Source organism: Candoia aspera, chromosome 6 (genome assembly GCF_035149785.1).
Source record: "Candoia aspera isolate rCanAsp1 chromosome 6, rCanAsp1.hap2, whole genome shotgun sequence".
Classification (NCBI taxonomy): domain Eukaryota; kingdom Metazoa; phylum Chordata; class Lepidosauria; order Squamata; family Boidae; genus Candoia; species Candoia aspera.
Window position 1 is genome coordinate 25,457,348 of NC_086158.1, and position 60,281 is coordinate 25,517,628.

The 60,281-nt window shown below is 41.8% G+C and overlaps 1 protein-coding gene across 1 annotated transcript; it reads left to right on the top strand.

Annotated features, from left to right (window-relative positions):
* Positions 1-3,679: 3,679 nt before the first annotated feature.
* MINDY4B (MINDY family member 4B) lies at positions 3,680-35,564 on the top strand. The gene is made up of 12 exons (XM_063307889.1): positions 3,680-3,792; positions 4,048-4,075; positions 9,652-9,825; positions 10,974-11,093; positions 12,811-12,905; positions 21,191-21,356; positions 22,062-22,127; positions 22,786-22,856; positions 24,102-24,174; positions 25,779-25,949; positions 29,721-29,901; positions 35,422-35,564. Exons 1-12 carry the CDS (start codon positions 3,680-3,682, stop codon positions 35,562-35,564), a joined length of 1,401 nt encoding a protein of 466 aa, XP_063163959.1.
* Positions 35,565-60,281: the final 24,717 nt, after the last annotated feature.

Below are 60,281 nucleotides of genomic sequence, written 5' to 3' on the forward strand. Positions count from 1 at the left end.
CCTGTTATCTGGGAATGGTTTGATCCTGTTGGGCCTGAGGAAGTGGACAGGATCATCTGGACTGTAAATGCAACCACATGCCATCTTGACCCTTGACCCTCCTGGCTGGTAAAATCAGCCCAGGAGGTGACTTGTGGTTGGGACCAGGCAATGGTTAATACATCCTTGAGGGAGGGGGAGTTTCCGGCTGCCTTCAAGGAGGCGCTGGTACACCCCCTCCTCAAGAAGCCATCCCTGGACCCTACTATACTGGGCAATTTTCACCCTGTCTCCCACCTTCCCTTTTTGGGAAAGGTGGTTGAGAAAGTGGTTGCGTTGCAGCTCCAGAGGATTCTGGAGGAAACAGATTATCTGGACCCCTTTCAGTCAGGTTTCAGGCCAGGATATGGGACAGAGACTGCATTGGTCACACTTATGGATGATCTCTGGCGAGAGCGGGATGGAGGGAGTGCATCCATCCTGGCTCTTCTTGACCTCTCAGCAGCTTTCGATACCTTCAACCAAGGTATTCTTTTGGGTCGGCTCAGGGAGTTGGGGGTGGGTGGTGTAGTTTTGCACTGGTTCACCTCCTTCCTCCAGGACCAGTCCCAAATGGTGGTGATAGGAGGAGAGATCTGCCCCTTGACCCGTCCATTGCAGGGTGCCGCAGGGTTCAGTTCTCTCTCCTCTCCTATTCAACATCTACATGAAACTGCTGGGTGAGATCATCCATCACCACAGGTATCATCAATATGCCAATGATACTCAGTTATATATCTCCATCCTGGGTGACGTAAGTGATGCAGTAGCTGCCCTCTCCAAGTGCTTGGGGGCTGTGGGGGTCTGGATGGGGAACAACAGGCTTCAACTGAACCCTGGTAAGACAGAGTGGTTGTGGGGTGATGGTTCCTCTGTATCCGGGAAGTTATCAACTTTAGTTCTGGATGGGTTGCACTGCCCCATTCAGACCCAGTGCATAATCTGGGGGTCCTTCTGGACTCACGACTCCTGCTCGATGAGCAGGTGGCAGTCGTGGCCAGGGGGGCCTTTGCGCAACTTCGTGTTGTGTGCCAGTTACACCCTTTCCTGGATCGAGAGGCCCTCCAAATGGTCACTCATGCCCTGGTCATCTCCCATATAGACTACTGTAATGCGCTCTACATGGGGCTACCCTTGAATAGTATTCGGAAGCTTCAGCTGGTCCAGAATGCAGCCGCGTGGGCCATTTTTGGTGCCCCTAGGTCAGCACATATAACACCTTTGCTGCACAAGCTGCACTGGGTGCCAGTTTGCTTCCGGGTCCAATTCAAGTTGTTGGTTATCACCTTTAAAGCCCTACATGGCATGGGGCCAGATTACCTGAGGGACCATCTCATCCCCATAACATTGACCTGCCCCACCCAGTCATGCAGAGAGGGCATGCTATGAACCCCGCTGGTAAAGGAATTCCACCTGGTGGGGTCCAGGAGGTGGGCCTTCTCTGCAGTGGCACCCGCCCTCTGGAATATTCTGCACCCGGAAGTGAGACAGGCCCATTCGCTCCTGGACTTCCAGAAGAACCTAAAAACCTGGTTCTGCCGCCTTGCTTGGGGTGGGAGGGCACCAGTTCATCTTGTGGGTGGCTTTTATAGATCTCTCCCCAACAAACAAGATCCGCGCTGCTGGATTTTATATTTTATATTCTATATTTATTTTATTTTTATAGAGTTATTTATATTGTAATTTATGTGTTTTAATTTTGATTGTAAACTGCCCAGAGTCCCTTTTCAGAGGAGATGGGCAGTGATGGAAATTTGAAATATAAATAAATAAAATGAATAAATATCTGATGTCCTGCCAATTCTGCTCAATCACCTAAATAGAGAAACAGAATGACCAGAGATGGGCAAAAAAGCAGTGGGAGAGGGAGCGACTTCTGACTTCCTGCTGGCTACCCAATTGACTTTGCTTGTGGGAAACTGGCAGGAAGCATCAGAAATCACTCCTCCTCCTCCTCCTCAGCTGACCTGCGGAACTGCCTGCCACTTTGCTGGGGTGAGGGGGAACAAAGGGAGCCATGGACTGCGAGGAAAACTGCACCCCCACTCCCCATCACAGTGTGTCCCCAAGGGCCCCCTTCCCCCAGGGAGGAAAAGGGCTTACCCATCAACTGCTGGTACCCTCCAGCTAGCCCTACTTTGCCAGCAGGCATCTGAGTCACTCCTTCATCCTTCTGTCGCCTCCCACTGCCATTAAGAGATTTCAGATTTTGGCCTCAGTTTCAAAGCAGCCAATTGCTGTCTACCTGTCGGGCCTTGCTGCCTGCCTATTGGGCACAGGGGCCAGAGGGAGGTGAGAAAGAGGTCAGGGATACACCCCTATTATCTTCCCTTGCGCCACACAACCTACTGGTTTCTGGGAAGTATAGTTGGAAGGTGCAGTGGCACTGAAGCATGCCACAACTTTGCCAAATTTTAATCCTATGGAAGTAATGGGTCCCAGATTTTGGATGCATTCTGTAAGTTAGTCTATTTGAGGTACCTTGGTTCAAAAATTGTTACCCTATGATGCACCGTTTTGCCCAATTGAAGGTTATAAACAGACAGACAGACATGACAGTTTTAGTAGTATATAGATAGATGTCTGTGAAACTAAGAGAAAGGAGAAGGAATATAATAGACCTGAATGAAAACAGTCTTGTGGAACAGTGCTGACAAATAAATGCTTGGAAGCAAAGGTGAACGTGTAATAATGAAAGGATTAAAATGTATATCAGAAAATATAAACTGATGTCATACACATAGGAATGCCATAGGATGATGATAGTTGAATGGTATGCTCCACTGAATAGTAATAATGGAAGACCCAGGGATGAGTTCTGGAGAAAATTGTGAAACATTTGAATGCAATGCAGGGAAAAATTATTTTGTAGACCCATGAATGAATGAGTGGGAAGGAGACACGATAATGCAGAAAAAGTTATTGGGTCACTCAGAGACCCAAGAGTGAATAAGAAGTGTAATTGGTGAATATAGGCTGAAAAAAGTCTATTTCCAACATGTGGCTTAAGCATAAGTCTATTAATATGTACAGTACATATATGTATATAGGAATTAATATAAATCTAAAAACATGATTGATTGATCGATTGATCGATTATGATGGAAGATTGTGAGGATTTGGATGGAAATAAACTACTTGGAAGTGAAGTGAGGAGGGCTAAAAAGGAAGGCTCTGGCAGAGTGAATGGAATAACCACTGGCTATTCATGTAAAGACCCAATTTTGGTTTCATTTTATTCCACCAAGCATTCTGCTCCAGCAAACTAAATAAAGCATTAACCCTTATATATGCTGCCACCTGTCCAGTGGTATGAAAGTAATTGGTCAATCTTCTTCACTGTATCCAATTTCCCTGAAATGAATATGTAATTGCAGCCTGTTTTTATATAAATCTGTGTCTTACATTAAACATTTATGCCATATATACAATGGGCAGAAAACACAGGGCTATGTACAACTCTAATGAAAGTTTAATTGCAATGCAACAGTATTAAGTTTACAGTAAGTGCAATGAGGAGACAGAAGAAGGGGCCAGCTTCCTGGGTATAAACCTAGGTTCAAACCATTTCTTATAGGCAATTATATAAAAGAGGATACAGCATTTTTATGTCCTGGGGAGCTGATTGCTAATGCTGAAAATACATAGTTTTGTTCAGCAGATGGACAAGGAGGCAACTAGTGATGTGTGCAGCTCAGTCCAAATGGAGCTAGAAGAGATATCCAGCAAAATATCAGATCTAGACAAATGGAGAAAGATTTTCAGCTTCCATGGGTAAGGGCTTTTTTCCCTATAATTTTTATGGGCACTAATAATTAGATTGCTTTAAGGTCACAGTTCTATGGAGATAAGACCCACATAGCATATAGAAACTTTTTCTAAATATGTTTAGGACTGGGATGTTCCCTGCATGCTTCTGTGACTGAACTAAGAGGTGAAGTAGTTTGATATGGGACTGGTAATCTTTCCATGTTTGCATGAGCTATTTATTTGCTAGATGAGTATTTTCAACTGTGTTTTCCCCCCTAGGTTGGAAATCAGCCACAGAACCTTTCAAGTAAGTGTCCTTCATACTTTTCCAGTATGTTGATCAGGTTGATCTCTGATCTTACATAAAATTGAATGTATCAGTAGATTGATCTTGCCATCAGCAACTGCTCATAAAAAGAGCTTGTGAATGGAAGAGAGATGATGACAGCTTTTACTTGTGTAATTAATTAAAGAAACTATTCAAACAGGCATTTAAAAATGTTTTCACAAAGGGCTGTTTCTCAATTTTCATAAGTTTAAATGCATTTTAGAAACTTCTGCATCTTTAGATTTCCTACAGTATGTAATACCACTAGTGCATTTTAAGACAAAAAATCTAATCAAGCTTTTCTATATCATTTTCTAAATTATTCTTAAAGTAGATATTTGTTTTTCTAAAAATGTAAATGAGCTTAAGATATCTACACAATTCTGCCCTTTCCCAGCACTGAATCAATACATTTATGGTTCTATTTTTACAAATAAGACTATCTGTAATATTTATGGTCTAAGAACGATACAGTTGAAAAGTAATCAGTGCCCAGTTTGTAATCAACAATACACCAGAGAAGTAGGTATCACAGCTAAAGTCTACCTGAAAGTGGAGAAGTGAGTTTAATTTTGAATGAAAGGACTAAAATGTAAATCAAAAAGTATGAATCGATGTCATCTAGGTTGTTATGCATGTGTATGAAAGCAGGAATTCATAACTGGGATAGTTTATATTTCAGTCCTGTTGATGGCAAAAAAGGAAGAATCGGGTGTTTTGGGGAAACACGTGCAGCATTTTTGAATGAATGTGATTTGGGGGGAAATTATTATGTTAGGCAATAGAAGTGGAAAGATGGGAACTAGATGAGAGAAAACAGAAAAAAAATATTCAGAACTTCAAGAATGAGTGAAAATGATGACTGATAAATATCTACTTTGAAAAAAGTCTGCTGTTTGGAATTCATGGTTTAAGTGTAGATCTATTTATGTGAACAAATGGCAAAGGAAGGAACTTAAAAGCATGCCTGATTTGATTGTTTATGATGAAAAAGAAAATTCATGAAGGATGCAGGTTGATGACAGGTTTTGAATGTGGGTCAGAAAAGATATTGATATTGATATTGTCAGGAGTGGATCTTGGGGAAAATGAATGTGGAAGAAAGGGAAGAAAGTGGAAGGAACTAGACTGAAAGTAGAATTACTGCAGAAGGAGAAAGTATGAGTCTTGTATGAAGAAGTAGTAGAAAACAAATTAATCTCCCAACAGTATGAATGGAAACTGGACATAAGGAAAGAGGATGTGAAAGCTGCTTGAAACAGTGTGAAAAGAATTCCATTATGAGTTCACAGAAGTGTGTGTAGTCAGGAAGACAAGTATGTTGTGATAGGCATGACTAAAACTTGGCAGCAGGAAGCTGCCTCTGGAAGGAACAGACTCAACAGAAAAGATAGGGTGTTCGCACTGTACATAAAGAAATGGATGGATGGATGGATGGATGGATGGATGGATGGATGGATGGATGATAGAAAAATTAAAGAATCAGAAAAATTGGAAATCCTACTGAAATTGTTTTGGTGAGAATAAAAGAAGAGAGAAACAAAAGCAATGCCATTATTAAAGACTCCCCTGGGCAGGCAAAAGATATAGATGGAGCCTTTCTGCATCAGATGCTTAATCTTTCAAAGTGGTATACAAAAGTGATAATGGGATACACATACAACTCTCTAAAATATTGAAGAAAAAAAAGGACTTCTATAGGAAATGGAAAGAGGAGCTTATAACCAAAGATATACAGGACAGGTATAAGGGTTGAGTCTGATTCTGACTCTGAGCAAGAAAATCAAAATCAAAACTTATGTTAAACAGGAGAAGGCAATCAAAACCTATAGGGAGAAAAAAGAGGAAACCGAAACTGGGGATGACTCAGCAGAGCAGGAGAATCCTGAACAGCTGAGCAGCTGGATTCAGAATGCTAAATCCATAACCGGGAGCAGGTATGAAGCTGCCAATCAGTGCAAAGGAGAGGCAAGCTGAGAAGCACACCAAGCAGAAAGAAGCCCGACTGGTCCCCGAGGAGAAAAGGTGCGAAGGGAACAGGATAAAAAGGCGCCAGCACAAGGAACCAGCTGCCGGAGACAACTGTTCCACTGAGCTAACAGCTTCTTCAGCAGAAGTCTAGCCAGAACTGTCTTCAGGAGCCTGCCCTATAACTGCCATGGAATCAGAGCCAGTGCCTTTCACCATTTTGGAATTACCTCCATTGCACTCTTCTCCAGCCAAGCCTCGCCCCATTCCTTCACCTCAAGATCCAGTCGAGTCTTGTCTTGCTGCCTTGCCATGCCTTCAAGCTGAGCCCTGCCTTGCTATATCTGACAATCCTTGCCTCATTGTTCCAGCCGAGTCCAGTCATGTCATGCCAGCCAAGCCTTGCCTTACCATTCCAGCTGAGTCCAGTCATGCTGTTCCAGTCGCTCTCAGTCCTGCCTTGCCACTTCAGCTGAGTCTAACCCTGTCACTCACGCCAAGCCTTGTCTTGCCGTTCCAGTCGAGTCTTGCCTTGCCTCCATATCCAGTCTTGCCTTGCCTCTCTGCCACATCCTTCAGTCAAGCCTCGTCCTGTCACCTTGCCTTGCCCTTCAGCCAAGTCCTGCCCTGTTGCCTTGTTGCTAGCTTCTGCCAAGTCTCATGCTCCCTTCTTGCCACATGTTCTAGCTACACCTTGCCTTGCTGTGTCATTGCAAGAATTAGCCAAGTTCTGCCTTGCGGTATTGCCATGAACTTCCTCCACACATTGCCTTGCTGCTTCAATGCAACCTTTAGCCAAGCCTGGTCTTGCAGCCTTGCCTGATCTCCTCCACTACCCAGACTTTTATTCAATGTAAATAGTTTTACTTGTAAATAAAGAATTTCTTCTAAAAACCTTCCTGGCTACCTCCTAGTCTGAACAGGACAACAAGGTAATCTCTGTAATGTGTAGGAATTTTGTCAGAAAAGCCAAAGTTCAGAATGATCTGAGGCTTGTAAGAGATATCAGAAATGACAGAGGGTTCTCTGGCTATGTTAGAAACAAATAGACAGCCAAAGAGAGTGTAGGCCCATTGTGAGGAAAACGTGTGAATTAGTAATAGGTGATGATAAGAAAATAGAACTTAACTTCTTTTTTGTGCCTGTCTTCTCTCTGAGGGGAAATAGAGCACTAGCTTATCATTAGGCACTGGATGAAGGAGGAAACTGCAGCTCAGGATAGGCAAGGAAAGGGTAAGAGACAATTTAGCCAACTTAAATGAAGGAACTAGTGAAGGTGATCACAGAACTACTCTTACTTTCACAATGTTTGAGAACTCCTGGAGGGCTGGTAAGATCCAAGAAGAACAAAAATAGGAAGAAAGAGGACCTGAGAAAATAGAAACCTATCAGCCTATTTGGGTGTGGTTGGATAGGCATGCTACAGTTATCAGGAACTAGTAAAGGTTTAGCTGCAAACTAATCATATTGGATTAACCTTCTCTCCTTCAGTAGAGTTATTACTTTAGTAGATCAGGAAAACACCATACACATATTATACCTGGGCCTCAGCCAAACTTTCAGCTAAGTTGCTCATGATATTCTCCTTAATAAAATGGTAAAGTATGAGCTAGATGATACTACTGTCGATGGACTCCTAATTGTCTAAGATATCACACTCAAGGGTCCTTGTTAATGGTTCAATTTCAGCTTGGAGGGAGGTATCAAGTGGGGTGCCATAGAATGTGTTATGGGTTCTAAGCTATTCAATATCTTCATCAATGACTTGGATGAAGCAGTTGAGGAGATCCGTATCAGCTCTGCAGATGGCACAAAACTGCTGCAGGTGGGTATGACTTTAAAGGGAAGAGTAGATTTTTAAAAATTATAAACAAACTTGGGTTGTGGGCTGAAATAAACAGAATGGAATTGAACAGGGAGAAATGTAAAATTCTTCACCTGGAAAGGAAAAATTAAAGGCACAAGTATAGAATGGGGGAGTCCTAGGTTGGCAATAGTACTGTACATGTGAAAAGTATCTGGGTGTCCTTGTCAATCACAAGTTAAACCTTAGCTAGCAGTGTGATGCAGCTGCTAAAGGGCAAATGCTATCTTGAAGTGCATTAACAGAAACATTGGTTACAGATCACAGGAACTGTTCACTCTACTTTAACCTGGTCAGACCCTATTTGGAATAATGTGTCCAGTTCTAGGCACCACAGTTCAAAAAAGATAGTGATGAATTGGATGAATTCAAAAGAAGGTTACCTTGAAGGTGATGGGTCTGGAAACCAAGTCTACAAGGAATGGTTAAAGTATCTGGGTCCATTCGGTCTACAGAAGAGACAACAGAAAAAAAGATTTTCAAATATCAGAAGGATTGGACATAGAGAAATGTCCTGATGGTATGAACTCCCAGCCAGTAGATCAGACCCCATATGAAGTAATAATTTTTCCTTCCCTTCCTGCATACACACACACACACACACATTCCTGCACACATTTATCACTCAGAGCTACTTTCAAATTTGATGGATGGACTCCTGGTATTGGATCAGGGCAAGAGCATGGGGGGGCAGGTTTGTTTTGTTTTTATCCATCAGAAAATATTTTGAACCAACCAATGTTTATGTAAGTGGAACAAATATTGATAGAATAGATGTATAAACCACTTACATAGCCGTTTTAGAAAACAATAGCAAAATTGACATTACTCAGTAATGCAGCAATTCCTCTTATGTTCTGAATTATCCATATACATCAAATATACTGCATTGCTCACAATCATCCTTGACTGAAAAGCAAACAATAAACAACTATTTAAAGTAACCATCACCTTATGTGGAAAAAGGGGGACCATTCAAGATTTCTGGATGAAGACCAAATCTCTATTTTCAGGGTTATTTGTAGCATGGTTGCTTTAACATTTATTTCTAAATAAGATTACTCTTCTTGGGTAATCCAGAATATTGTGCTAAGTCTCTTCTCCTTTTTAAGTGCCACCAGTCACTCGATAACTTGTGACGTCTTTCATTCTATCCATTAGCTATGGATAGCAGACTTAAGTTAAACCAGCTGAAAAGATGGGTAGATTCCAAGATGAGTTATATAGAAATATTGCAGGAGGAAGTAAAGAGGAATCAAATAGTAAGTAAGACAAATATCTGTCTTTTCTTTCTTAATACAGAAAGTAAAACTGCCTTGTATGCTTGGGAATTCCATGAGCTGATTATTTTTTAACTAGTTAAGCTTGCTATATAGTATAATACACAAATCAGAATATAAATGGAATGATGTATGTAGCTCAGGGAGAATTGTGAAAGCTCACTCTGAGCCTCCTAACCCAACTATTTCAATGGAATTTGCTTCTAAGGAAATTTACTCAAGCTAACAAAGTACAATAACTATCACATTATTGTATAAATTGTACTTTCTGCAAAGTAACTATACTCTTTGCCTTTAAATTACTGTCCTCTTTTTTAAGATGTTGCATCTGAAAGAACTGCATTTTCAACCCAAAGTTGTACAATATAAAAACTTTGTTATTACCTCGCAGTTAAAATTGCTGTCTTGTTTCTGTTTGACCCTTTCTTCATATTTTTCTACAGAAATACCAAGACTGCAAATTTGATAATAATAAAGAGGATGCTGCTGGAACATCTCAAAATATAAACCACTCAGAACAGAGCAGGTTTCCATCTAATACTCTATATTCAGTTCCCAAAGCTGTAGTAGTTTCATCAGATCTAGGAGGCTATCCCATCTCATTGGAAATGGCTATGGTAAGCAGATCTTATCAATTAAGCATGAGCTGAAACTTAATATTGCCAGAATTAAGGAAACAGAGAATTCTTACCCAGCCATGCTGTTAGGAGTATACTAAGACTGTGGTATACTGCTGTTAGAATAATTAAAACAGACGTTTATGGGGAATGATCACTTTAAATGCAGAAACCTGATACCTCAATAGATATAGAGCAATGTAGATATTAGAAGCAGATCTCCCAATAAAAGATGTTGCTTCACATCGAAATTACATGTGTTATTTTGGTGAGGAAGGGTTTTTGCACCCTATGCTACTAACTAGCATACTAAACCAAGATTAATGAAACACAGCTGCTTTGTTTGCATAACATGCTATGCCCAAGCAATCAAACCATATTATGACTTAATATGATAGCCTGGTTCACACAACATGCTAAGACATCACTGACTTCCATATTCTAATCTATTTTAGCCTAGACCAGCACATTACATGAACCTAACTACTATCTCCCATACCCTAGTTCCAGTGCTATTACCTGTCAATTCCTGTTGATTGACACAATCTCTGTTTGAAAGTGTTCTTCCAGCACCCCTTGATCATTAAGCATGCCCTGCCTCTACTTATTTTGTTGGTGTAGTGTTGTTCTAGAGGCAGGCCATCAAAACTATATTTAATTATATGCCTTGGAAAGGATCGATTTAAAGTGGTTTAAGTTCTACAGCCAGGAATAACTTGGGGGCATTGCCACCCCTATTTGGCTGTCTGGAACTTAAGATGATTATCCAAGGCCCTTCTCCAATCTTCACTGCCAAAGAATGCAAAACAAAAGGCTGCAAAGAGGGGGCATTGCCATGGAATTCCCCTGCTATGGCATGGCTGCCCAGAAGGACTCTTTGGAACACTAGAGGAAAAACTCTTTATTCTGTATGATACTTTAAGAATGGTTCTAATGATTGCTTTGTGAGCAAGTGAGTTTACTTTGCTTTTTATTCCATCTCTATATTGTCTGGCTCCAGGGCTTTTTTGTTTTTGCTTGGATCTCTTATTATTGTGTCCTTTTGTATTATATATATGAGATTTTTAATATGTCTGCATCACCAAGAAATCTTTGGCTGTTGGCCAGTTTAATGGTTTACTAAATAAATCTATTCTTCCCATTCAAAGGAACTGCGAAGGATGTTATTTGGAAACACATTTCAAGTCTTCAGCTATGAATGGAAAAGATCATATTTCAGATTTCACAACCCTTATACTGATTTGGCCTATGCCTTAGAGATGGACAAGGTAGTATGTGTTCGTAATTTTTTTATTGATAAGTATTTTATCAGGATCTCACCTATTTACTGGAAGGTCAGCCAAAGCAACTATCAATCTACTTCAGTCCCTCCTGTCCTCTTTTTTGGCATGATGAAAACAGGTATGGATTGCAAACAATCTTTCTCCTTTAGAGAATTTTGTATCTTTAGAACAGCATCCTCCAGGCTGCCATGATAGAAACTTGCACAAATCCCAGCACATGTGGAGAATGTCAAGTTGGAGAAGCCTGTCTTAACTATGTGAATATTAAGCCTATCTGCATTTTCTAGACAGAGAGCTGGTAAATCAGTCCTATATAGGTTTGGAAGCTTCCAGCTGACTCTAGCAATTAAGTGCTCTGAAGTTTGTCATCTGCAGCCAAAATAATTGCACTCCAACTTCCTTTGTACTGTTGCTATACTCATCAGTGTGGAGAAATGTTTCTGTGTGGAGAAAATATTCTGCTAATTTCTGGCAATATTCATTCTGCAATAATGAATAATAATTTATTAAACTTGTTTGCCACCTGACTCTGGGCAGCTCACATACTCATGTAAGTCTGGAAAACACAATACATATTCAATCTGTAGTACTGTACTTCCTGGGTCTTGTCAGATCTATGCTTCCCAAAACCTTCAGTGTGGTACCTCTTTCCTGTCCAGGCAGACAGCAAGGAATTCTTTCAGCAGCACAGATCCAATCAGATACGTGCTTTCAAAATGTATATGTATTTGTGAACGAATGAAATGACGAGGAAGAATAGAGTTCATGGTATTAATGCCTGGATGGATGGAGATAAATTAAGATATGCATAAGACAGAAAAAAAATAGATTGAAATTAATGAGTTTTATTGTGTGGGTGGATGGATCAATATGGAGAGAGACAAACAGAAGTAGGTGTGGTGATATCTTAAGGTGATTTTTACTCCATATCTTTCTAAAGTTCTTTGTCCTCCCTCCCTCCCTCCTAAGAAAGTACAAGATGAGTAAATAGTGGCTTGGTTCACACAACACACTAAACTCCTAATCAAGATTAACAAAACTAATTGCTATGTTCACATAACAAACTATTCCTACTCCAAAATAATCATATCATGGTTTAGTCTGATGTTGTATTTCACACATGCTCAAATTTGGGCTGTAAGCAACCCTCCAAATAATTTCTTGTGCCCTACAAAGCATCATGCAAGTTCTGAGGATGCTGTCCAGCAAGAGCAGGCCTGAAAAGTTCTGCGTCAGTGCACAGTCTGGGTCATGGGAAGTACCCTGGAAAGTAGAGCAGCATGACCACGTAGCCTCACAATCACCCTGGCCCAACAGGATGTGGTTGGCTGGGCTCTCACTTGAGCAGGGCTCTCCTTCAGCAACTCCCCCACACACTTGTGCTGTGTAGTGGATGCTGTTTCTGATGAGGCCCTGGGCTTCCTAGGCAGGGTCAACAAGGTTTGGCAAGGAGTAAATGTCCAGAATAAAATGGCTCTGTTTTGCAAGTAGCTCTCTTTTGCACTAAAATTTTAATTAATAGATTTATGTTTAATGTCATGCAATGGAAAAAAGGTTGGCCACTACTGTTCTAAATAGAACTTGGGTATGTGTGTTGCCCAAAGCTCAGTCTTTTGTATGTACTGGGCGGGTCCCCAATACATTTAATTTGTATCATAGAGTAAACAAAAATACCAAGCAATTCACTCATGATTCTTTTCAGGGTGGAGCCACAGCAGTCCAGATGGCAGTTCAGGTTAACATCATGAAACACTTTTTGTTTGCACAAAACAAAGAGGAAAATATGTCCCTTCAAAGGTAAGGAAATGCATACATTTGGGACAAGGGGAGAATTTTATTTATTAATTTCTAGGTGAAGAATGAAGAACATAATAGTAGCATTTGCAAATCATTACTTAGGGCAGAGAGAGACTCCTTTTTCTGGGCTCGAAGCCCCAGTTGGTCTTTGAGTGGTGTGCCATGGATTGCAGTCCAAAAAACAGCAGGTGGCATCTAAATCTGATTTCATTTCATTTCCTCTTGAATTTAATGAAAATGAAAATGTAATGAGATTTCTCTTCAGTTATTCATTTGTTAACAGCTTTTGGAGGTCTTGATAGTGACACTCAAGGCTTAATGGGATCCCATGTGGCTCTGAAGCTGCTGGTTGTGCACCTATTTTCATGCGAAGGGCAGTGAACCTGTGGTCTCCCACTCTTCTCTCACAAGTCCAGAAAGGGAATGTAGCCCCCTTCAATGTTCCTTTAATTAACCATATGTAGCTTCACTTTTCAGACAGTCCTGAGTTTAAGAAGCTAGATCTGCAACAGAACCACCAAGCGCAGTCACTCCAGCATCTATCAAATTCATGTAGACTAGTCTGCTGCCATGTCTCTATCCAGTGGAAGGGCACTAAGGGACAATTTCCACCTGTAGTTATAAATAGACCAGAACTTTATAATTTGCATTAGAAAAACAATACAGAATTACACAGAGAAATAATTTAAGCAGTAATAAGCTATGGAACTCAGTGGGATGAATCCTTGTGCACCCAGCAGGGAGGCTTACTCACAGCTAGCACTCCCTACACAACAGACTGAGCTATCCCAGAAAGTTGCAGCACATTTCAACAGCATACTGTAGTGCATAGTTAAACCAATTCTTCCCACTCTCTTCCAAAAATGCCCACAGCAACAGCTGTCCCTCTGCAAAAATCTCAGCGTAACAGTTCTCACTCCATTCTGCATCACTCCAGGCTCCAATCCACCTCTCCCACTCCCAGCATCAAACCTCAACCTTCCTCCAGCCGATTCTCTTGGCAGTTTCCTCACAGGTGAAACCTGCCAGCCTCTCTCTCTCTGCCTCTGTGCATTACCTGAACTGCTAACCCATCTTCTGAATCCTTTGTGCACTCCAAGCTGCCTCTTTCCTCTTTCCAGGGAGAGGAATCCCAGCTGTTAAAAGTGCTGTAGTTTTTCCTTTTACTTCTTGCTTATTCATGAATAGTATTTTTCTCCCTGTTGATGTAAAGCTTTGTGTATTACCCCCTTTGTCACTTCAGGCTGCCTCTTTCTAAGCTAACTTCTTTTTTTCTAGCCATCCCTCTAGGTTACGGCTGGTGCTTCTTAACTTTAACAACTTTAAGATATGTGGACTTCAACTCCCTGAATTTCTCAGCCAGCATGCTGGCTGGGGAATTCTGGGAATTGAAGTCCACATATCTGAAGGTTGCTAAGTTTGAGAAAAACTGCTCTACACTAACTCTCTGCTCCTCAGCTTCCTCCCCTTTTGCACCTGTACATCTGTTTGTGTCTCTATGTATATTCACAGCTTGTTATCCCTCTTTTTTATCTGAGGTCCATTTCTTGCCTCTCTGTTCTCTTGGGAGAACCCCCTCCCTTCTTGAGGTGCCCATTTCTGATTTCCTTATGGACTCCATGCTGTCTACCAACAGCCACTTTATCACTTTTCTTAATCTCTTCCTCCATTCACCTAAGCATCTCCAAGGATCCTATTTCTTCTGCTTCTGACTTTCCTCTGCTAGAGCTGTGAAAGTAAATCCCCAGCATTCAACTCCTCACTTCTCAACATTACTGCAAAGTTTACTGGACTTACTTGCATTTAATACTAAGCATGGGAAGTTTCATCATCCAAATTAAGAAACTGAGGTTTGAAGCTGCCTTGTTGGAACCTGGCCACAGTTAGCATAAACCTTCTTCTTCCATGAAGCTTGACAAACCTGCAGTCAACAAAAGGAGCAACTTCTAAAGCCTTTTCTCAGCCACTTAGGAAAAGGTATGGTAGGAGAACAAATCCAAGTCTTGCTTAGCTTATTTTAACTTATGCACATCATGCTAAATCATAGTTTAGCATTTTTTGCAAATCCAACCCAATGCCTTTTGAGAATGAAAATCAAGGATACAGTTCAAAATCTACTGATTTGCCTTTGTGGTTCCCTATGACCTCTTTGTCAGGCTCTGCCTGCGATCCAGTAAAGACACAGACTCTAGCGTAGGCTTAGGTTCTGGCTTTATTGAGGAACAGAGTGCATGCGTTTAAAAAGCTGAGAATGAGGGGAGCGTGCCAGAACGGGATTTAAATAGCCCGCGCCAGTCAGCGCTCCACCCCACCTTATTCCAGGTGCATCCCATGAGTCCCACCGGTTTCGTCTCTGTCAGGTGAGAGGTCGTTAAGCCCCCCTGCACCCCAGGCGTCGCCTCGATCGCCTTCCTGAACGGTAATGATTCATTGCCGGGTGATCAGACTCTTAATCCTTTGACAGCTCAGGCGCGCCTCTCTTGTTGTTTAGTCAATTGCTTGTTGGCAACTTTGTATCGCTGTCTTCCGTGCCGCCGGTCTCAGTTGTTACTTAGTTTCCTGCACCTGTTGCTTTCTTTTGTGTTTCATAGTTGCCTTTGCCTTAATCCACCAGGGACCCATTTCCCTGTATTGTCATGCGAGCCGTTGCGATGTCACAAGCATCGCAACGGTGATCATGACATACTGCCCCCCTTTAGGAAATCGCCGAGGGTTTGGAGGGATAGGCGGTATGGAAGTTGTGGATCAGGTCGGGAGCCTGGATGTCACGGGCAGCGACCCACTCAGGGTGTGGGAAGTGTTTCCATTTGACTAGGTACTAGAGGGAGCCCCACAGCTTGTGGGAGTCTAGTACCTCCTTGACCTCGAAGTGTTGCTGTCCGTCTATCATCACTGGTGGGGGGTGGGGCATGTGTGGGTGCCACCGGGAGGGGTCACTTGCCGGCTTAAGTAAGCTGCAGTGGAACACCGGGTGCAGCCGCTTTAAATTATGGGGCAGGTCCAAGCGCACCATGACTGGGTTCACGATTTGTGTCACCTGGAATGGCCCAATAAATTTGGGGGCCAGTTTCTTAGACGGTTGTGGTGATTTGATGAATCTGGTGGATAGGTAGACCAGGTCCCCTACCCGAAACATTGGTTGTTGGTGCTGGTGTTTGTCCGCTTGCAGTTTGTATGTGGTTTGCGCCTCGTTAAGCGCGTCCTTGATGACCGGCCATGAATCTGCGAGATTCGCACCCCAATCACAGGCGGCCACTGCTGGGGATGGGGGCTGGGGTAGTTCAGGGATGGGGACGAACTCCCGACCCAACACCACCCCAAAGGGGGTTTGTCCCGTGCTTTGATGTATCGCGTTGTTGTATGCGACCTCTGCAAACGGGAGTAGGTCCACCCAGTTGTCCTGGTGGTAGTTTATATAGGAGCGGAGAAATTGCTCCAGTGTGACATTAAGGATCTCTGTAGATCCGTCCATCTGGGGATGCCAGGAGGTTGACAGGGCTTGCTGGGTGCCTATCGGTTTCAAAAAAGCCCGCCAAAACCTCGAAGTAAATTGTGTGCCCCTATCGGTCACCAAGCAGGAGGGGCACCTGTGGAGGCGGTACACGTGTACCAGGAAAAGTTTCACCAGCTGTTGTGCTGACGGGATCGAGGCGCAGGGGATGAAATGGGCTTGAGAAGTAGTCTTTGACTACCCAAATGACTGTTTTCTTTTGGCTAGGCGGTAGGTCAACAATGAAATCCATTGAGATTTCATCCCAAGGGCGGGAGGGTTCAGCCACGGGTTGCAGCAGCCCCTGGGGTTTACCAGCCAGTCGCTTGGCCATCGCACACACCAGGCAGGACACCACATACATTTTGACGTCCTTCCTCATCGAGGGCCACCAAAACTGTCACCGAGTTAGGTGTAGGGCTTTCAGGAACCCGAAGTGACCAGCCTGTTTGCTGTCATGCGATCTGCTAAGGATCATCAGTCTTTGTGAGTCAGGAACATATAACCTTCCCTCCGCCCATGCGAGGTCCTGTTCCATGGTTACTTTGTTAGGGTTGGCGAGGAGCCAGGGGTCAGATTTTATTGCTGTTATAAAATCTGCCCATAGCCCACCTGGCATCTGTGGTTGCCTGCGCCTTGGGGTGGGTTGCGCCGGAGTCGTTTGCAAAGGGGGAGCAGGCTGTCCCCGAGCGCGTCACCGGGTGACAGCTGCCAGACCCAGCTGGGAGTCAGAGAGCACAGTCCCGACGATGTCGGAGATAGGCTCCGCATCCTGGGGTAGTCGGGAGAGTGCGTCTGCCAGGAAATTCTTTTTTCCTGGGATAAACTTCAGCTGGAATTTGAACCGGCTGAAGAACTGAGCCCAGCGTATCTGTTTGGGACTGAAGCGCCAGGGCGTACAGAGCGCCTCGAGATTGCGGTGGTCTGTCCAGACCTCAAACAGGCAAGTCGCCCCTTCCAAAAGGTGACGCCAAGCCTCCAGTGCTGCTTTAACTGCAAAGGCTTCCTTTTCCCACATGTGTCAGCGCCTCTCTGTCTCTGAAAATTTCCTAGAGAGATAGGTGCATGGCTTCAGGATTCCAGCGGAATCCTTTTGCAGGAGGATGGCCCCAATTGAGATGTCAGAGGCGTCCGCCTGCACCACAAAAGGCCGTTCGGGGTCTGGGTGGGACAGGATTGGCTCCTCTGTGAACAGTGCTTTTAGCCTGTCAAAAGCAGTTTGACAGTCGGGAGTCCAATTAAGCACGGCCCCTGGGTTTTTGACCTTGCGCGTCTCCCCGACGCCTTTGGTCTTTAGTAAATCAGTTAAGGGCAGGGCAATTTCCGTGAACCCCCTCGCGAAGGACCTATAGAAGTTCACGAACCCAAGGAAGCTTTGAAGCTGGCGCCTGGTGCGTGGGAGTTCCCAGCTCAAAACTGCCTGAACCTTCGCAGGGTCCATCTCTATGCCCTTGTCAGAGATTCTGTACCCTAAGTAGTCCAAGCACGACTTGTGGAATTCGCACTTAGACAGCTTAGCGTAGAGTTTGGCTTTCCGGAGCTTAGTGAGAACTTGTCTCACTAATTTCTCGTGTTCACTCTGAGTCCTTGTGTAGATTAGGACATCATCTAGGTAAACTAGTACACCCTTGAACAGATGTTCATGCAGCACCTCGTTGATGAGTTGCATGAAGACCCCCGGGGCCCCCGCAAGACCGAAAGGCAGTACCTTGTACTGGAAGGAGCCCAAGGGACAGTTGAACGCCGTTTTCCACTCGTTCCCCTCCCTGATGCGAATTCTGTAGTACGCCTCGCGGAGGTCAAGTTTGGAAAACACCCTTCCCTTTGACAAGTGTGCCAGCATGTCTTTTACGAGGGGAAGGGGGTATTTGTTGGATAGGGAGGCGGAATTTAATCCACGGTAATCTGTGCATAGTCTCAGGGTGCCGTCCTTCTTTCTCGGAATAGGACGGGCGCTCCAACCAGCAAGTTTGCCGGTTCAATGAAGCCCCTGGAGAGGTTTTTGTCCAAAAATTCTCACAGCGCCGCCAATTCCCTCTGGGTCATGGGGTAGATTTTGGGCTTGGGTAATGGGATGTCCGGGAGCAGTTCAATTGCACAGTCCGTCTTGCGATGGGGGGGGGGGTAATTGGTCCGCCTCCTCCTCCCCAAAGACGTCTGCGAAGTCCAAGTATTACTCCAGCAGTCCTTCTGGGGGGGTCGTGGGTTTGGTTGATGATCTCTGCCCTCCCCACAGTCAGAGCGGAGGATTTCTCCTTTGTTGGTGCTTGGTAGACCCCATCCTCGAACGTTATAGAGTGGGTCCTCCAATTTATGCAGGGGTTGTGGCGTGCTAGCCAGGGGATCCCCAGCACCACTATGGGCTTCCCCACTGGGGTTACCACAAAGTCTATGGACTACCTGTGGGTGCCCATTTTCAGGATGATCTTTCTTGTACCCTGGGTGGCCGCCCCCCCCCTGCTGTAGAGCCATCGAGTTGTTGGAACACCAGCGGTTTAGGGAGGGGGAGCAGGGCAGTTTTAGTGTGGTGACAATGTCTGGGTGGATTAGGTTTCTGGAGCACCCAGAGTCCACCAGAGCTTCGACCGCGATGGCTCTAGAGCCGTAAGTCAGTTCGATTTTCCCTGCCAGGATGGTGCAATCTTCACTCACCCTGGGGTTGTCGCGCCCCTCCTTTACCACCTGCCCAGCAGCGCTGCTTAGGCCAGGTGGGAGTCGTTTCCCGCTGGCTGCTCCTGGGCATCAACCACGTCCCCTGCGAGGTAGGCGTCCTCTTCCTCGTCCGGGATCGCTAGCGTTCCTGTCAGCCGTCTGGGAGGGTTGGGCGGTTTGTGCGGCGCCTTCGGTGTTGATCTGGGTGGGCGATCCGTCGTCCTGTCCATGAAGCATTCAGCTGCCCAGAGGCCCATCTTCTCACACCTGGCACATTCCCTGCGGGCAAACTGCCGTTGTCGCTCTGTGTCCCAGGTCGGGCCCAACTGTGGGACTGGTCCTCTCCCACTGGGAGGGGTTCTGTCGTTCGTGGTTGCTAGCATGAAGGTGCGCTGGGTGTGCTCAGCCTTTCCGGCCAGACAAATCCACCCGTGTAGGGAGTCTGGGTCGTCCCTATAGAGTGCCCATTGTAGCACCTCACAGTTGAGGCCATCCTTGAACATGTCGATCAAGGTGGCCTCAGACCATTCCGGGATTTTACCCGCTAGGACCTTGAACTTGAGAGCGTAGTCTGCCACCGCTTTTTTCCCTTGGCGAAGACCTTTAAGGGTACTCTTGGCCCTTTCCTTTGCCAGGGGGTCTTCGAAGTAATGTTTGAGTGCGGCTAGGAAGTCATGAAAAGTGGCCAGGGCTGGGGCTCCGGACTCCGACATCTGGACGTACCAGTCCGCTGCCCTGCCTTTGAGTTTCGTGGCCACTGCCGAGATTTTGGACACTTCCGTCCCGAAGCAATGTCCATACTGGGCCATGTAGTTCCTGGCGTTCGTCAGGAAGAATGACAGGTTTGTGGGGTCTCCGTCAAACTTCACGGGAAAGTCTTTGGCGAATCCCCCAACTTGCGAGGCCCCCACCTGTGGGTGGTTAGGGATGACCCCCACCGGGCTGGGACCACGAAGCCCTGCGAAAGAGTCCCGTGCTTGGCCCCTTCCTCTCGTGGTTGTCGATGGGGTGGGTAGGGTGCCCCGATCCCCTCTTGCCCCCTGTGCAGCAGCAGTCTTTGTGAGCTCGCTCACCACCGATGCCATGGACTGGAGCATGTGTTCCAGGGCTCGTACCTTGGCTTCCAGGGCACTGACCCTGTCTGGTATGCCAGGGTCATCCGTCCTCGGTGCTGCCGGTTGCTGCCCGATCGGCAGTCCTGCGATTCTTTGCTTGGGCATTTGGGGGTAGTGGAGTCTCCAGGTGCTGTAGGATGTCCCTGTCCGGGGTCCTGCTCCGCCGTCCCACGTGAAGAGTTGTTGGCCCCCGACTTCGTCTTCCGTTGGGGCTCTCCAGTCCGGGCTGGAGCTCCAGGTCTGGAAGTGGGGTGCAGTGTGGGCAGGGAGGGAGCCCGTGTCCCATCTCGGGTGCGCCGACTCTAGCAGCTGTCAGGTCATCTCCCCCTCTTGCGTTGCATCCTTCGCGCCTCCGGTGTGAAGCGCCGACTCCATGGCCATCCCTGCTTCCATCATCACCGGTGTTTTCTCCTGCAGAAAAAAATTTTTCCCGGTGGAGACTGGCGAGGTTCGGTTTTGAGGCTCTCAGCTTTATGTCAGGCTCTGCCTGCGATCCAGTAAAGACACAGACACTAGTATAGGCTTAGGTTCTGGCTTTATTGAGGAACAGGTGCATGCCTTTAAAAAGCTGAGAGTGGGGGGAGCGCGCCGGAACGGGATTTAAATAGCCTGCGCCGGTCAGCGCTCCACCCCACCTTATTCCAGGTGCATCCCACAAGTCCCACCGGTTTCGTCCCTGTCAGGTGAGAGGTCGTTAAGCCCCCCTGCGCCCCGGGTGTCACCTCGATCGCCTTCCTGAACAGTAATGATTCATTGCCGGGCAATCAGGCTCTTAATCCTTTGACAGCTCAGGCGCGCCTCTCTTGTTGTCTGGTCAATTGCTTGTTGGCAACTTTGTATCGCTGTCTTCCGTGCCGCCGGTCTCAGTTGTTACTTAGTTTCCTGCACCTGTTGCTTTCTTTTGTGTTTCATAGTTGCCTTTGCCTTAATCCACCAGGGACCCATTTCCCTGTATTGTCATGCGAGCCATTGCGATGTCACAACCATTGCAACGGTGATCATAACACTCTTTCTATTTGGCTTTCTAGTATATCTGAAATAAGCCGCAAAGAGCAAGAAAAAACTCTTACAACAGCACTAGCCGATATTCTGTGGACAGCAGGAGAAGGTCAGAGAACAACAATCTGCCTTATCACCGGTGATTCTTATTTTACTCCAAATACAGAGTATGAAATGGATCACTTTACTGAACGAGTAAGATAAGCTGTTTTAAAAATTTGGGAGGGAGAAATGTTTTAGTTGAATCTAGACACAAAATAAGAGAAAAACTGAAAAATACACACCATTGTACCTACAAGCAATAAATATTTAGACCACCCATTCACAGCCAAAATTTTAAGAATTTAAGTGCAAGTAATGTGGACAGGCTATTTGGCAAAGACTGCTTTACATGATAAAACAGGGTACCATATGTAGGATGCAAAAATTCAAACAACCCACTAGATGTATGTATGTATGTATGTATGTATGTATGTATGCATTCATCCATCCATCCATCCATCCATTCATTCATTCATTCATTCATTCATTCATTCATTCATCCATCCATCCATCCATCCATCCATCCATCCATTCATTCATTCATTCATTCAATTTATATTGCCGCCCATCTTAAACTAGTGACTCTGAGTGGCTCTAGATGCCAGGAAAGCATTAACTTTTATGTATTACTTTGCTGCTCTTTAGGAGACATTCATATTTTTCTAACCAAGTTCTGGCAGATTTTACTAAGATGAACTCTAGGATATGGGAAATACATAATTCAAAATCAGAATAAACACTGCTTTTCTGTGATAATGCTGAATGAGTTAATTACTACATCTCACAATGTTTTTCAATATTTTGTTCTTGCTGAAATCTAATCACTTTATGGACATAATTTTTTATATTTTTTTGAAGATTCAACTGTTTGACTTTTTTGAGAAAGAAACAATTCAGCAGTTTATCTGGGATCACATACATTGTGTAAGTAAAGGCTCTGAAATTTCCTTACAAAATTGAATCTGTTCCAAACTTTTTTATACTATACATAGAAACAGAGCAAACAAGTTAAATTTAAACAATTACTAGTGTGTTTACTGGAGATTATTCTTAAATCAGCACACACAGGATTGCTGTCCTGTTCTTATCCAGCAGTCAGTTTTATTCTTATCCAGCTGCTAAATGTTTCCTACATTTTGAATGATAATTTTTGCTTGGGTATGGACCAGCTTTCTCCAGCTTGGCATCCAAAATCTGGCTTCTTTCTGCAGGTCTTGGGTTAGATTGGGTCCTGTCCATTGACTGTTGTTCTTCCAGCATTTGGGTTCTTTTAATTGTATTTTAGCATTATTATTTTACTGTATACCACCCAGAGTCATTGTAGAGTTGGGCAGCCTTATAAATTTTTAAAATAAATAAATAAATAAATCCATGCTGGTGAAGATTTCTGAAAGTTGTAATCCCAGTATATCTGGAAAATGCCAGATTAGGGAAGGCTGATCCAGTAAAGGCAGGACAGAAAATAAAATAAAATAAATAATGTTCTAATTAAAAACAAGAAACAAAAGCTAGCTACAATATTCAGATAAGTTGACCAATGTTAGAATAATCTTTTTTTTCCCCTTTAATCTATTTGAATCAGCTGAACTCTGAGGGAAGTCATGGAGTGATCTTATTTCTATATAGTTTACTTTTCTCCAGGACATTTGAAAGGTAAAAAAAAAAGTTTTCCCTTTATTAAATACTTTGATTTAAGTTAAGCAATTATTTACAAATCAATGGGTGTACCTTAAGATTTTGTAAATGTTATTTACATTCATTGGTAAAGAAAATTTTAGAAGAAAATTTGATCCATATACTATCAAAACCTAAGGAGAAATTATGGGATGATGCAAATGTGATTGGTTATTTGCAAAGTTTTCATATTTCTGTCGAAGAGATTACTGTGACACCTTGAGTTAAAATCACTTACACTGAGACCAGTAACAGTATTATTATTTTATTTAGGCATATTAGCCCCATGCACTTCCACAAAATGGCTTCCAATAAAAAATTGGAATAAAAATTATATTGGAGAATTCCACTTTGCATTTCAGCATTTCTTTTTCATTAAAAAAAATACCATAAGTAAAGTCTGAGGGGCAGAGAGTAGCAGACACTGAGTGAAGTATCTGCAGGCACATTAGTGCTCAGGAATACCTCCCTGGGGTTGTGCAATGCTTCAGATTCAGTTCCAGAGAGACTCTTTTCAGCATATATGGATACAAACATACCCTTGTTTGCAATTCATGAAACAGTCCCATTTTTCCTGGGAAAAAGTACCTTTGGTTTATGGAATTCCTGAATATATTTCTGCTGGTTACAATGTCGTAATAAAAACAACAGAATTAAAATCACATACTATCCAGACTGAAAAACCAAAACCAAAGTAGGAAAGAAAAGTAAGAATGAGAGGTGCCACTGATATTATGGAAAAGCCCTTCAAAAAAGCTTCAATTAAATGACCTTTACTTTTCCAGTTTCATGTTTGTTATATCATTGCTTATTATTTCCATACCCTGCTTCCCTTGAAGAAGTTCAAAGGGAGGTTTATTTGATTCTCTTTCTTCCTATTTTATCAATTCCATAACTCTGCTATATAAATTAAACTTGAGTGTTTATATAAAGAGAAAGGCTGGGCATAATCTCAATAACAAAAAAAATGAAATATGCTGTGAGATACTAACTTCATGGCTGAGTGGGGGTTCTGAACCTGTCTCTCCCAGCTAGGTCTAATGCTTCAGTCAATATCATACTGATTATTACACCCTCCAATAATGTTAAGCATTGATCACTGTCAGTCCCCTAGGCTCTTTCATAGGATGGCTGAAACAGGGTTTTGATAATTGATGGTAGATGATACATTGAGTTAAACTACAAGTGAAACCAATAGCATTTTCTTTGTGTTTGGCTGGATAGGCTTCAGAGAGATCTAGACTTCACCACAACTTACCTGTTACAATGTAGACATGGAATCATCAGCTGTAGACAAGTAGGTCTCTGAATGTGGTATTTATATTCTTTGACTACTTTTCATATGAAAGTGAAAATATATGTTGCTATACTTTAAAGTTCCCAGTTATTGGACAGTGTTGGGTTTCAAGGTTTAGTGAGCATGGTCAAGACAACAAGATTTCATGACATTTCACTGGCAACTGTGGCTGGCATCTTGAGAGGCAAAGAGGTCTGCATAGCAGATCATAGGCAACTGAACATGACTGACTGGGCTCCTGTCTTTATAGCCAGGTGTCCTGACTCCTGATTAAGACAGGAGCCCAGTCAGTCCCTGCTCAGTTGTCTGTGGTCTGCTATGCAGACCTCTTTGCCTCTCAAGATGCCAGCCACAGTTGCCAGTGAAATGCAGACCACCTTGCCTCTTAAGATGCCAGTCACAGTTGCCAGCGAAACATCAGGAAATCTGTTGTCTAGACCATGCTCACTAAACTCTGCAGCCCAACACTGCCCAACAGATACTGGCTGTGAAAGCCTACAACAGTATATTCCCAGTTATTAATTTATTTATTTAGATTTTTTTCCCCACCTTTATTATTTTTATAAACAACTCAAGGCGGGGAACATACCTAATACTCCTTCCTCCTCCTATTTTCCCCACAACATCAACCCTGTGAGGTGAATTGGGCTGAGAGAGAGAGACTGGCCCAAGGTCACCCAGCTGGCTTTCATGCCTAAACTGGGACTAGAACTCATGGACTCCTGGTTTCTAACCTGGACCCTTAACCACTAGACCAAACTGGCTCATTAATGCTAACAGGTGGTGAAAAGAATAGCCTTTTTTTTAGTTGGTGTCAGGTGCATCCTCAACCTAGTACCTGCAGGGATGCGGGAAATGTAGTTCCAGAGGCCATGCTATCTGGGGATTTTAGAAATTGTAGTTGCAAAGTACCATGGGTGGGGAATTCTGCTTAATATAAATTTGCATAAATTATTTAACAAGTAACTGCATGATTTGGAGCAAAAAGGAGTAAAATAAATAACACTTATGTATTATTTATTTATTTATTTATTTACTAATCAAATTTATCACCACCCATCTTCCAAAAGGGACTCTCTTACTACTATTAACTTAGTAGTAAGCAATTTTATACTTTTCAGAATCTCATTATGTTGGACATCCAACCAGTAAAATCTTAAAAAGGCAGTCACTGGAGAGTGATGGTGATTCTGTTTTTAAGAGTACATACACTTAACCACACATAGATAGGCTGAGCATAAGATGAGGGTTCACAGCATTAATATTCCTACCCTCCACCATATTTCTAGGGGGGATTTTTATGCAGAGAAACACAATTTGAGGTCACAGGGCCACATGGGTCTCCCAAGAAACAGTAGAGCAATCATATTAAGTATGTTTCATTTGAATTATATTAAGCGTAAGTGAAATAAAGCCCTGTGTTTTCTTCCTATAATGAAAATTCCTACATCTCTTTCTCTCTGTTGCTCTGCTGCATTATTTTTTTTTTAATCAGATATATAAAGAAAATAATATACATTACTACTATTCCCTGAGTGCTAATCCTTGAGTTCCGTTTCTGACCTACTATCTGGAAGTGTGATGTTGGTCCTTTCCCCCTTTAGGCAATTCTGAATCTCATTTTAACTGGCAGAGCAAGTCCACATGTGTTCAATGGATGCCAAAAGCTTGACACTGAAGACAGTATGCAAAAAGTGCTGCATGGAATTCACTCCCGCAGCGATGTTGGCTACTTACAATGGAGCAAGGAAGAAGAAGAGTTCAAAACCCTACCGGTGTGGAAAATAAGTATTCAAATGACAAATATTTGAAGGAGTTTTGGTCACTTTATCAGCCAGCTTATTAATCACTCTAAGAGTGATTAACCACTCAAAGTAGCTTTGAGACATCATGGGCCAGCAAGAGTGAGAACAATGTGAAACAACAGCCAGTATATAGAAGAATATAAGAAGTGTCTTGCTGGGTCAAATAAAATTTATTTATCTATCTATCTATCTATCTATCTATCTATCTAATTTGTCCCCACCCATCTCTTCCCATCGGGGGACTCTGGGCGGTTTACAACTATCGATTAAAAACATGTCTATCTAGTCTAGCATTTTGTTCTAATATGACATGACAGTCAATCAGATGTTAACAAGAAACTCATAAGCAGACAAAGTCCCATAACACCTTTTCCCCCATGTTTCCCAGCAACTGGTAGTAAGAAGCATGCTGCCTTTCATACTTGACATTATATGTAGTCATTATGACTAATTGCTGTTGTGCTGATAGCCTTATATTTCATGTATTTGTCTATTTTTTGTATATAATTTTTATTAAGAATTTTAATTATAATACTAAAATCTCATACAAACTAAACTTAAGAAAGAGAATAGAGAGAAGGAGTAAAAGATGCAAGGAGAAAGAAAGAAAAAAGAGAAGAAAAAGAAAAGTAAGAATATAATAAAAAAAGAAATATATAAATAAGTGACTTCCAATCTTCATCACAAGTATAAACAAATTTAGTAACTCATCACTGTCTCTAAAGTTATAAACATTTATCTCTTCATCCCATATCCCATCTCTTATCTATAAAAAAAGTCCATAAAGCATCATCTTTTCAGTCCTGGTATCAGCAGAAAATCCATAAAAGGTAGCCAAAAGTAACAACTTACCTTATTTTAACCTTGATCAAATAAACCAACTTTACATTCCTTCCTTTTACTTCTAACAGTATTAATCTTTAGTTCATTCAAATATTGTCACAGGATTTGATTTCTCTTAATTTCTTCTTTGCCCTATCACACAGAGTTCTTCAAGGCTCTAACAAGCCTCTTTTGTAAATCCAATAGGAAAAATTATCCAGGTCACTCTTCTGGTTTGTCATTTGTATGTCTTTTGAATTTTAAAACCTCAGCAACTTTCTTTTGAAGATCCAGTGAAACATCCCTTTCTAAATCATCTCTTGGCCTGTCAGTTGTAAATCCACTTTCAATACCATCTCTATCTTGTCAGATAACATTTGTTCTACATCTGACATTTCTTCAATAACATCTTTTGCACAAAGACTATCCATAGAAGCTGACATCATTACTGACATAGTTGATATTATGGCTGCTATTTTCTGATTCCATTCTTCAAAAGTCTCCTTCAGTATTTTTATTGTCATAATGTTTTGCACCATCTTGCAGGCCTGTATATATTTCTTCTACCTAAAATCTCTAGTCCCCTCTAGTGTCCAGGTTTTGAAATCATGAAATTCTTTATCTATGTTATGTCTTATAAAAACCAGAACAAGTTCTCTTTCCCACAAGAAGCTGTTTGTTCTTTATAATTAATTCCCAGATGTTATTGTAAAAGTTACAAGATTCCAATTTTATCTGGACCGTTAGTCTGTTTATAACTTTCTAGGATCAAAATTTCATTTAGCCTTTTGCTGTTTATTTCAGATTCTTTAAATTCTTAAGCTTATAATTAAATTTTTATTTCATTCAGGATTAGAGGCAGACTCACCCAGCATTTTCAAACTTGTCATTCCAAAGGTCTCTAATAGCTTAGAAGTAGTTAATGAGCATATAGACTACTACAATGCGCTCTACATGGGGCTACCCTTGAAGAGTATCCAGAAGCTTCAGCTGGTCCAGAATGCAGCCACACGGGCTATTTTTGGCACCCCTAGAAGGGCGCATATAACACCTTTGCTACGCGAGCTACATTGGATACCGGTCTGCTTCTGGGTCCAATTCAAGGTGTTGGTTATCAACTTTAAAGCCCTACATGGCATGTGACCAGGCTACCTGAGGGACCGCCTCTTCCCCGCTACATCAGCCCATCCCACCCGATCATGCAGAGAGGGCATGCTACGTACCCCGTCGATAAGAGAATTCCATCTGGTGTGGTCCAGAGGCGGGCCTTCTCTGCAGTAGCACCCACCCTTTGGAACATCTTGCCCCCAGAGGCGAGATTATGTCCTAGCAGTCAGGAACCATGCTGAGACAAGGAATAGGTCTCTAGTGTTTTATTACTGCTACATTAGACAGACCTAATGTAGCTAACAAACTGAAGAAGCGTGGGAAAAACCCAGACAGATAAACCCCAAAGTCAAGGCGGGTCTGATCTGTGTCTCTTTGAATGGCTGCTTAACTCCTCAGTACTATGCATGCATTTTCCCCCCTGAATAGGGGCCCCCTCCTGCTCACCATCAGTACTCATGACAGGTTAGCCCCATAGCTCCTAGCCTTCCAGAGGAATTTGAAGACCTGGCCCTGCCACCAGGCTTGGGGCAGGGAGGAGAATAGTCATACTTGGGGTTGGCTAGTACCTTGAAGTGTCCCTCCTGCACAATGACTGAATGAGACCACAGCCATCTGGATTTTATTTATATTTAGTAGCTTTGTGAAATTGTTTTATACTGTATTTTATATTTGAATTTTATTATGTATTTATTGTTTCCTGGATTATATTGTTGTAAACCGCCCAGAGTCCCTCCGGTGGGAGGAGATGGGCTGTCATGAGTAAGGATGGCAAGCAGGGGGCTCCCATCCAGGCTGTAAAGTGCATGCGTAGCACTGAGGAATTAGGTAGCCATTCAAAGAGATACAGATCGGGCCCGCCTTAGCCTCTGGGGTTTATATGTCTGCGTTTTTCCCACGCTTCTTCAGTTTGTTAGGATTTTCTGTTATGTAGCAGTAATAAAACACTAGAGACCTATTCCTTGTCTCAGCGTGGTTCCTGGTTGTTAGGACATGGGCAGTGACAAATTTGATAAATAAATAAAATAAAATAAATAAATTTCCTAAAATGTTTAGAAAGTGAGGTTTGCAAATTTAGCATCCTTTAAAAGTCTCTGCCCCAGTTGTGAGCAAGATGGCTAATCCCGTCATCTCCCACTGTGCAAACCCATGGAAAACCACTGTCCTGAGGTCTCCTCACAGGGAGTAGCCATCCGGAACACATGTGGGTGATCTCCTGTCCTCTCCTTATCTGGAGAGGTTCCAAGGAACTGCTTTACTCACTGGTTTCTTGGTCTTTGCTGCAGTTGTCGGCTCACTTTTGCGGAGCCATCTTCAGTTCGCCATACCTCCCCCGGAAGTCATATTTCATATATTTGTCTAAATCTCCTTTTAATACTGCTTAAGTTGGTGGTGTTGCTTCCAACTCATGGAAGCTAATTTTATAGTTAATGTGTTTTTATCTTCCATCATTCAGCTTCACTGAATAATTCAGGCTACTTCTTGGACTGTCTTAACATTCACAGTTCAATTGAGAGCATTTTGGACGAATTAAGGGTTAAGGATCCTATGGTTTGATAGTCCCTGCTGTCCCAGATGTGGCTGCTTAGCCATCCTCAGAAGGACACAGAATCATTCCCATAATGGTTAAAATAAAGAACTATCACCACTTCTCACAGGACAATGAATCTCATTTTAGTTTTATGCCAGATTAGCATTTTTAGGGTGAAGTGTTTCTGATTTAAAATATTGTTGTAAAAGTATGTGATTTTTTAAAAATATGCAAATGCATTTTATTTCACTAGATGCATAACTACAACTTTTATATTACAGGTTGGAAGCATGTTGAAGACTCCAAAATTGCCTATATGGCTGTGCAAAATAAATGAAACTTATAGCATTCTCTTCAGCTTAAACAGGTTGTTATTGTCGGATTGGAAAATGGAACATCTCTTTGACTTGTATTTTTATAAAGGGCAGCCCTCCCAAAAGACAACAGTCCATCTAACAATAGGTAGGCATTTATATCTCCTGGAAAAGTATTAAAGGAAGATGCTTATTTCTTCTTCTTTTTCCCACAAGTGATGCTTAAATCCATTTTCCTGCCTTTTCTGATCATTGTAAATCAAATTGAAAAAGCTATATTGATTTGAATGCACCTTCTAATTTTTAACTGTACAGTGATGCATCCCAGATTAAAAGGTGTCCCTTAAAAATTATTAGGAAATCACCCAAACTCTAAACAAGGTAAAATAAACAATCTAGCACCTCCCTCTTCAGCAAAGGATCGTTACCTTGTCGTGGTGCTGGAGCTTGAGCACCTCAATGATGCCATGAGCTAAACCGTGAAGGGCCACCCAAGACGGGAAGGTCATGACAGAGAGGTCAGACTAAATGCGATCCCTGGGGAAGGTAATGGCAACCCACCCCAGTATTCTTGCCGTGAAAACTAAATGGATCAGTACAACCAGAGATATGTCGGTATACCATCGGAAGAGGAGACCCCCAGGTTGAAAGATGGTCAAAATGCTACTGGGGAGGAACAGAGGATGAGATCAACTAGCCCCAGACGTGATGATGCAGCTAGCTCAAAGCCGAAAGGATGGCTAGCGGCCGACGATGCTGGTGGTGAACGGCGAATCTGATGTTCTAAGGATCAACACACCATTGGAACCTGGAATGTAAGATCTATGAGCCAGGGCAAATTGGATGTGGTTATTGGTGAGATGTCAAGATTAAAGATAGACATTTTGGGCATCAGTGAACTGAAATGGACTGGAATGGGCCACTTCACATCAAATGACCACCAGATCTACTACTGTGGAAAAGAGGACCACAGAAGAAATGGAGTAGCCTTCATAATTAATAGTCAAGTGGCTAAAGCAGTGCTTGGATACAATCCAAAAAACAATAGAATGATCTCAATTCGAATTCAGGGCAAGCCATCTAACATCACAGTGATCCAAATAGATGCCCCAACCACAGATGCTGAAGAAGCTGAAGTAGAGCAGTTCTATGAGGATCTGCAGCACCTACTGGACGACACGCCTAAAAGAGATGTTATTTTCATCACGGGAGACTGGAATGCTAAGGTGGGCAGTCAAATGACACCTGGAATTACAGGTAAGCATGGCCTGGGAGAACAAAACGAAGCAGGACATAGGCTGATAGAATTTTGCCAAGACAACTCACTCTGCATAACAAACACTCTCTTCCAACAACCTAAGAGACGGTTTTATACATGGACTTCACCAGATGGACAACACCGAAATCAGATTGACTACATCCTTTGCAGCCAAAGGTGGCGGACATCTATACAGTCGGTAAAAACAAGACCTGGAGCTGACTGTAGTTCCGATCACGAACTTCTTCTTGCACAATTTAGGATCAGACTAAAGAGATTAGGGAAGATCCACAGATCAGCTAGATATGAACTCACTAATATTCCTAAGGAATATGCAGTGGAGGTGAAGAATAGATTTAAGGGACTGGACTTAGTAGATAGGGTCCCGGAAGAACTATGGGCAGAAGTTCGCAACATTGTTCAGGAGGCGGCATCAAAAAGAAAATACATCCCAAAGAAAGAGAAAACCAAGAAGGCAAAATGGCTGTCTGCTGAGACACTAGAAGTAGCCCAAGAAAGAAGGAAAGCAAAAGGCAACAGTGATAGGGGGAGATATGCCCAATTACATGCAGAATTCCAGAGGTTAGCCAGAAGAGATAAGGAATTATTTTTAAACAAGCAATGCGTGGAAGTGGAAGAAGACAATAGAATAGGAAGGACAAGAGACCTCTTCCAGAAAATTAGAAACATTGGAGGTAAATTCCAGGCCAAAATGGGTATGATCAAAAACAAAGATGGCAAGGACCTAACAGAAGAAGAAGAGATCAAGAAAAGGTGGCAAGAATAAATGGAAGACCTGTATAGGAAGAATAACAATATCGGAGATAGCTTTGATGGTGTGGTCAGTGAGCTAGAGCCAGACATCCTGAAGAGTGAGGTTGAATGGGCCTTAAGAAGCATTGCTAATAACAAGGCAGCAGGAGACAACGGCATCCCAGCTGAACTGTTCAAAATCTTGCGAGATGATGCGGTCAAGGTAATGCATGCTATATGCCAGCAAATTTGGAAAACACAAGAATGGCCATCAGACTGGAAAAAATCAACTTATATCCCCATACCAAAAAAGGGAAACATTAAAGAATGTTCAAACTATCGAACAGTGGCACTCATTTCACATGCCAGTAAGGTAATGCTCAAGATCCTGCAAGGTAGACTTCAGCAATTCATGCAGCGAGAATTGCCAGATGCACAAGCTGGGTTTAGAAAAGGCAGAGGAACTAGGGACCAAATTGCCAATGGATAATGGAAAAGGCCAGGGAATTTCAGAAAAACATCTATTTCTGTTTTATTGACTATTCTAAAGTCTTTGACTGTGTGGACCATAACAAATTGTGGCAAGTTCTTAGTGGTATGGGGATACCAAGTCATCTTGTCTGCCTCCTGAAGAATCTGTATAACGATCAAGCAGCAACAGTAAGAACAGACCACAGAACAACGGACTGGTTTAAGATTGGGAAAGGAGTACGGCAGGGCTGTATACTCTCACCCTACCTATTCAACTTGTACGCAGAACACATCATGCAACATGCTGGGCTTGAGGAATCCAAGGCTGGAGTTAAAATCGCTGGAAGAAACATTAACAATCTCAGATATGCAGATGATACCACTTTGATGGCTGAAAGCGAAGAGGAACTGAGGAGCCTTATGATGAAGGGGAAAGAAGAAAGTGCAAAAGCTGGCTTGCAGCTAAACCTCAAAAAAACCAAGATTATGGCAACCAGCTTGATTGAGAACTGGCAAATAGAGGGAGAAAATGTAGAAGCAGTGAAAGACTTTGTATTTCTAGGTGCAAAGATTACTGCAGATGCTGACTGCAGTCAGGAAGTCAGAAGACGCTTAATCCTTGGGAGAAGAGCAATGACCAATCTCGATAAAATAGTTAAGAGCAGAGACATCACACTGACAACAAAGATCCGCATAGTTAAAGCAATGGTGTTCCCCGTAGTAACATATGGCTGCGAGAGCTGGACCATAAGGAAGGCTGAGAGAAGGAAGATTGATGCTTTGGAACTGTGGTGTTGGAGGAAAATTCTGAGAGTGCCTTGGACTGCAAGAAGATCAAACCAGTCCATCCTCCAGGAAATAAAGCCAGACTGCTCATTTGAGGGAATGATATTAAAGGCAAAACTGAAATACTTTGGCCACATCATGAGAAGACAGGACACCCTGGAGAAGATGCTGATGCTAGGGAGAGTGGAAGGCAAAAGAAAGAGGGGCCGGCCAAGGGCAAGATGGATGGATGATATTCTAGAGGTGACGGACTCGTCCCTGGGGGAGCTGGGGGTGTTGACGACCGACAGGAAGCTCTGGCGTGGGCTGGTCCATGAAGTCACGAAGAGTCGGAAGCGACTAAACGAATAAACAACAAGCACCTCCCTCCCTCTTTGAAAATCCAGCTCTGACTGAGAATGGACTTTGAAGAATATTGCAACAATTAGGAGACACAAACATTTCTAAAGAGAAATACAGTTTCCGGGGAAAATTCTGAAAGCATTGCCAGTAAAGGTAAGGGAATTACTCAAATCGTTTCAAGCCATATAATCCATTAAAAGCCCCAAACTTATCCTTTTCCTAAAGACCATGTATATCATAAAAGTGCTCTCTATTGTGCACAATAAGTGATATACTGAAGAGCTGTAACAAAACAATTAAGGTTTGAACATCATAGTATGGAACACTAAAAGCATAATAAATCAAGTCAATGTTGGGATGAGAATGTAGTAGCATTTGGGAGGCCTCCATCTACCTGCTTCACCCTGCATTCTATGTCGGTTGGATGGATGGATGGATGATAGACAGACAGACAGACAGACAGACAGACAGACCACTGAAGTCAATGGCCGAGTAAATGGAAATGTATGAAGAAATTCAAGCAATTAAAATAGCTCTTGGAATTGTTTATTAACTAATAAGATGTATTGCTACAAATCAAAAGCATTGTTTCAATCGATCACTCAAATACTGAACCATACTTTGGATGGGGTCTCCTCCATATTGCTCCCATCACCTCCTTTAAAAAGTCCCTACAAGCAGATAATATCCAGACGAATTTGGCTAAATAGGATTTCCCAATCACCACTTCCCAAATGTAAAAAGAAGTACCTAAGGCAGCACTATTTGGCTTAGTTTCTTTAATATGATAGAATCCTGAACACTTGAAACATCTTTGTAAATAGTTGCTTTATCTTATTTTTCTTTTAAACAAATATACAAACAAATATGAATAGAAGCAAATAGTATCAGATTAGGAGGACAAGAATTCAAATTCTCAATCTGTCATGATGAGCATATAATGATCTGAGACAAGCCACTGTCTCTAAGACCAATCTATCTCAAATATTGTTGTAAAAATAAAACTGGAAAGCGGCATATAGATATAGATGAAGATGAAGATGTAGGTATAGGTATAGATATAGATATAGATATAGATATAGATATAGATATAGATATAGATATAGATATAGATATAGATATAGATATAATGAGCTCCTTGGAGAAATTTGGGGACATATATACAAAAAATACAAGGCAAAATATTATCCTGAAGAGGAATGTACAGCCCTATTATGGTCAAAGAGTGCAATTGGGACTTGGGAGACCCAGGTTCAAATCCATCCCAGCCATGGAAACTCACAACATAACTTTGGGACAATTAATTGTTTCTCAATCCAACCTATCCTATAGGATTGTTGTGAAGATAAAATTGGGAGGTGGGCTATTATGTACAGTGTCTTCAATGCCTACAAAAAAGGGCAGAAATTTGAATCCCCCCCCCCCCCAATCTCTCTCTCTGGCTTCCAGCTCTAGATCTAATGACATGGAATGATAAATGCACAACTGCATTTCCATCTTTCAAAATATTCTCTGATTCATAGAGTTGGAGGAGGTCATTTAAGCTATGAGTCCAACTCTCTGCTCAGTGCAAGGATCCTTCCCCACTTTCCTAGAGCTATCTAGCCTTTACTCGAACATGTTCCATGAAGGGAACCCATCATTTCTTTGGGTAATTGGCTTCACTGTTGGGAAGTTTTTTTTTTCCTAACATTTAACTGATATCTGCCTTCCTGTGTCTTAAATCCATTATTCCATTTCCTGTACTCTGGAATTATACAGAACTGGTCTTGACCAGTTGGTCTTCTGTATCCAGAACTGTAGGCCATGGTCCTAATTTAAAATATGGCCATTTGGAAATAGGATGCAATCATTTTCCTTTGTATCATCTCTCCCACAAAAATTACATTTTGTGGACTTTATTCTGAGAAGCATTTCAGAAAAGTAACTGAGACTTACATCCAGCTGCTATTTTCAGTAGATGGCTCTATGCTGAATTAATGCTAAACTGAACCCAAAATCCAGAGCCTCTGTTTTGCATGAAAGAGGGTGCGTGCATGTTTGCTGTTCTCTCCTCAGATACACATTCACATCATTGGGAAGAAAAACACTGTGAGGAAAACAGTGATCCGGAGAAAAGAGTCCCCTCTCTGGAAATGGCCATCCGGACTAAATGGGAAGGAGCTGCCATCAGCTGGAATGGGACAGCTCCATTCTTCTGATACAAGAGACTGGAGGTCCCATTAAAGACGCTGCCCACGTGAGAAGAAAGTGAGAAGAAAGCATATTGCCATGGGTTGGACTAATTTAAAAAGTTGCTGGCTTGGATTTCAGTTTTCTACTGTTAATTACAAGAAAAAAATTAGCATCCTTTGCAATACACTCAATTGCTAGTCAAATACACCAAGTTCCATTGGATAGCAGTGAGATGAGTATTTGTATGTACAGGTAGTACTTGTTTAGTGACCACAATTGTGACCAGTAACTTGGTCGTTAAGTTGTTGCTAAGTAAAACCATGACTATGCTTCTTATCTTACTTCAGCTTTCCTTGGTTTTACAGACCTTCAAAGGTCAAAATGCGAGGATTGGTCATAAAGTTACTTTTTCATCACCATCATAACTGTGAAAAGTCGCTGTTCAAGGCAGTCACTAAACAAGGACTACCTGCAAGGGAAATGTAATTGACATGAAATAACTGAAGATGAGCATTAAGCACTAAACTCTTGAATGGAGGGAATGGTAAAAATCATGGAAATAGCATCAGCCCTCATCAGCAAAGTCTGCTGGCCCACACCTCTGGCTGATGCATCAAACACAAAGAAACCACTTCTGTTCCTGTAAGTTTCTTCATGGGACAGAAACCATGGTTAATAAAGTGGCAAATATGTGGACCTCAGTATTGCTGAACAATAAGTCCAAGCAGTCCTAACCAACATGGCCAATGGGGATGCTGGAACTGTAGCTCATCTACACCTTAAGGCTCAGTGATTCCCCATTTCTATGTTCAGTAGTATAAGCAGAACTGATCTTCTTCAGACTAATGCTATTTCTGCATCAACCAGTAATGTGAAAGGCATATGTATCATAGCAAGGGAACAACAATAGCCCATGTTTCTGCTAGCCTCCATGTCAAGAATGCTCATGGATAGTAAAGACCTAAATAGAGATAATATCAATTAGAATGTTGGAAAATGGCAGAATGAAGTCAAATATTCAAGGTATTGTCTGCCTGACTTCTGATTTTGAAAACTGCTATTTATCATTTTAACAAGCTATTATTTAACAAGTTACTCTTTAAGCAGAAGAATGAAATTGCACAGAATAATAGCCCTGAGGCCTCTGAGTCTAATAGGCTTTGACTAGGCTTTTATTATGCAATTGCCTTTCTTCAAAGTTAGAACTTTATTGGAGGGTCCAGAAAATGCTGTCTTCCATCTGTAACTTCTATGTTTTTCACCACTGTTTCTGGCTTGCCTCTTTTTTTTTTCTTCCCTCTAAAAACCATTAAGGAGGGAAAGACAAAGTATCTGCAATATTTTTGATTGGTAGCACTAAGAAGCCACTGTCTAGAAGCACTGTTAGTCTTTAATTCATTCTTACACAGCACTTCAATTTGTGTTGAAATTCTATTGGGGCCTCAGCTTTGTTTTTGATTGTTATGTTATGTGTTTATGTTTTCTTGTGTTTTAATTTCAGGTGATCTTGATTATTGTATTATGAGTTTATCTTTGTTAACTATTCAGAGTTCCACTGGTAGATCCATGTCCAGGTCTTTGCTTCCATACACTGGGCTTCATGGCATAGGACCGAGTTATTTGAGGGACTGCCTATCCCCAATTTCATCTGCTTGTCTCACTAGATCTGACAGAGTGGGCATGTTATGGTTCCATCATCTTGGGAGCTACATAGATGATGGGCCTTTTCTACTGTGGCCCCAGCATTGTGGAATCTTCTCCCCCCAGAGTTGAGATCAGCCTCATCTCTCCTGAGCTTCCAAAGGTCCCTCAAGACTAGTTATGCCAGCAGGCCTGGGGACCCCAGGGAACAGGTGAACTAGTGAGGTGGCTCCAATATTATTAACATTTCTTTGTCTATTATTTTCTTTTCTCTGTTTTAGTTCTGCTTTTATAGTTTTTAATGTTTTTAATAGTCATTATATGATGGTTTTAGGTAATGGTTGTTTTATATATCTACTGTTTTATCGGATTGTTGTATGCTACCCAGAGTCAGTTTTCATAAGATGGGTGGCCATATTAATTATATTAATAAATAAATAAATAAATAATAACTAAAAAGATCCATGTCCAGGTCATTGCTTCCATACATTGTGCTTGTGCATGCTAATTCTGAATCCAGGATCTTCTTTCCCCCAATGCTTGCTTTCTCAATCCTGATCTGCATACTCTGAATGAAAGAGTCTAAAGGAGAACCTTAGGATCATAAGATTTTCCTGTTCATGAAAGATTAAAAGTTTGTCTAGTGGAATATACAGAGATCCCCTTTTTAGACCTTACTCAATTTGCGAATGTCTGGGACATTGAAATCTCTGCAAATTACTTTGGTATGAAAATTTTTTTGTCTTAAATCAAAGGTCTCTTTAGAAGTGGTAAAGTTAAGGATAAGCATGGAATGGACAGGATTAATACCACAGGTAACGTGAATCTGGAATCATACCTTTTTAATGAGGAAAGAATAGCAAAAATGTTGAAGATGAAAAGTACAGTGGATAGGTTGCTGGACAAAAAGATAAAAACATTGGGGATTCTGTAAAAACAGTAACAGTTGCAAATCCTCTAAACACAGTAAGCTAAGAGTTAAGAAAGGCTTTAATATATATGCTTATTAAAATAAAAACTCTTTGAAAGAAGTTGGCAGAAATGCATAATACAATTCAAGAACAGAACTGTATGTTTCAGTCAATTTGCATTTGCAGAGAATAATTGTAAATCAAATAGGTTAAACACGTAAAATGAATGAGTATTGAATTGAAATATTTCTCCATGAGCAATTTCAACGATTAAATATAAATTGCTGATTTCTCCTTTTGTTATCAGTATGGTATAATGGGAAGAGTGTTAGAATGAATTACTAGTAATCAACAACGGTAAGATAGTAATGGGTAAATTAGTATTATTGGGAGCCTTAAAATCTTAACATAAAAAGCCTTTAAAATAAACATAAACTAATACCATAAAAATGTTCAGTGCATTGAACGCATAATTTGTTCTTAAGAATCAGGAAGAACATGAGTATGCAAAACTCAAAAAAATGAATCTACAGACTCCTCTAATGTACAACCTGTATGTCCTTGCCCTTTGCTTGTCTTCTCCCTCCCTCCTCTCTCACTCACATCAAGCAGCAAAATCTGTGCCAGCACAGAGAACAGGTGTACTGCACTGAGTAAGAATATTCTCACACAGTATTCTGAAATAATCCAGAAGATGGCGCTTAAAACTGCAAATGTACCTTTCAAGTACATCACTGTTTAATCTCCGCAGTCCACAGCAACCATCTTTGGTATGGACTTGCTGCCACGAACATGGCAAGGTAAATATGATCTACCAATTGTATGAGTTATCTGAAAGCTCTCTGTGTAATCCAACATGTTAAAATATGTATATACCCTGGAAAATTCTTATTCGCCTTAAGTATGAACTTCGTATCTCACCAATTAGTCATGAGCCACCCAAAAGCATTTGTGGAAAAAAAAAACCTGCACCATGTTCTATCACAAATTAGTATTGCAGTGGTAACATTCTTGCTAATGAGATTCATTATGATAAAAAGCTGAGTAAATTCCCATCCCTAAATACCCTTAATTATACGCCCCAACCACAGATGCTGAAGAAGCTGAAGTAGAGCAGTTCTATGAGGATGTGCAGCACATACTGGACGACATGCCTAAAAGAGATGTTATTTTCATCATGGGAGACTGGAATGCTAAGGTGGGCAGTCAAATGACACCTGGAATTACAGGTAAGCATGGCCTGGGAGAACAAAACGAAGCAGGACATAGGCTGATAGAATTTCGCCAAGACAACTCAATGTGCATAACAAACACTCTCTTCCAACAACCTAAGAAACGGCTTTATACATGGACTTCACCAGATGGACAACACCAAAATCAGACTGACTACATCCTTTGCAGCCAAAGGTGGCGGACATCTGTACAGTCGGTAAAAACAAGACCCGGAGCTGACTGTAGTTCCGATCACGAACTTCTTCTTGCACAATTTAGGATCAGACTAAAGAGATTAGGGAAGACCCACAGATCAGCTAGATATGAGCTCACTAATATTCCTAAGGAATATGCAGTGGAGGTGAAGAATAGATTTAAGGGATTGGACTTAGTAGATAGGGTCCCGGAAGAACTATGGACAGAAGTCCGCAACATTGTTCAGGAGGTGGCAACAAAATACATCCCAAAGAAAGAGAAAACCAAGAAGGCAAAATGGCTGTCTGCTGAGACACTAGAAGTAGCCCAAGAAAGAAGGAAAGCAAAAGGCAACAGTGATAGGGGGAGATATGCCCAATTACATGCAGAATTCCAGAGGTTAGCCAGAAGAGATAAGGAATTATTTTTAAACAAGCAATGCGTGGAAGTGGAAGAAGACAATAGAATAGGAAGGACAAGAGACCTCTTCCAGAAAATTAGAAACATTGGAGGTAAATTCCAGGCCAAAATGGGTATGATCAAAAACAAAGATGGCAAGGACCTAACAGAAGAAGAAGAGATCAAGAAAAGGTGGCAAGAATAAACGGAAGACCTGTATAGGAAGGATAACAATATCGGGGATAGCTTTGATGGTGTGGTCAGCGAGCTAGAGCCAGACATCCTGAAGAGTGAGGTTGAATGGGCCTTAAGAAGCATTGCTAATAACAAGGCAGCAGGAGACGACGGCATCCCAGCTGAACTGTTCAAAATCTTGCGAGATGATGCGGTCAAGGTAATGCATGCTAAAGGGTAAAGGTTTCCCTTGACGTAAAGTCCAGTCGAATCCGACTCTAGGGGGCGGTGCTCATCTCCGTTTCTAAGCCTTGGAGCCGGCGTTGTCATAGACACTTCTGGGTCATGTGGCCAGCATGACGACACAGAACGCCGTTACCTTCCCGCCGAAGCGGTACCTATTGATCTACTCACATTTGCATGTTTTCGAACTGCTAGGTGAGCAGGAGCTGGGATTAACAACGGGAGCTCACCCCGCCGCGCGGTTTCGAACCGCCGACCTTCCAATCGACAGCTCAGCGGTTTAACCCGCAGCGCCACCGCGTCCCTACTACATGCATGCTATATGCCAGCAAATTTGGAAAACACAAGAATGGCCATCAGACTGGAAAAAATCAACTTATATCCCCATACCAAAAAAGGGAAACACTAAAGAATGTTCAAACTATTGAACAGTGGCACTCATTTCACATGCCAGTAAGGTAATGCTCAAGATCCTGCAAGGTAGACTTCAGCAATTCATGTAGCGAGAATTGCCAGATGTACAAGCTGGGTTTAGAAAAGGCAGAGGAACTAGGGACCAAATTGCCAATATCCAATGGATAATGGAAAAGGCCAGGGAGTTTCAGAAAAACATCTATTTCTGTTTTATTGACTATTCTAAAGTCTTTGACTGTGTGGACCATAACAAATTGTGGCAAGTTCTTAGTGGTATGGGGATACCAAGTCATCTTGTCTGCCTCCTGAAGAATCTGTATAACAACCAAGCAGCAACAGTAAGAACAGACCACGGAACAACGGACTGGTTTAAGATTGGGAAAGGAGTACAGCAGGGCTGTATACTCTCACCCTACCTATTCAACTTGTACGCAGAACACATCATGCGACATGCTGGGCTTGAGGAATCCAAGGCTGGAGTTAAAATCGCTGGAAGAAACATTAACAATCTCAGATATGCAGATGATACCACTTTGATGGCTGAAAGCGAAGAGGAACTGAGGAGCCTTATAATGAAGGGGAAAGAAGAAAATGCAAAAGCTGGCTTGCAGCTAAACCTCAAAAAAACCAAGATTATGGCAACCAGCTTGATTGAGAACTGGCAAATAGAGGGAGAAAATGTAGAAGCAGTGAAAGACTTTGTATTTCTAGGTGCAAAGATTACTGCAGATGCTGACTGCAGTCAGGAAGTCAGAAGACGCTTAATCCTTGGGAGAAGAGCAATGACCAATCTCGATAAAATAGTTAAGAGCAGAGACATCACACTGACAACAAAGGTCCGCATAGTTAAAGCAATGGTGTTCCCCATAGTAACATATGGCTGCGAGAGCTGGACCATAAGGAAGGCTGAGAGAAGGAAGATCGATGCTTTGGAACTGTGGTGTTGGAGGAAAATTCTGAGAGTGCCTTGGACTGCAAGAAGATCAAACCAGTCCATCCTCCAGGAAATAAACCAGACCGCTCACTTGAGGGAATGATATTAAAGGCAAAACTGAAATACTTTGGCCACATCATGAGAAGACAGGACACCCTGGAGAAGATGCTGATGCTAGGGAGAGTGGAGGGCAAAAGGAAGAGGGGCTGACCAAGGGCAAGGTGGATGGATGATATTCTAGAGGTGATGGACTCTTCCCTGGGGGAGCTGGGGGTGTTGACGACCAACAGGAAGCTCTGGCGTGGGCTGGTCCATGAAGTCACGAAGAGTCGGAAGCGACTGAACGAATAAACAACAACAAAAAAACACCCTTTCTCACTCTAGTGGCCTCAAGATGTGTTAGATTTTAAATCTCAGAATCCTTCACCAACAAAGAACATGTAGGCTCTTGTTTGTTTGAACAGACATCCAACACATCTGGAGGACACCAATTTGGGGAAGACTATCTCAGCAGAATTTAACACATCTTCAATCTTCTCAATATATCAATGAGTGCTGAAGATCGATAAATTCTTGACCCTTCTGTTTTCTCCACTTCAGTGTTTTCCATCCTTCCGACACTTTTATACCATACCAATAGTAGCTTTTTATGTAGTTCAAAGGCCATAGATGCAATATCTTTCATAGGGCAATGAAAATGCTGAAATGTTATACAATTGATAAAAGTTTTTGAGTTTCAGAAATTATGCAAGGATGGTTTGAGAGGGGAAAAAAAACCTGTGTCAGGTTACATTTTGGATGGAATGATAGAGATCCTCCAGACATGCAAATGGGGTTGTTATCAGATACAGAGCAGCGTTAGATTGAGTTGGATTCTCCCAACATTTTCTGGAATAAAAAGTAAATGCTGCTAAATTCCACATTTGAATTCCTGCTTTAAAATACAATCTGTTTCCAGCTGCTGAGGAAAACAAGATCAATCAGCTCAGCAGTCTTCCTATTTAACAAAGCTGGAAATATCTTTTATCTGACAATTGTTCTTTTCACAGCTGACTATATTATCTGTGCATATTTGTTCCTTTAAAAATAATGCAGTTGCCTCCATACTTTCATTCTCAGCCACGCTTGTGATATGATAGTGTGCTGCTACTGTTGGACTGTACTATGCCTACATAAGTCTGAGTAAATTCTGGATTTTCTGAATGTTTATTACTTGCTCCCAAACGTTATCAGAATTGATGTGTTATGTGAGTTCTACAGACGTATAAACAATCTAACTGAAGAAATAACACCAAGTCTCATTCTTGTTTCATGTTACCTAAAGAAGTATCCAGCATGTGATGCACCCCTTAGTTTCAGAAACTGCTTGCTCCACCTTTAGTTGCAATAACTGCAACCAAATGCTTTTTGTAATTGGCAATCAGTCTCTCTTCACTGCAGAAATTTCGGCCCATTCCCACATGGCAACTGCTTCAACATAGTACTATTTGAGAATGGAAGTGCTTGTTTCAGTTCTTCTATCACCTCTCTACAGTATTGTATTTAGATCTGGCCATTCTAAAACATTTAATTTATTCTTCTCCATTCTTTTGCAGACTTGTTTGTACGCTGGGGATCTTGTTGCATGACCGACTTGCATGACTCACTTGCATTTCAGCCTCAGCTGATGGACAGATGTCCGGATATTCTGCTGAAGAATTCTCTGATACAAAGCAAAATTCATATTGCCAAAATTACATGCATTGTTAATGGTTTCAGAAACTAACCCTCAATTCCATGCACAGAACATTCCATAACTTGAGCCTATTCACTTTATCACATGTCTTCTGTAAATCAAAAACTTTTTCAGATGCATGCATATCTCAGTGACATGCTGAGCATCCCATCTTATACTGTACATCACTGCCCAGAATAAAACTGTATATACTTCCAAATTTTGCTTATATATTTTAGTTTTCCATTCATAATTAAATCTACACTTTTTCATCCCTGCATGTATTTATCAGCTCCACTCTACAAGATCAGACCATTTTAATTCTTTTAGTTTCACAGACTCACAGCTTCCCTTCCCTTCCCTTCCCCTTCCTTCCTTCCTTCCTTCCTTCCTTCCTTCCTTCCTTCCTTCCTTCCTTCCTTCCTTCCTTCCATTAATTCATGCTCTTTACCATTTATTGCTATTGTATTCTGAGTCATAATATTCCCTATACTACAATCATCAGCAGAAGGGCCCATAGATAAACACTTCTGCTACTCATAATGTCTTTGGTCAACCAAGGTTTTTGCACAACACTTTTTATTAAAGTGTAAGAGTAAGTTACTAGCCTGAGTCCTCCGTGCCATATGCAATACTCCTGGCTAATGGTAAGGACAATATCTGTTAATCATGGCATAACTAAGCTAATATATCACAAGAACAGGCAAAGCCCAATCTATCCTAATTATGCTCACATTATTCTATGCAAGCTAAAATTAAAACCTTAGAGAGTACCTTGCAACCTAGCATACTGTTGTCTGTATTCTGCCAACTAAGAGGTATACGCCGTCATCTGACAGAAAGGCTTGTGGACTCTATTTATTTGTTTTGCATATAGCTGATAGGAAATAAATTTGGAAAAACCCTGAGTATTTTCCCTTTCCAAGGAAGATTCCTGATAGTTCCATTAAAAGGCTCAGACGTCAGCCCATGAGAAAGATCTCCATTCCTGAGACCCTGCAGAGCAGATTCCAAACAAAATGGACCACTAGATAGCACCAAATTCTAAATCTTTGCTGTCACCTTGTGGTCATTTGGATTTTTGCAGCCCAGATCATGTAGTCCTAACCAGGGTACTTAAACAAATGATTTGAGTTACTAAAAGGCAAATTCCTAGGTTTTTTATTACCTCAGGAATCCATTATCCTTTAGACAGAGAAGAAGGCAGATGATTTTTTTTTCCTACAGTGTGAAATCACCTGTATAATTCCTGTGTTGTATAGGAGGGTAACTTGGACCTCAGCAAGGACTTGTTAAGCAGGCTGTACCAATCCAAGCCTCTATCTTCTCATCACTTTTGAAAAAACAAAGCTGCCTTATACCATCTATTTTAGCACTCTGTGCATCAAACACCTCCAACTTTGTGGGCCTTTGGCCTTGCTGCTTAGGAATTCTGAGAATTATGTCCAGAACATCTGAAGAGCATCAGACTCAGGAAGCCGGTCTATTTTGGTGGCAGCACTTTTCTGGAGCCCCAATAAGTATGATCCTTTCAACTGACTTGTAATTTTCTAAGTGTAAAACATGTGCCCTACTGGGCTATTCCCAAATTTACTGAATACAAAACAAGACTGTTTTTATGGTGATTTGGAATGGAGTCAAAATACCAGGTGGCAGAATTTACATATCAGCACCATCTTTCAAAGTGTGCATTAAACTGTTATTCATCATAAAGTGCTTGTAAGTGGAATATCACATTGATGATACAGTTGTAAGGAATGTGTTCCAGTAACATAACTTATTTTCTCAGGCAAACTTTTCAAATACTGTATACTTTAAACAGAGTTGCACTTGGCTAACATTATTTTTTGTCTCTAAATGTATCCCTAGGTAATATTCTAAAATGGACTTGCAGTTGGCCAACATTATTTTTTGCCTACATGTAAACTCCCAGGTGGTATTCTAAAATGCATTCTTTATTTCCGAGGTCCACAGGAGGAAACAAAAAATAAGCAGAAGCAGATGCACATTTTGGCAAGTTATTGTTTTTCCATCAGGGGATGCTATATCTGGGAATACAGTGAATTACAAAATCCATCTTCTTTTCTGTTTGTTATCTTAAGGGTCTATGAGAATGACAAGTTGTTATGTTTATTTTGAAATCTGTCTGCTCTGGAAAGCACTCAGAACATCTGAAGTTGATCTCTTCTATTATAATGACTAACTGAAGATTTACATTGCTATTATGTTTACACTGGTGCAGGGAGTTGCTAGATAGGGCAAGATGTTCTAGAAATGAGCTATCATCACAATCCAGCCTCCAAGTATCTATTTCAAAGAACGTGTAAGTGCAGATCTGTGTTTATGTGGGTGGACTTGTACACACATATATGTCCTTTTGTGTATGTATCCACACACATTTGTGTATGTGCTATATTAATGATTTCATTCTGACCTGGTTTGCATGGTGCTGTAAGCCAAGTTTGTTTAACCATGATCAACTGAATAAGCCACAATCAGCCTGGTTTGCACAACATGCTAGGCATAAACTACTATTTATAAGTTATAGTGGCTTGATTCAGGCAACATATTAACCAAAATTAAACAAATTCCATTAAGCATGTTTTGAAAACCAGAACTCTGTATTTAGTACACTGATATGTACAGTATCAAGTCTGTCAGATAAAAGTGAGCTATGTGGCACCCTAATTTTCAAAATTCCAAATATGTCCATTGACCCATAACATTGGGGAGAATGGGTTAGAGCATCACTTGAGCTCATCAAAGGACAGGCAGTTGGTAGTGCCCATCTCCAGAACATTACTTCCAATGAATGCTTCTTTGCTATCCATATATTTCAAATGTAAGTGCCAAGGAAGAACTTTAAGTTAATAACATCATATCTGTTGTAATCATTTCCTTATTCTGTCAAGATCACACTATGAGTGTCTTTGCTTATGTAGCCAAAACAGCATCACTCACATACAAGAGGATAACCTGGAGATTTGCAGAAATTCAAATATGAGCAGATAAATACACATAGGAACAAAACACCCCAATAACGATGGAGTGTCTTATTGGTGTGGAAGAGGAAGGAACAGAATGGAGGTGTTAGAATCCTGAGTAGCTATTTCCATTTTGCAACATTTTATTGCAGTTTCTACAACCTGCGATTCTGATGTTGTTATATTGGAAATAATTGTCTGCTGTTGATGAATATCCTCTGTGGTAATTAGTTGAGAGTTAGTTCTGCAGAAGAAACAAACAAATGGTTTTACCCACTCATGTTTATCAGTTCTGGGCCTGTTATAGTGAAAGGCATGATAACATATTTTAAATAATCCAAAGAAAAAGAAATGGCATGGCTGTGCATGACAAAATATTCCACAGAACGTTTCTTGCAAACGATTTTCTGGCAGAGATGATGAAACACGCAACTTCAGAAGTAGAAACATGTCACAGGGGTGTGTGATGAAAATGTTTTCTCTGTTCTACATGACGCTATGGGGTACAATACCACACAAGAAAGTTGTGACAATGGCCAATTGATGTGTATGCACTTGAACTTAAACTGGCGGTGCCAAAAAAGAAGAAAAACACAGAATATCACATGTCATTCACAGATACATGTAGGACACATCTCCCACAAGTGTAATACAAACCCATTGGGGTTAACAGATGCCATTAAATTTGCTTCCAGCTCAAATGCAATAACATACAACCTTCAGCTATGATAACCCTGATTTCTCAATCACCATTACATCTATCATTATTACTAATTTGAGACTCAATCTTTAAATTGAGTCCTCTCTAGTAGAATATAGGAGGATTGAAGTTGATTTTTCAAACTGGTGACTGTGTTCTAGAACAATTAACTTCCTTTGTGAGCTCCTACTGATTACAGTGTCTAGCTCCTGCTTGGCACATGATCCATTAGAATGTTATTCTTTATAAATAAGGAAGAACAATTCTGAGCACCAAAAGCCATTGAATGACTCCTGATGTAATGCTACTTGGGCATGTTCAAACACCTATATGCATACCCGTAAACTGTGCAGTAGCATTTATTTCCAGCTTGTCAAGTCTTTTCAATCATTCAGATCAATTAATATATGTTCAGTCATAGCAGCAGAGAAAATTACAAATGTCTCCAGGAAGTAAGATGCTTCAAGAGGAGTTTTGATCATACAATTGTCCTGCCTCATTTGCAGAATTATAAAAGGAGTTTTGAAGTCATTGGGCAATTCTGTATCATAACCTTAAACTGTTCCTGCTCATAGTGCCTCCAGATGAACTGTAAACTGGCTGAAGAAAAATCTGTTTGATGCTTGGGCACTGGGGCTGGACTGGGGCTTACTTCAGACTGTGATCTAGCATGGGCCCCATTGGACAATTCCCCTTCTGCTGCACCCTTCCTTCCCTGCAATGTCACCACGTTGCATTGCCTATGGACACACATTTATTCCTGAAGTCCATAATGTCCTACTCCCTGAGTACTAGTGATCACAATCCCTGGTATACAGTGTTCCATTATTCCAAGCAAATTATGTCTCATCCAGAGTTCTGCACTCTGCATTCTCCTAATGTTAAATAAGTAGTAGTAATAGAGCTTAATTATACTACTAATGAGAGAAATGGTACTAGGAAACTGCAAGGTAGCATTGTAGAACAGAAGGGAACAAGAGGACTGGTTACCAGAGTGCAAAAGCACTTCACTGAAACTTTTATCAAAAACTGTTGCAGCTTTATCATTTGAATGAAGATAGAATAGTGTTCAGGCATTCCCCAAAAAGGGCCCTTCAGGGGGCAAGGTACCTTGGGATCAAAAACAGGACTGTATCCTCTTAGGAGCTAACTAGTACACTCGCGGGAAGGAAGAAGCTCTGGTTCATCATTTATTTGATTTATTTTTCGAATTTCTATCACTGCCCATCTCCCCCAAAAAGGGGGACTCCCGGTGGTTCATGTTATCTTTTGCCCAGTGTTTGTTACTCATTTTAATTAACATGGGGGGGAAAGTGGAATGGAACATGGCTTGGGTCCATATGGTCCATGCATCCATGGCACAGTAACCATGCAGAGCATCAATCAGTGTTGGCACAGGAAGGGACATTCCTACTGCAGCCAAAGCAGCCAGTTGGTTGGAGAGGTTGCTTCAAAAGAATTGAAGTTCATTACATATACCAGACAGCTTGAGTCCGCACAAGATGGACATCACTGCTCCTAACACAGAGCTAGAAAACATGGGCAGATGTTATAGTACCTTCTAACTGGGAGTAAGTTGAGAACATCATGCATTCCTGCCTTCCACAAATGGGTTTTGCACTCACATGGGGGAAAACTTAAAGCAGTGATCTGCCCATGGTCTTCCATTTGTAACCCATGAATATCCCTCAACTTTGTCAACCTTATTTATGTGCAGAAAATCTTTTTAGGAGGAAAAGCTAGAGTAGCAATACAACATCACCCAATTTCTTCTCCAGAATCCTCCCCAGAATCCTCTCTTATCTGGATGTGTCCTCCTGGAAGTTTTCTTCCCTTTTTGCCAACTCCACACATCTGTCCCACCATCCCTCTGACGACTGTGCCGTATGACATATGTCATTTTGGGCCAAGGGGGAACAACTGACGTTTTGTAGGCCATGTACCACCACCAATCCCAATTTATGGCCTACAGAGCACCCACTGAAATCTGACAGTTTAATGGCCAATTTTCAGAGTGCATTGTTTAGTGAAAAATGACTAGCAATAAATAAATAAGTAAGTAAGTCTGGAAAGAGATGTTATAAGTCTCTGTGAGGCAAATCACACTCACTTTCAGTCTTAAAAGCCCTCCCTAAACAAAGCCAACCTGAAAATATTTGGTTCTACCCACAGAGGCATCATCAGAAATGTCCATATTAATATTTTTTTATAAGTATGAACACCAATCCCGCCCCCCCACCAAAAAAAAATAATAACACACAGCAACAAAACCTGGTTGCCTGTTTCTTCTTTAGGCTCATGTTGCAACTATTTTCATTCACTTTGTCATCTGATGATTCATCCAGTGCGCTGGCATACATGCAAACCCATAATGAGCAGTCCGTGGCTTCAGTAGCCAAGGTTAGGGTGATGTGCAAATGCAGGAATCTGGCTTCCTCTGTCCAAAAGAAATTAGAAAATGATGGTTTGCTATGCTTTCAGCTTGCTAATGCCCTATTCTCTCAACTTCTTCTGGGCAGTTGAAGCCAGAGCTCTGCGTTCACATATCACGCCACACTTGAATAATCAACGCACAGGTGGCTTGTTAGTTAGGGTTTAATGTGATATTCTAACTGCTCATTTTGTTATCACTTTATTTATGCTTACTTTATTTATAATGCGTATTTATATTATGGATTTTGTTGTTGTACTCTGCCTGGCAGCCAATATTTTACAAGGAAGACATTATGATGTGGAGCGCAAGGAACAGTCTCAGCCCCCAGTTTCATGGAGTTGGTTTCTTGAATAGTCCTTGGGTGTTTATTTTCTATGTATGATAATTTTGTTTTATCATCTGCAACAAAAGATAAATTTGCACCATGCCTGGATGCAGAAAATGAAGGAAGAATGATGCTACAATTTCTTATACATGTCCAATCAGAATTAAACCCCACTAAATTGAATAGGTCTTACTCTTGGGCAAGTAGATACAGTAACTGTGTCTAGGCTACACTTTCTATCTACGGCAAATGAATATAATGTTTAGAAAACCGGTGTGGAGACACTGGCTGCAGAAAGAATCTGGGGATTTTCACACTCTGGTTCCTTGCCTAACATTCCAGTTGCACCAAACTGCTCAATCACACTTCTTCATACCTCCTAACCAGAAGAAGTAGAAAACCATTGTAAATGGGGAAATAGTGACTTCCGGTGGGGACATGGCGGACTGAACAGCTGTGCTCACGGGCTTCGCGGGCAGAACTGACAAAGTGGCAGGTTTGTTTTTGTTTTTTTTGCTCAGGCAGGTTTTTCCTGAAGCCCAAGAGTGTTTTACCAGGAAAGAAAAATGCTTGGAATTACCCCATTTGTCCTCCAGAATGGTGGCTTGTACCCGGGAGATCGTAAACAGTGTTTGTGATCAACTGGTAAGAGCTGCCAGGAGGCTGGGGTGTCACCTTTTCCAAGCCACGCTATAGCCTTAAAGGGTCATTAAGACTGGCCACCCCATTTCTAAATCACCCAATTTTTTTTTCTTTTAAGGATGTGTAGCCTAAGAGAGGCTTTCTACAGCAGGGAGAAACGGCTCTCTTGGTGCTTATTGTTATTTTTGTGATTAATTCTTTTTTAAAAGAAGCTTTTTAAGCTTTGGATTTTGCTTTCCATCCAAAGATTGAGGAGGGCTGAGACTATGTAATTGTCTCCCTGTTATTATTTTTGTACTAAATTTGAAGATTTTCCTACACATTCAATCTGCTGTTTTGAACATTCACCTTTCTGCTGCTACTTTCCCTGGGGAACTGCCTGTTAGTTCACTTTCACTTGTGTAAATACATTCTGGAAATTCTTCTATTATCTCCCACTTTCACTGGTTAAGTACCTAGGGGGAGCCATAATCCAGTACATGAGACATGGAGGATTTCAATAAGACTTTTTCTGACTTTCACCAAGACCTTAAACAGATGCTTTCTGATTCCTGCCAAACTTTTATGCAAGGTATTCAGGACATTGTGGAAAACATGAGCTTTAAAATGTGTCATCTGGCTGGGGATGTTGTGGAAGAAATTGAAGAGCTTAACAGCAATAGAAATGTCTCTTTTAATAGTGAGATCGGGGCTTCTGTTGAAATGCTGGATGAAGATCGGTCAGTTAAGTTGAAGAAATTAAATGGAGGGATCGAGTTGCAAGTTATAAGTGAAATTGATTTTCTGATGGAATGCCATGGAAAAGAAGGGGTTATTATGTATGCAAGGTTTTCTGAAGAGAAGTCAGAGTTTTTAAGGGCATCAGTTGGGCTGTTTGGTCTCTTCATGAAAAAAGCTCCGTGTGTATTGTGGAGATGTGTAAATGCTTTGGTTTATTTTGAAGTGGGGTAAGGGTTTTACAATATTTATCTGGATTGCTTTTAAGGTTTGGTTGACTTCACTTATCTTTAACTAATTGGATTAAGATTATTAAGGTATATAAAAAAGAAATAATAAACAAATGTTTGGTTTCAGGCTTAATATGATTAAGATTATCATAATTGTTTTATTATTAATTACATTGGCAGACAATTTGCATGTTTTTAGTTTGATCTTTATTATAGTAGACAGGAATGTATAGAATAGTAGTAGGAAGGAAGTAATTAAATGTTAACCTGGGGGGGGGGGAGTTGATTAGGAGGTTTATATATTTTTTCTTTTTCTTTTTTTAACATAAGGGGAGGGAGCAATTGTATTTAGAGATTTTTATATTGTGCCAATGGAATGATTTATAGAAATAATGTGATTTCGGTTTAATATAGAGTAAGGGATTGATTATGGAGATTGTTGTATAGCCTTGCTGTTAAAAGTTGGAAGTCACCTCTTTCTGTAACCTTTAAAAAAAAATCTTGTGTTTTCACTCTTTTTTAGTTTTTTTTTATTCTTTGTAGTTTTTTGTTTTTCTGTAGTTTTTATATTTATCTGAAATCTAATAAAATTCTTGTTAAAAAAAAAAGTAAATGGGGAAATAGTCATTTCATCTAAGTAATTCACCTTCAACCCATCTTCCAATTGAGTATTTGCAGCAGAGCACTTCTCTGCATCCATGGTCTATCTGAATTCTTGATGAATTGAGGAGGCAGTTTTGCACCCCTACATTCAATCTTAGTAGACACAACATTAAAAATGGAGAACATTCCTAGCCACCACTTCTTAGATAATGAATCAGCATTTATATAAGCAAAGAATGAGACCCAGGAAATATAACCTGACCTCTTAGTTATGTGCTGCCATATTTGCATAATGTACTTTCAGATGTTCAGCGTAATGTCAACTTGTTCCTGTGTGAAAGTTCAGCCAGAATCAGTTTACTGATCTGTTTATCTATTATATTGCCATTGGTGCTAAATTCACACTCAATGTACCAGTGTAAAAGTAGTCCCTTAAGACCACTTCAATTAAATTCTATGAAGTCAAAGACCATCTAAATTTAACAACAAAACTGGCTCATGGCTAAAATCACAGCTGAATCACATGCTCACAAAGAAGTCAAGAACTCTTGTTAAATGGAACAGTGCACTGCAGTTGAAGAAACAACAGCTGAACTCATTCACAAAAATGTAATGAATATATATATTGCATATAAAGAACAAAGTGCTCTGGAAACCTAGCTTCTGCTTGCAACATTTCTTGGTGACTAACTGACACGTGCTGAATTACTAACTGAATTGTGCTGATGGGATGATACGGACATTTTTCAGAAGGAAGTTGCTCCATACTGTTTCCATGTACTGAAAATCAATCTTGAACTACTTGATTTGCACATGACACATCACTATCAATAGTGTGATATGAAGGTATATGAAACTTTAATATACTTTTTAAAATATCTATCTTCTCCAAACATTCTGAGAATCCTGGGAATTGCAGTCCAAGCACAGATTTAGGAAGGCTATTTTATACTCCTGAAGTTTTCTTCCAGAACATACATTAATTCATGGTGTTCAGTTCTGGCTGGAGGCATATTGTTTCTACAGTAAATTTTTATTTTAGAAGTACATGGGAACATCTGTGCATTTCATCTCCTGACCTCCTTTTCCAGTAAGCCTTTTGACCCTACTGACCATTGAGCTGTCCCTTTTTTGTGTCTTTCTTTGAATGTTTCACAACTGTTTGCTATACTTTAATGTCCATGTTTATGAAGTTGTCTTGTTGTATGATATATTTATTCAAGACATTAATATTCTACTTTTCTATGAAAGCTGAAAGGCATAATGGGGTAGAGGCGGGGAGGATCTTCCCTAATTTTATCACAACAATCCTGGGAAGCAGTAGATTGGGCTGAGACTGATTGGCTCCAAATCGCTCAGGGAGCATCATGGCCAAGTAGGAGCTTGCCTCTCTGCTACACTGGCCTAACATTGGGACCCTGCCTTATTGAAACAGCTACTTGGGTCAATACTGTTTACGCTGCCCTTCCACAAACTGAATGTCTCCAGCTATATGGATTTTGGTTCCCAGCAGGGCCATTGGTGACAGTGCTGAAGGAAATATAGGTCTTTAAAGCACATACCCAATAAAAATACTAAATACTTAGCTGTAGTCCACCCAGGGTGCATGCTAGTCCACATTTCCAGACAGTTCTGGGTTTCAAAACAGTTGTTTTCATCTGTATCTGAAGATGCTACAGACAAACCCTGGAATCATTTTCATCAGGAGTATGTGCTCCATCCATCAGTTAAAGCATCCATAAATGCAGGATGCTGAAAGTGTACAAGTGGACCTGTCCCCTATTAGGGTTGGAGCCAAATGCTGCTTGTTTACTAGTGTCACTTATCTCAGTTGCACACTTTCCCATACGTGTATTTGGGGGGAAATTCTTTTTGTGATCAGGTCAGTTTTGTTACCTCTCTTACTGCAGCTTTCAATTTTCTGGCATGCTGGAAAGATTAGCAGCCGGTATGCAAATGTGAGTTGGGCTGAGATTCTTTTTTTTTTCTTTTTAATGGAGGGATGAGTTTTAATAAACCCATTTTAGGACTTCCAGGAGAGGTATGGAGAACTGAAGACGGCTCCATGAAAACAGAGCCAACAACTGTGGCAAAGACCAAGGAAACGGTGAGTAGACCAGTCCCTTGGGACCTCTCTGGGTAAGGAGAGGACAGGAAATCACCCATATGTGCTCTGGACAGCTACTCCTCATGAGGAGACTGCAAGACAGCAGTTTTCTGCAGATTTGAGCACTGGGAGCCAATGTCATGTTCATCGTTTCAATGTTACAGTGCATCGTAACGTTTCGCATGTCATTTGGCTGATGCGTGTTTCGCTTGGGAGGGGAGGAGGACTCTGTCTCCTGGGATGTTATCTGTATTCAGCAGGATTGGAATGTGTTGGGTTAGCTTGTGTGTTCAAGGTTTTCTTCCCAGGACATCAGCAGAAATTGTTACCAGCACCTGGGGTGGGGAATTTGAAACAGTTGGGCAAGGGGAGGGATTACGTTTGTGCCGAGGGTTTTTAGTTTGTATTTGGCGCGCTTTTCCTCATTCTCAGCTTTCTCTGTATTTGCATACTATTCTTTAATAAATCAGATATCATTAAGCTTCTACTTGTGAGTCTGATTTTGTTAGGGTAGGCAACCACTACATAAAGCTGAGAATCTTAAAAAAAATACCGTTAGCCCCTTTCCGGATTTATCTTGTGAGGGAGTAGTGCTAGCGATGACTGAACCAAAACCCCAAACCGGGGAAAGCGAGGACATGAGCGATGGGGAACCCGACTCCACGGTGAGGAGAACGGAGAGGGTCCCTACTCGAGAATTATTGGAGATACAGGAGATGTCGTGTTCCAGTCCAGAAGAAGAGGAGGTTGGAGGAAAAGGAGCCTCTGAGCCTACCGAAGGATCGCCGGGCGAGCTGATAACTTGGGATGAAGCACGGGGACCCCTACCAGGGACGTCCAAGACGTCTTGGAAGCAGCGGTACCCAATGTCCCCAATTGTTGTGAGGCAGGACAGGGGAGGGAAATAGGATTCTCAAACCCCTGGAAGGATAAGACTATTGGAGGCCAAATTTGAGTCGATGGAATAAATGTTAAAGGAACTGTCAATGGACTGGGGGCCTCAGGAGAGGGGGAGAGGAGAATCAAGCACCAGGTATTCGTCCCCTTCTCCTCCTCCTCCTCCTCCTCCTCGCTCGGTGGAAAGAGGCAGGAGAAGGCACCGGGCTGAGCCACAACCGCACAGCCCCAGGTATTCGTCCCCTTCTTCCCCTCTTCGATTGGTGGAAAGAGAAAGGAGACAGCACAGGGCTGAGCCAAAATCTCCCAGAGTGAGAATTTCGAGGTCCCCTCTTCGAGAGCGGAGATCCCCAGTACCCAGAAGGAAGTCAGACTGCTCAGACAGGGCGAGGGGCCCGCCGGGAGTGGGGGTCAAAGACTTTACAGTCAAATTTGACGGGGATCCAACTAAGCTGTCATTCTTTCTTACCAATGCAAGCAGCTATATGGATGAATTCGGACCGTGTTTCCGTTCCGAAAGGGCCAAGATCAATGCCATTGCCACCAAACTAAAGGGCCGGGCTGCTGACTGGTTTGTCCAGTTAAATGAGGCGGACGCTCCTGAGCTGGAGGATTTCGAAGAATTCCTCTGGGCATTAAAACTGCACTTTGTGGACCAGTTAGCCAAAGAAAGGGCGAAGAGGGCTCTTAAAGAGCTCAGCCAGGGGCAAAGATCCGTAGCCAATTACACTCTGGAATTCAAGGCTTTGCCTGGAAAGGTTGAGGACTGGTCCCAGGCCACCTTAATAGAGTTGTTTAAGGACGGGCTGAACATGGAGGTCCTGCGGTGGTCATTGGGTAGAGACGACCCAGATACTTTGTATGAATGGATACAGTTGGCAGGGAAGGCTGAACATGCCCACGAGACTTTCGCACACAGTAGGAAGACTTTCGCACACGCGGCGCTCAGCAAGGGATCCAGACCCACTACCGCGACTGGAAAACCCGGGAAGCGTGCCTGGGAGGAGGAGAGGGAGCGCCATTATGCCAAAGGGCAGTGCCTTCGGTGCAGGAAGGAGGGCCACAGGGTGGCTGCTTGTCCAAAACCCAGGTCAGATGATCGGTCCGGAAAAGCAGCGGGCAAATCACCCTCACTGCCCAGGAAAATGAAGGCAGCCAAGGTGGAGACCGAGGTGGAGGTTCCATACTTCGGGGGAGAGGAGGAACACGATCTAACAGAGCCGGCGGGAAACACCAGCCACCTGCTCTAAAAAGCGCCTGTGGGCAGGTGGTGGATGATGGGCGCGAAGATGTTTTGGTGAGTGCAAATTGTCCCACGCTGAATGTGAAAGTGAAGTTAGGCTCCCGCACCAAGACCGTTGAGGTTTGAGCGTTAATCGACTCGGGGTGTTCCAGATGTTTAATGCACCCTGACATGGTGGCTGCTTTGGATTTACCCAGTTTCCCATTGCAGCAGCCCATGATCTTCACCCAACTGGATAGTTCAACAGCGGGAGGGAAACCAGTGACTCATTTCATGGGAACGGTGGCATTGCAATTGGGCAGCCACCGTGAGGGGTTACAATTTGTGGTAGCACCTGTGGGTCATCCCCTTTTCATCTTGGGGATTCCCTGGTTAGTCCAGAAAAACCCCCACATAAATTGGGTCCACAGGACTTTGACTTTTTCTGATGGCTTTTACCAAGCTCCTGCAGCGGAACAAGTGCCGTCTGCTGCGGTGGGGAGGGCTGCGGCAGCAACCCCGCATTTCAATGTGACATCACTGGAGGGCTTGCCGGAGGGATACCAGGACTTTGCAGATGTGTTTGGTGAGATGGAAGCGGACCAACTCCCGCCACATCGAAAAACTGATTGTGCCATTGAGTTGGTCCCCAACGCTCAGCTGCCCAAGCCGAAGATTTACGCCATGACTCAGAAGGAGCTTGCGGCATTGAGGGATTTTGTGGATAAGAACTTGGCCAGGGGTTTCATTGAACCAGCAAATTCGCCGGTTGGCACCCCCGTGTTGTTCCGGGGAAAAAAGGATGGGACTCTGAGACTCTGTACGGATTACCGTGGATTAAATGCGGTCTCCATATCAAACAAGTACCCTTTGCCGTTAATAAAAGACATGTTAGCACATCTGTCAAAGGGGAAAATCTTCTCCAAATTGGATCTGCGGGAAGCCTATTTCCGTATCCGCATACGGGAGGGGGATGAGTGGAAAACCGTTTTCAATTGTCCACTGGGTTCTTTCCAGTATAAGATCTTACCTTTTGGGTTGGCGGGGGCACCCGGGATGTTTATGCAACTGATAAATGAAATGTTACATGACCATTTGTTTAAAGGTGTGTTGGTGTATTTAGCTGAGGTGTTGATTTATACAGAAACTGAAGAGGAGCACGAGCGCCTGGTAAAACAGGTGCTTAGCAAATTGAGAAACGCTGAACTGTTTGCTAAGCTTTCTAAGTGTGAATTTCATAAGACTCAACTTGACTACCTGGGGTATAGGATTTCTGACAAGGGCATTGAGATGGACCCTGAGAAGATTCAAGCCATTTTGGGGTGGGAGCGCCCACGTCCCCCAAGGCACCTCCAAAGTTTCCTTGGATTTGCTAATTATTACCGCCAGTTCATCCAGAGGTTCGCTGAAATTGCATTGCCCCTTACTGATTTACTATGTACCAAGGGTTTGGGTGACACACGCAAGGTGAAAAACCCGGGGGCGGACTCAATTGGACTCCTGAATGCCAGGTGGCGTTTGACAAACTTAAAAGCCTTTTCACAACTGAACCCATTTTGCAGCACCCCGATCCCATGCGACCCTTTGTGGTGCAGGTGGACGCTTCTGACTTTTCAATTGGGGCGCTCTTGCTGCAGAGCGATTCTGACAATCAGTTGAAGCCTTGTGCTTATCTATCCAGGAAGTTTTCTGAAACTGAGCGGAGGTGGCACGTTTGGGAAAAGGAGGCTTTTGCAGTCACTACAGCCAATGGGATCAGCCATCTTACTTGCATCCATGGCAGAGCCTTTTATATTTGCAAACCTCACTTTCTAATCATTTTCTAAAATTACCTATTAAATGTCTTAAAGTTACTAGAGATCTTCAGAATGATAAGTTTGAAAAGCCTTCACCAGGTGAGTTTATCTTCAACTTTGAACAAAAGAAATATTAATTATATGCTTAAGAACTTAAAGAATTTGAAATAAACAGCAAAAAGCTAAATAAGATTTTGATCTATGAAAGTTATTAATGGATTAAGGATCCAGATAAATTTGGAATATTGACTTTTACTGTAAGATAGTAGAATTAACTATAAAAATAGCTTTTCATGGAAAACAGACTTATTTTGGCTATCCTGGCTATTGTAAGTCATAACAAAGATAAGTGATGATTTTAGAAACTGGATCCTAGAGAGGACTAAAGATTCTAAGCAGAAGAAAAAAATCAAGCCTGTTCTTGATGTCAGTTAATAGTGGGACATACAAAATGAAGCAAAACATTATATTATTGGAAATATTAAAGGAGCTCTTTGAAGAATGGAGCCAGAAATTAATAACTTAAAATATCAACACTGTCAGCAATGTTGTCTGCTTCTATGGATAGATTATATCTACAAGATGCTAGTGAAGGAATGATAAATGTGGAACAAATTTTATCTGACAAGACAGAGAAAGTACCAAAAGTGGAACTACAAATGACAGGCCAAGAGAATGATTTAGAAAAGGACACTTTACTGGGTATACAAAAGAAATTGGCTGAAGTTTTAAAAATTAAAAGGGAAATACAAATGATAAACCAAGAGAATGACCTGGAAAATGTTTTCTTATTGGATCTACAAAAGAGGGTTGTTAAAGCCTTGAAGAAATCTCTGCAATGGGATCTATTATGTTATCACGGTTTTATGGTTTTTAATTCTGTAAGCTGCCCAGAGTCACCGTGTGTGAGTTGGGTGGCCTTATAAATTTGTGGAAGGAAGGAAGACCAAATACTATGACAATATTTGATTGAATTAAAGATTAAGATTGTTAGAAGTAAAAGGAAGGAACATAAAGTTGGTTTATTTGACCAAGGTTAAAATAAGACTTCTTCTTTTTTTTTTGCAAAGTTCTGGCAAAACATAATGGACTTGTTGCTGGCACCAGGATTGAAAAGTTGATGTTTTATGGATTTGCTTATAGATAAGGGATGAGGTATGGGATGAAGAGATATCTTTTTAACTTTATAGGGGGTGAAGAGTTATTAAATTTGTTTATACTTGTTATGATGAAGGTTGGAAGTCACTTCTTTATATAATTCTCTTCTTTTTCTTTATTATAGTCTTTTCTTTTCTTTTTTTTCTTTTTTCCTGCACGTTTGTTCCTTTTCCCATTCTCTTCTCTAAGTTTAATTTGTATTAGTTTTTACTATTTTAATTAAAATTCTTAATAAAAATTATATTCAAAAACAAACCCATTTTAGGATTTAGATTATATTATTTGTGCTGTCTATCTTAACACAGTAGGAAACCATGTTGATTTACTCAGCAGCATAATCAGAAGAGACTTGAGACCTGGAAGTGTTTGGGGATGACATGTGGCCTCAAGACCACATATTGTCTACTTCTAATAGAAAAGGGTGTAGCTGTGTACGTAAGGCTAATACACCTACAGTCTGAATTTACCTAACCTCACTCTTGATTCTGTGGAAGCAAATTAGACTGCCCTGTTACATCAGCATGGAAAAAAAGCCTTGCATCAGGTGCGTATGTATGTTGTTTATTCGTTTAGTCACTTCCGACTCTTCGTGACTTCATGGACCAACCCACGCCAGAACTTCCTGTCGGTCGTCAACACCCCCAGCTCCCCCAGGGACGAGTCCATCACCTCTAGAATATCATCCATCCATCTTGCCTTTGGTCGGCCCCTCTTCCTTTTGCCCTCCACTCTCCCCAGCATCAGCATCTTCTCCAGAGTGTCCTGTCTTCTCATTATGTGGCCAAAGTATTTCAGTTTTGCCTTTAATATCATTCCAAGTATGTTACGTCAGGCATAAATCCTCTGGTTCCAATGGCGAGCGACATCAGACTTTCCTTGAAAGGCATTTCTATCCTTTTTCAACCCCCTGGAGAAATGGCCAAGAGTGAGTTCGCTTACCGTCTGCAGGATGAGTAAAACAAGAGGGATCTGCTGGGAAAGCAGCGAGCTAAACACCAGCAGATGGCGGTCAGGAAACCTCATTCCGGCTTTGCTATGCCTTAAACAATAGAGTAATCGGCTCTCATGTGCGCGCGTGCCCATCGATCCCT

Excerpts from the sequence above, each read along its gene's own strand:
- MINDY4B (XM_063307889.1), top strand. The coding sequence starts at position 3,680 with ATGGACAAGGAGGCAACTAGTGATGTGTGCAGCTCAGTCCAAATGGAG. Across the intron at positions 22,128-22,785 it reads TCTGGGATCACATACATTGT|CTGAACTCTGAGGGAAGTCA; the intron begins GTAAGTAAAGGC and ends TATTTGAATCAG. Across the intron at positions 22,857-24,101 it reads TTCTCCAGGACATTTGAAAG|GCTTCAGAGAGATCTAGACT; the intron begins GTAAAAAAAAAA and ends TTGGCTGGATAG.